General features: G+C 43.0%; 2 protein-coding genes across 2 annotated transcripts; one reads left to right on the top strand and one right to left on the bottom strand.

Annotated features, from left to right (window-relative positions):
• Positions 1–2,037: 2,037 nt before the first annotated feature.
• Positions 2,038–13,429, bottom strand: NELFA (negative elongation factor complex member A). The gene is made up of 11 exons (XM_072126209.1): positions 13,048–13,429; positions 7,744–7,915; positions 7,498–7,659; positions 7,006–7,095; positions 6,627–6,757; positions 6,007–6,076; positions 5,584–5,672; positions 4,850–4,961; positions 3,732–3,994; positions 2,979–3,078; positions 2,038–2,889 (listed from the first exon to the last, which is right to left on the bottom strand). The coding sequence occupies exons 1-11, from the start codon at positions 13,255–13,257 to the stop codon at positions 2,705–2,707; spliced, it is 1,584 nt and encodes a 527-aa protein (XP_071982310.1). The 5' UTR covers positions 13,258–13,429; the 3' UTR covers positions 2,038–2,704.
• Positions 13,430–36,052: 22,623 nt separating this feature from the next.
• Positions 36,053–52,865, top strand: LOC140113149 (NELL2-interacting cell ontogeny regulator 1-like). The gene is made up of 4 exons (XM_072132630.1): positions 36,053–36,209; positions 43,409–43,557; positions 49,603–49,691; positions 52,397–52,865. The coding sequence occupies exons 2-4, from the start codon at positions 43,434–43,436 to the stop codon at positions 52,466–52,468; spliced, it is 285 nt and encodes a 94-aa protein (XP_071988731.1). The 5' UTR covers positions 36,053–36,209; positions 43,409–43,433; the 3' UTR covers positions 52,469–52,865.
• The last annotated feature ends 8,205 nt before the right edge of the window (positions 52,866–61,070 follow it).

Below are 61,070 nucleotides of genomic sequence, written 5' to 3'. Positions count from 1 at the left end.
GTATATTCAATCTCTTGCTCGCTCTTGCCGGATGCATCTCAGAAACATCTCCAGAATCCGACCATCTCACAATTGAAACATCTAAAACCCTAATTGTTGCTATGATTCACTCTCCCCTAGACTACTGTAACTCCCTACTAATCGCTCTTCCACTCATTAAACTCTCTCCTCTCCATTCTATTCTTAATGCAGCAGCTGGAGTCGTCTTTCATCCGCTACCCGGATGCCTCCAGTTTGTATCAGTCACTGCACTGGCAGCTGTCTCCTTACCAAAGAATAAAGTAGACATGTCATTTGGGACGCACAGTGAAAGCCGTAGAATCCCAAGCCCACAAGAAAACGGCACAAATGCAAAAACTTTTTTTTTTTTAACCAATTTCACTGCATTTGGATTTCTTCCCGCTTCCCAGTACAGGCCATGGAATATTAAATACTATCACTACGAAGTGCAATTTATTACAAAGAAAGCAAGCCATCACACAGCTCTTTACATGAAAAAAATATAAAGGTTATAGATTTTTGGAGCTGGGAAGTGAAAAATGGAAATGCAAAAAATGAAAGAGGGCCGCGGCGTTAAGGAGGACCAGCTACAATCAGTGGGGGGCCCATCACAGAGACCCCCAACTGATCAGCAAGTGAGGCCCTGTGGATAGGTCTTAACTTGCTTCATCTCCCACCTCGACGCTGGGCCTAGGTCTGAAAAAGATGTGTGTGAGAAAATTGATGGATGTAGCAGAGTCATGTTTAAGTACAGGCAGTCCCCAGGTTATGTACAAGATCTGTTCTGTAGGTTTGTTCTTGTGTATATTAGAGTACAAGTCAACTCAAATATAAGTCAAGGCCCTCAACTTCACCACTTAAAAACTGGGAAAACCTCTTGCCTCGAGTATAATCCTAGGGTGGGAAATGCATTGGTCACAGCCTCCCACAGTATATAGCCGGCCGGCACAGCGGCAAGGTGAGTACAGAGTTTATTTTATTTTTATATACCATATATACTCGCGTATAAGCCGAGCCCCTAATTTTACCACAAAAACCTGGGAAAACCTATTGACTCGAGTATAAGCCAAGGGTGGGAAATGCATTGTCACAGCCTCCCCATTTATATAGCCTGCCGGACCCTTCTCCATAGTATATAGCCAGCACCTGCTCCAGTATATAGCCAGCAGCAGGGAAAGCCAGAAAGGTGAGTTTTGATATATAAATATTTTTTTTTTTTTACTCGAGGATAAGCTGAGTTTGGGTTTTCAGCACTTTTTTTGTGCTGAAAAACTAGGCTTATACTCGAGTTTAAATGGTACTCAAGTAGAAGCTGAGTGGTGCTTTTTCATCACAAAAGTTGTGCTGAAAAACTTATACTCTAGTACATAAAGTAAGTCAGAACAAGTTTATTTTGTAAGTGTAACTCCAAAGTATTTAGGATAGAATTTTCATAATTTTGGGCAATCATTGGGATCAAGTATTAAAAATAAAGCTTCATTAGACACTTGATGCCTCTTACAATTTATCATTACCCTGGGATTAAAGTTCAGTAAATTACCAGTAATCAGAGAGCTTCACCAGAGGTCAGAGGGGACAGTGAGGTCGGGCGTCCTTGAGTTAAGAACCGCTGTAAGTGGACGTGTGCAGCAGAGCTGTGGGCATGTGCAGCAGAGCTGTGGACATTTGACCATAAGGGAATTTTTAATTCGTGTCAAATATATTTTTCCTATTTTTGACGACTAAATCTGGGGTTTGTCTTACGACCTTTGAATGGGTTTTGCACGGCCTTTTACACAAGCACCATTACACTTCAACAGAGCAGCAATATTAGACACAAGCTGTGGACAGGATAGAGCGGATTTTGGAGAATTATTTTTTTGGAATTCTGAAAAGCCCATTTAAAACAGCATCTAAAACATGAATATATCTGCAATACAGCGCCGAGCTCGGACACACACTGTGGACTGATCAAAGCGATACAGGACCGTTTGCAGCGGGACACGTTTTAATAAAATAAAAAAATCCTACCACCTTACTTCTCTCCCAAAACACATGACCATAAACGTCTCCATTTTATTGAAGCACACCTATTATACCAGACTTCCCAATAGCACTAGACCCCCTCCTCCCCGCACGATTGTACTAAACTAGGGAAAAAAGAACAAAAACCTCACAAAAGCAGAAAGCATACAGTAGTGGTGTCCGCAGCCAATGGCCAGCACTGAGCTGCTCACACGCTCCAAGGCTTAAAAAATAAAATCTGAAGAAGAAGAGCAAAGCTTGACCCCAGACCTTATGTCCAAATACTTGCAAATTTTTAACGTTTCAAATACTGCAGATAAAAATGAAGAAAGGCAATCCACACCCCCACCCCACCCCCCCTCAATGCTGAATGGTTCCTTCCACCTAGAAAATCATGGTGATCCACAGGATACTGGATAAGAAGAGGAAGAATAATAAAAAATAATCAGTTTAACCCGGGAGGATCTGCATTATGATTGTAGAACTGATTTTAAAAGAAGTTTTAATGATACAAAACTGGCCACGTGTCGTCTTTCGTTTCAGATGATGAAGCAACCACGGGACGTGGAAGAAAAAAACGCTCGCAAATCATCCAGGGATTATTCACCTCTGGATGGAGATTGTTAGCACTCGATTTACAAGTCTCAATTTATTTTTTTTTGGTCCTTCGTTTTTAGCCTGGAATGGGGGCCCCCCGCCCCTAGGAGACGTTAGTCAGGGGCTTGTATTTTTTTAGCTTGGTCCACTTGCCGGTGGAATAGTTCATTTCAAAAACCGTGTCGACGATCATGGTGGTGCTGCCGGTGCCGTCCCCCTTCTGTATGACCTCTGTGTACTCGCTCAGCTTGATCTGGATCACATCGCCCTGTTCTGGGCACGGGTTCTCTGTGTGGGAAACAAGCATGAACATTACAAAGGATACAAAGCAATAGTACAAGACACAGAGTCACACTGCAACATAAACTAGGACTTGCCTCTCGATCCTGCCATAAAGCCCAAAATCAAGGCCTTCTCTGGTCTTGTAACCTTGTTTGCCGTCTTGAACATTTCTTGTGCAGCAAACATCTGTTCCCTCTGCAAACAGAGAATATACATAGAATAAACAGGTCAAGAAAACAATACTATGAATAAGGGACCACATATTTCAGACTATAAAACTCACTACAAACACACATCCTGCATTAAATTATCCAAAAAAAGATGGACAAATATATGTGACGCCAATTAAAAATATACCTGTTGGTCACACACTCAGCCCTATTATGCACACGCACGAACAAACTCAGCCCTGCTATGTGCACACACACACAACCACTCACCCTGCAACTTGTTCTCTGTCCCATGCCTGGCAGCCTGAGGACCATGCAGGGATGCATGAAGCATGTGATCAGTCACATGCTTCTGACATCACTCCAGGTCCCTGCAGGTTAGAGTAGGGATGGTTGGGAGAAAGAATTGCACTGGCGCTGTGCTCTCAGAGATCAGCTGAAATACTTTGTCAGCGCTTCCCCCAATCTCCTGAACAGCAGTCAGGAGGGCCTTTAGGCTATAGTAATTTTTATTTTCTTGCCAAAAAGGCTGTTTTATAGTCTGTAAAATATTAAAATGTCCATAAAATAAAAGTCAGACACTGTTCACATAGATTTAAATACGACTACATGTTTTTGATCTAGCCAGGATGAGGATTCCAGGCCTCACCGGTAGGCAAGACGCCAACACAAACTTACAGTAAGCGACAGGTTCTGCTTGGGCGGAGGTTGTGTCTGGGTGATGATTTGAGGTGCCTGGGCCGCAGGGGTGACCACTTGAGGTGCTGTAGGTGTCAGTGGAGAGGTAGGAGTAGCTGCAGGCGTGGGGGTTGTCGCAGGGGCGTTGGTATTGCTATGATACATTTGCGTCCGCTGTTTAAACTGGGTAGGAAGAGGGTTACTGGGCGTCGTCGGTTCCTCCACCTGCCTGGTTGTCTGCAAAGCTTCTCGGACAGACCCAGCTATGCAGAAGGGAGCAAAGAAAAGCAAAATGATTACAAACATCTACCCAATAAGTGGCAATATATTACAATATGTTTTTTGTGGAATACATGTTACTGTACAGGTCAGGTTTACTCGCTGTGACACATGCAATACAATGTAATATTAGAGAGGGGGGGCACATGGCTGCATGAATGGGCCCTTATGATACCATAGGATGCTAGGCTCCCTTCAAACAATAAGCAGTAGAACTATAAAACATTCAGCTGAACCACATGTAAAAAGCTATTACTTTATGTCAAATAAATGCACAAAATGTAATACAATTATGAGATCCAACAGACTACAACCACACACACAACAGCTATAATAATTATGTGCCAAGAGGGAGCTTCTCTAGCAATCTTCATGTTCTGTGGTTTTGTTTGTTAATTAAGACGCTATACGTGAGGTCAGACTTCTATTACTGAGATAATGGTTTGGTTTTCCAGAAATAAACAATTATTTCAATTGGAAAACAGAAGATGTTTATATAAAAGCTGCCGAAAAGCAAATCCTATCCCATCGCTGTGCAATACGGGGGAGATTTATTGTGCCCCAGCGTATGATGAAATACATTAAGAGGCTTAAGCTCCGTGATGTATGCAATTCCCCCTTGGCGTGGGGATGGCGGAAAGGGGATAATAATTACAATTAGTGGCGGTTCAGGATTATTTCAGGGCTTCAACACCCGTTTTTTGGCACAGAAGCCGATAAATCTCCCCCTGGATGTCCATGTTATATCCTAATGCACATGTCTTATATGTGCATCAGGGTGCATTCACACAGTCTAATCCCCTACATGCACACATTAGTCTGGTTGCGTTGGGGCTCACCTTGCGGAGTCTCAGATGCAGGGATATAGGAGGAGGATGGCACCACGCTGGGAGTCGCTGGCAAGTAGCTTGTAGATGGAAGGGCGCTCTCATTGTTAAGTGTACCGATTTTCTGCAAATACATCCCAATTAGGACGTGAAGTCATATACATTACAATGCTGTACAGATGGATTACACATCTGCAAGTATAGAATCCCAGGAGGGCTTAAATCACAAGACACAATCACACAGGTAAGTAGTGGGGAGGGAGAAAGGAACTGCATGGTGCTAGGAGGAGCAACACCAAATAATATGGTGGTAAAGCCCTATCAAACACACATAAGATGGGCCATGCTGTGGTGGGGCAGTGGATAGTCCCGATATATGACTGGAGATGGAACCTCTGACCTCCGCCATTTAACCACATAAATGCCACGGCAATCGCCAATTTCAGCAAAGAGGAAAGGCTGAGGAGCCAATTGCTGTGACATTATAAAGACCCAACCCTCGAAGAAGAGTGTGAGTGAGTGTTAAAATGGCCATAAACTGGGACAGTTCACAGCATATTCAAGTATGTGTGTGACATGTATGTAGGCTACACTGGGGGGCCTCCTCCGACCTTAATCTGGCAAACTAACTTCAAAATAAGCTAAAATACATAAACCCCCTTCAACCTAACGCACAGGGATTTACACATCAGCTGCCAGGGAGCGCTTGTATAATTAGTAAGGATTGTAGGGGTGGTGGGAATTACCTGTGTGGAGACGAGACCAGCAGCATAATCGGGGGTAGCACTTTCCACAATGGCTTCTTCTTTTGGTGGCTTCTCTGCCACGTCAGTTTCTATAAGCGAGAATACAGAAATGAGGAATCACACGGTGCCTACATTCTTCCTGCTCATTGTTGTGATGATGAATTATATCTAGTTATTGCAAGTAAAAGAGAAGATACATTCCATATGATCTCAAGTTGCATTCACCTTAAAGTTATGGGGTAAATTTAGTAAAACGTAAGTTTTTCCCCAGAAGCAATGACTCTATGATCGGCCAGCGGTAGAGATCATCTGTACATATTCATTCTTATGACGTCACCCCCCCCAGAATAACAGTATATCAAGAGGGTAATAGAATTACACACAAGTAATGGACTAGAGCTGTATCACTATAGTGGTACCTACCCACAGTTTTCCTTCTTCTCTTGGCTTCTCTCCCTGCTCCCATTGCTTCCAACTCAGATATATTCAAGAGCTGAAAATAATTACAATCTACGCTCAGGATAAACCACCTTGGGACAAATCATCACAAAAATCACCAGGTCCCGCCCAAATATTATTTTGGATGTTATATCAAAAAGACTTGCCATTGGCTAGAAAACGTAATGTCAGACGAATATAGTTAGGATTTTTTCTGATCATCCATCCAGTTGTGTGACTGTCCAAACCAGGTTTTCTGGGTGCAGAAGACTAATGGCCTCATCCTTAGGCATCATCCTTAGTCTGGCCATGTTTCATTGGCCGGCTCCATAACCCTGTTAATCTACATGTTTAACCCCCAAATACAAGCTCAGTTGGGAAACTGCTCTTTGCAGTGGGAAAGGGTCAGGGGCTACATTTAGGGCTTCACAGTTCTTGCATTTTATTACCAGATCTCCTAATAGCCCCCCATCTGTGACTCACTTGGCCGCATGTCGTTATAGTGTAGCAGCCTTTACAACAATTGGGCTAAATATTTGTTGGACTGGACATTTGTTTCCTTTTCATTATATTGTTACATTTAATGTTTACCACAATACACTTACCTTCGCTCCCCTCTCTCTGCGGAGGGGTGTCCTGGAAGGTGCAATAGGCGTCCTGTTGGGGGCTGGACTAAACACACTGGGGGTTGTTGGGCTTCTGAATGGCGCCTGCTTTGGTATACCTTTCAGAGGAGCTGTTATGGAGAAGAAGAAAATCTTATGAGAATCACTTTTTTTTTTTTCTTTAATTATTTCCTCTGACCATTTAGGCACAGTAATTTAGTTCTATTTCCTTGCAGCGCCCCCACAGGGGAAACAAGTCACTGCACCAACAAAACTAAATGAGTAAAGTATTTATTATGTTAATAATTGCTATAGTTTATACATTTCTAAAGTTGAATATACCACCACCACCCTATTCCAGGGAGTAAATCAGACTCACTTGTAGTATCCAGTTTTTTAACCAAGCCTCTCCCTTTCGCGTGGAATGGCACTCCTGCCGTCTTCTTGAGCTGCTGCGCGGTTTCTGTGGCTTTAAAGTCAAAGCAAAAATATATGTACAAAAATAATAAACTATAAAACAATACAAACAATATAGTGATACGATAACAGCAGCATCTGAATTGACGCGGACCTTTGTAAACAAGTAGCAAGACAGATTATAATTGTGTTCTTTAAGACCTGCAGAAAATATCCACGGTCAGTCCGGGAAAAACAGACTCTGCGCTGGACATATTTATGGACTGACCACAGTGAAGGGGACTCTGTGCATCATAGTAATAGACGATGCAAGGAGTCCCTTCTTCCCTAATGTAATCATGTGCTGCCGTTCTGGAAAGGGGGTGAGGGGAGACTGTACATCAGTGATATATGATGCATGTAGAGTCCTCCGCACTGTGCTCAGTCCAGCCTTAGCGCAGCATCACATACTTACACTTCTGTAAGAGCTCTGCCCGGAGCGTGGCGCTTTTTGGTTTCCGTTTTAGCTGGAAATGTTTGACGGGAGGAGTCAGCGGTCCGGCCAGCATGGTGAGGGCATTCTTGTTTAAATACTGGCATTCCAGGGGCAGCATGGCGGAGGCCTCACACTCGCTCACTGGTTTAAGGAAGAAGTCAATGTTAGAGACCATCCCAAATTAGATCTGGCTAATCCAAGACATAAACCAGCAAACCAACCTACCCTTTTCTCGGAGCTCTCCCAATATATCCTGCACATTCGGGTTCTGTTCTTCCAGGTCGAGGTTTAACGAGCCAGTGTCTGGAAAAGACTTTAATATATCCGCCACCATTAAAATCCAGGGGTCAGAGTCCAGGGTGGCCAGCTGGATGATTTCTGTTAATGCCATCTTCATCTAGAAGACAAAAAAAAAAAAAAAAAAAAAAAAAAAGTGTTATTAAAGAGGATCACACATGTGGTGATTAAAATACTAGGGACAAGATATCAGTCCCAGTATCTGACCATTATAATCCTCTCCACTGTCAGAGAGGAGTGATGGAGGGGTTGTGTGCTACAATAATGCTTTGTAACATCGAGACGCTGAGAAGATTATGCGTCTAACTCACAGCGTGTGCTGTCTGGACCGTCCCGGCTGAGCGCCGAGAAACCGAAACTGAACTCAGCATGTACATTCAGTTCTGGTTGTCAGCGTTCAGGCAGGACGTTCCATCCAGCAGTGGCTGCGAGTGTGCAAGAGGCCTTACACAGTCTCCTACCTCCTCTGCTCCAGCACCACCTCTGTGACCGTGGAGAGGATTATAATCAGATATTAGGACTGAAGTCTCCGCATCCATGGGGGCTACAAAGAAAATTCAAAGTGCCACTGAATTTGTAGTAGGCCATACAGAATGAAAAGTTCATCCTTACATGTGTGAGGTGTTGAAAGGTCATGGTTAAACATCCAATAGCTTTTCATACACTTGACTCGCAAGGCTATGGATGTGTTCACACCATGAACTCCCATCAAATGCCACCCTGACTTGACTGGAGTGATGTCTAGGTTAAGAAAGAGGTGGATGCATTCTTCATTCAGGCTTGTGTTCCTAATCCATGGCAACCCCCTAACCTCAGGATTTGTGTTCTATATGAGAACTGGACAACACTTCAACAACAACCTGATCAGATGATCAACAACAATACGATAATAACACAATTATACAAGGATTCCCAGTGCGGGCCGTGGTTTCAGGTTTCTCCTCATTACATCATGTGCTGGTGCAATGGGAAGTAACTACAAGTCCCCGAGGAGCATCACAGACATCACGTCCCCCGGCGCTGGTCATCAGACTGGATTACCACCAACTACAGCATGAACAGGACGCCAGGCTCAAATATATCACAGCGACAGATTAGTCACAATGCAAAAAACCACCTCGACTATCAAAGTTACAATCATAGAGCGTATGGCAGCACCAAAGTTATGACCCACATTGTTGTAGGTTTTCCACTAAATGTATCTTCTACATTCCAGAAAGTGAAATCCAGAGGAAACCCAAAGCACAGACTGGCGACTGGCAAACTCAATCTACTGGTATTGTAACACTGGAGGAGTGTTTGCTGAACAATGCAGAATACAAGTCATTACAGTCTTCCCCTCCATTATCCACCTCCACCACCATCATCATCATCATCAGAGCTGGTGATGGAGACTAGCTGCTAGGTTGTCTCCCATACACTGAAAACAAAGTAGAGGAAGATCGTAACTCTCACTCAGAAGCATCAGCAGACACAATAGAAGAGCGCTGACCTGTCCCGATGCGAATAAAGCACTTGGGGTTAGATAGAAACTAATACAGCTCCAGCAGTCTGTCTCACCTTTCACTCATGTGGCAGATGGTGCAGTCCCCTTCACAAATGTCGTGTGGAGACGTACAGGCGGTCCCCGGGTTACATACAAGATCGGTTCTGTAGGTTTGTTCTTAAGTTGAATTTATATGCAAGTTGGAACAGTTTACATTATAATTGTAGCTCCAGACAATTTTTTTTGGTCTCTGTGACAATTGGATTTTAAAAATGTTGGATTGTCATAAGAACCAGGAGTAATAATAAAGCTTCAGTACAGACACCTGTGATAACTGTTACAGCTGATTATTGTAGTCTAAGGCTAAAGTACAATAAATTACCAATATCCAGAGGTCTGTTTGTAACTAAGGGTTGTCTGTAAGTTGGGTGTTCTTAAGTAGGGGACCGCCTGTAATACCCGGATACAAATCCCCATAGACTCTCATAGGCAAGCATACAATATCTTACAATAACATTTACTCTTTGTTTGGAGGTCTTCATTAGTCATATTAGACGAACTCCATGATATGAGTTCCTAGACCAACCTTCCCCCACCTATCCACTTGTATTGGAAGTTGTAACACCTCTTAATATTAACAGTCCGTCTTGGGAGAACAAGACAGATTCAGCAAAGCTATATCAGTGTATAACAAGCACTAGGAACCTCTGAACTTCTGAAATGCAGGACCTTAAATGGGGTCATCCGAACTTTTGAATTTACTGGGGACCCCCCCCCCCTCCCATTGAACAATAGATCAGGGACCCAGTCTCACTGATGGGTGGAGCAACTATCCTGTTTGCTCCATTCAATTGTCCCCAAGCAATGGAAATGACTATGCACATTGCTCACCTATCTTTGGCTCTTGCATTCACGGTCTATTAACCCCTGTTAAACGGATCAGATCGTTATCTGAAAAGTTGGACCAACCTCTTATACTAGAAGGAGAACACAGAACCAGTGACTAATCCAGCGCTGTGTGTATAACAGTATCTATTACAGTCAGACTTTCACTTTCTACCATAGACGGCTGCCAAGGTCTAAACCTTCAGCTCAGATTAAGGATTGTCCTTTACACGGGGCACAGAAAAGCCGAAAGTGTATTTTTTAAAACCTATAGAAACTCTGCAGCTTCCTCCCGTCACGGCTCACTTTGCATCTAGCACCCGGTGATTTGGATATATAGAAAGGGCAACGTACCAGAGACACAGGTGCGGCTGCCACACACAGTTGTTTGTCCCTTTCAAGCCACCAAAAAGAAGAGCAGCCCCCACATCCTATTCCCCAGTCATGTGACAAGGCCACCACCTAACAAAGCTTACATTATGTGTTCCCGGTGTCTAAGTTACTGTCCCCCAAATTAGTATCGTTGTGCATTCACTTCATGAAGCAGGAGGTACTGGATGAACAGAAATGCAAAGATAGTTCTACAAGGTAGAAGTTGTTGGCGCTATTATGTGCATCTGCGGGGAGAAGGCAATAGTGCGTTACTAGGACTCGCCGCAGTATGTGTCCCCTCGCCCGCGGGCAGGTGTAGGTACACCGCAAGGTACAATACAGGTGCCTGGTTTACAAGCGGCGCGACATGAGCTCCGACACCACGTGACGCGGATCATGCCGAGCCGCTGGCAAACAAATGGAAACAAATTTCCAACACAAACAAGAGCGGCCTCAGGGCATAGACTTTTATCCAACATAATTCATCATCCCTAAGGTTTTCTCCTCTAGGCAATAGGATGCAGACAGAAAGGATGGGACAGCGACTAACCAAGCTTTCCCAGAGCTCTGAGCGGCTGAGGGTTAAAGGGAATGTACTGCAGACAGTAGTATGTATTGTCTCTGGAAAGATGTGTAATCAGACCTTAGTAGCAGCAGGACTGTGAAATATGGATTCATATTTCAGGATAGTATCTTCACAAAAGTGCATTGGGGGCCATGTCCTTACACTGCTGTGCTCTTAGCCCTCTGCACAGGGCCAAAATCCGCTTTGACAGATTACCTGTACCATTACAGAGGGTCCTGCCACTTTTTTTGGTCACACAGTCAGCAGTTAACAAAGCAGACAACAATTTTATCGTGCAGAGGCCGACAGATGTGGTGCACGGTCCGAATGATCCCTTTATGTCCAGAATCTTACTGTTGTATCGGGTATAGTGCACATGTGCAAGCAGTTTGCACTGAAAAGAACACGAGAAGTCAGACAGAAACCTAGTGCAGGGGCTTTAATAAACGTGGGCCAATGTCTCTGAGGGTGGGTGCACAGGGACTGTGGAAATCGGCGCACCGCTGCACTACAATACAAGAAACGCCTGTTCTCTGTGGACGCCTATGGCCATGTGTGTGTGCGGGGAGCCTTGCTTTCTAGTGTCCCACCCCTGAGGGTCTCAGTAGAGGGAGGTGTGATCAGTCTATTATCAATTAGGGTGATACCACACATGGTGGTTTGAATCAGTTTTTGGTCCGTTTTTAAGCAATCTTAAAAAAATGCATCCGTTTTTGACAGGTTTTCCGAATTTGCGTAATTAAAAACAGACAAAAACGGATGCCTTTTTTTTTAACGGACTGCTTGAAAACGGACCAGAAACTGTTTCAAAACGCCATTTGTGGCATCAGAAAATAGACAAAAACTTATCCATACAGAAAAAAATTCCATCCTGGTAAACCAGGGACATTACTCATAGATCCAGGCACTGGGACTGTGGTATCTTCTTATATTTGTTATCCATGGCCTCCTTCCTTCTAAAAACTGTTTAAAATTATGTTAATGAGTCAGAAGGTCTGTGGGGGGTGGGAGTGTGTTACCAGAGCCCCTCCGTGAAGCATCCTGTAATGCTACACTACGATCTCCCCCCTCACTCTGCCTGATGTAATTTTCTTACACAGTGGGAATGCAACAGCCTGTGAAGCAAAAGCAGGGGGGGCTCTAGTAACATCCCCAGAGCCCTTCAGGCTCACTAAAATAATTATATAAAGTTGATTTTAGAAGGAAGGAGGCCATTGATAACAAATTAAAAAGATGACCACAGTCACTGTGCGTTTTTAAGCAGTCCGTCAAAAAACTTGGGTTTTGGACTGCTTAAAAACACCACATGTGCCCACAGCCTAAGTGTCCCCGGTATAACATGCTTGTATTTCCTTTAGAATAAAGACAACTATGTGTCCCTATGGCGAACCTACAAACCAAAGCTGGGCGGGGGAAGAACAAACGCAAAACGATGCGACTGTGGGACCTGACTACACTGGGCGTCAGCTTGTAGTCTGTAACCAAGGAACTACATGACTTTGCACAGGAGCTGTGCACACAGGACACTTTAGATGATTATTCTCGGCATCTTTATTACATTTGTTTGCCCCATTCAGACCAATAGCTAAGACACATTTCCACCTGTCACTTGTTTCTAAGGAGTTTTTATGTTATTTAATTATATATGAGGGGCTCCCACCTAATACAAAATAATAAAACAGAAATTTAGGTTCTATTTGGACATTTCTCCTTTATTTGCCACCCAAAATGCAACAATTACCAAAATAAGTGACTGCAAAGTTACAACAAGACAAGGCAGAAGCTACAGGAGGGGATGAGAGGGGAATGCTGGGAGTTGTAGTTCCTCAGGCGGCCTGTGTGTTTGCCCCGGGCTGCCCCAGTGTGTGCCCGTCCAGCTCACGCCCAGAGGCGGGAGGGATTAGGGGGGCGGGGGAGCTCTCACCTCGTCCACGGTGCGGCGCGGGAGGTGCAGCATCCCCAGCAGCAGCTTCAGCTTGACGGCGGACGACAGGTTGTGGAAACACAGGCGGACATTGTCTATAACGGTCGCGGTGAGCAGCGACGCGATACTGGGGGGCGCCCACAGCTCGTCAGCGGAGCCCAGCTTATTGTGAAGCCACAGGCCGGTGTCACTCTCCCTCATCGACGCCATCTTGAGAAAAGAAAACCGTTCCGAGCAGGCATTTTATGAAGACACCTACAAAAAGGCCCCCTCTGGCGCTAAGACACAGGAGCGGAGGCGCGCCAGTTCTCGCGATAGCTGCCCGCGGCGCTCTGGAGCCTCCATGGTGCAGGGCCGGAGCCCGACCTGAGGCCAAGGGGCATTATAATAACCCGACATAATAGGAGACAGAAGTTATAACGCGATACGTAACTGTGACAGGGTCCAATAGTGAAATGCCCACACTAAAGATGGCCGGCACAACCAATAGGCACCTCCTTGAAAGGAAGAACGTTTACAGCTAGATGCATTTGGACGGGTTCTTCCGAGGGTCAAAATACTGCACACCGCAAAGTTTATAGTTTCTTCTAGATTTTCAAATATATTTTTTATTTTATCTCATAATATTGATATCCACAATCCCAGAGAAGTAACCACAGCAAAGGAAATCACCAACATCTGTTTTTCAGTAGAACGTGGAATCAGCTGTAAAATCAGTTGTAAAATTCACATGTTCCATGGTTTTAGGGTATTTGATTGCATTTACATAACCGTAGGGAGACGTATGTATATACTTCCAGCATGACCACACGTTCGGCAGCGTACCGCTCTGTACACGGGGAAAAAATAGGACATGTCCTATCTTTCCCCTTGTTATGGTCCGTGCTCCGTGGATTGCTATGGAGAGGGGAGGGGGTCACCCCTCCTCTCCATGGTGCCGGACGTATAGCCGCAATAGCCGTGCAGGCATACGTCAGCGTCAATGCGCCCTTATACTGGTACATCACACCCTTCTCTGGGTTCATGGCTGACACATACACTACCGCTGAAAAGTTTTATATCACTTAGAAGTTTGCATATTTTTGAATGAAAAGCACTTTTTCTTTCAATAAAGCTGAAAATAAATGAATCATAAATACACTCCATACATTGTTAATGTGGTAAATGACTATTCTAGCTGCAGACCTCTGGTTTTTAATGCAATATCTACATAGGTGTATATAGGCCCATCTCCAACAGCCCCACTCAAGTGGTTTAATGGTACATTGGGGCACATTTACTAAGGGTCCGCAGCCGCGAATCCGTCGGGTTTTTCCCGAATATTTCCTCTTTGCGCTGTATTTCACGGAATTGTGGCGCACGTGATCGATTTTTGGCGCAATCGCGTCGACTTTCGCGCAACAGAAATCGGGGGGCGTGGCCACCGGACAACCCGAGGGATTCGGAAAAACCGCAGAATTTAAAAAGCCATTTATGTCGCAAGATCAAGCACTCACATACACCAGAAAAAAGCAGGTGAACTTCGGCGGACTTCGGCGGAGCAGCGACACCTGGTGAATATCGGCGCACGGACCTTAGTGAATCCCAGCAGAACCCGAATCAGCGTCGGAGACCCCACCGCTGGATCGCGACTGGACCAGGTAAGTAAATGTGCCCCATTGTGTTTCCTAAGGCCCCATGCACACGAACGTGAAGAGAACGTAATAAAACAATCGTATATACGGACGGCATATGGCCCCATGCATTCCAATGGCCAATACGACCATCCATGTACCATGAGCAGGACGTATAAAAATATAGAGCATGTCCTATTGTCCACTGTATTTCCGTTTTGTACGGCCCATAAATACGTACTGTATTGCAACTACATGGCAAAGTATTGCTCCGCATTACACCGAATCTGTATAAAATACATTGGGCTGAGAGATGATGGATGACTGACTATTGGCTGGCTGACAGAATGTACCTGGGAACTTACAAAATGCAGGCTAAATACGTGCTATATACAACTGTGCACCGTATGCTGCCAAATATACGTGCGGTATCCAGAACCAGTGGGAGGTACATTCTGTCAGCCAGCCAATAGTCAGTCATCCATCATCTCTCAGCCCACTGTATGTTATACAGATTCAGTGTAATGCGGAGCAATACTTTACCATGTAGTTGCAATACAGTACGTATTTATGGCCAGAGTACAGCCGTATATACAAAAATGACTATATAGTCGTGTGCATGAGGCCTAACTGTGTTAATGGATGTTTAGAAAACCCTTGTTCAATTATCCTAGAACAGCTGAAAACAGTTTGTCTGATTAGGGAAGCTATGAAACTGACCTTCCTTTGAGCTGGTTGAGAATCTGGAGCATCACATTTGTTTGTTCTATGAAAATCTTACAATGACCAGAAAAAAAATGAACTTTCATGTGAAACCCGACAATCTATTCTTGTTCTTAGAAATAAAGGCCATTCCATGCAAAAAATTGCCAAGAAACTGAAGATTTCCTACAATGGTGTGTACTACTCCCTTCAGAGGAGAGCACAAACGGGCTGTAACCAGAGTAGAAAGAGAAGTGGGAGGCCCCGCTGCACAACTAAGCAACAAGACAATTACATTAGAGTCTCTAGTTTGAGAAACCAACACCTCCACAGGTCCTCAACTGGCAGCTTCATTAAATACCCACCAAACGCTAGTGCAACTGCTACAGTAAAGAGGCGACTCCAGGATGAGGCCTCCAGGGCACAATGGCAAAGAAAAAGCCATATCTGAGACTGGCTAATAAAAGGAAAAGGTTAATATGGACATTGGACTGAGTAAGAGCGAAAAAAGTGTTATGGTCAGACAAAAGTTTGAGGTGTTTGGATCAAACAGAAGAACATTTGTGAGACGAAGAACAACTGAAAAAACGCTGGAAGACGCCTGACACCATCTGTCACATGGTGGAGGTCATGTCATGGTCTTGGGGTAAAGTGGGAGATTTGCAAAGGGATTTTGAATAAGGAAAGCTATCGCTCCATTTTGCCATACCATACCCTGTGGACAGCGCTTGATTGGAGCCAATTTCATCCTACAGAAGGACAATTACCTAAGGTTCCACCAAATTATACATGAACTATTTAGGAAAGAGGCAGCAGCTGGTACCTGATTTGTGATGGAGTGGCAGCCACGTCACCAGACCAGCAAAAAGTGCCCATCAAGCCGATCCAACTTGTGGGAGGGGCTTCTGGAAGCAGGGGGTGAAATTTCTCCAGATTATCTCAGCAAATTACCAGCTATGGTACAATGCGTTAATTACAGAAAAGGGAGCATTCTCTGAATGCATTTTCAAATGAAAAAAAAATATCTTAACCCGTGTCAGTGTGTGGACTATGTTTTCTATTCATTTTGCAACTCTTTTGAAAAATAAAAGTATGAGTTTTCATGGAAAACACAAAATTGTCATTCTGAGGGCACAATCCATGGTTATGTCTTGGGGCACATAACATGATGGTCACAGTCTCTCTGAGGGCCAGCTCTAGCACCTAGAACTGCTTGGGGGGGAGGGGTCCACATAAGGAATCCATGAGGGGTGAGGGGGCTGTATCTAATGAATCCATTGGGAGTGAGGGGAGCTTATATAAAATAACCATGAGGGGGCTGTATATAAAATAACCATGAGGTGGCTGTATATAAAATAACCATGAAGGTGCTGTTTAGGATGATAAACTAGGGAATATTTTAGGAAACTGGAGACTGTTTTAGTTTCTGAATTTTTAATGAGTTGACTGCAAAGGGGCCCACTGAGGCTTTGTCGCCCAGGGGCCTACAGAAACCTGGAGCCGACCCTACTGAGGGCACATTACATTGGGTTACAGTCTCGGTGGGTGCACTGCACAATGGTACAAAGAAGAAAACAGAGCAAATAGTGTCAGAATAAGAATCATTGCGACAGCTGATTTCTCTTTTGCAGAACATATTGCGAATAGCTGCTCCACCGCATCGCCTCTCGCTCTAATTACATCCAGTATGTTCTCTCGTTTTCTAAATGACGCATACTTCAGAATTGGTAATGATGATACAACTCATTTGTGAAGTACTTAACAATGAGCGCTAGCACAGTACTCGACAATCAATTCACTTGTTCTCCCACAGTGTAAGAGGGGCTGTGATTACATCTCTCAATTATCTGGCACTCGGAGGTGGTTTACACGTCTGTATAATGTCATCATATCTGTCCTTTTAATATTCATAGTAATGGGTATGATGTAATGTTCACATACACATTAGAATACATTACAAGTGGGTGTTCAGTGATGTATCTTTACCACTACACGTACCAATGACGCACCACGTAGCACTTTCAGTACTTTCGGTCTCCCCTAATAATCTACTTATATAATACAATGCAACACTGTGCCACAATCCGATCGTGTGCGCCAAAAACCCCTGTACAATTCAGGGCAAATCAGAAATATTCTGGAAACCTGACGGAAATAGTAAATGTACCCCAGAAACTTTCTATAGAATGACAGCAAGCAGAGATCCACAAAACCATGAGGAATTTAGACAGAAAGTATATAGGAAAAGTGTCTAAGTTTTCATTATACAAACATTAACATTTATTTGCTGAAATGGGAATAACCCTCTAAGGTTAAATGTAAAAACCTGATGACAGGTTCCCTTTCAAATGATGAAATCTTTGGAACAGTTTTACATATCATAACAATTTTTACCAATTTAATTACGTGAAATTTATACTTGATTGGATCTAATAGTTGCTATCCCCGTGTCACCACCGGTATGTGTGTTGGGATATGTATCTGAGCTCCATTTGACGATGGCTCAGAAATTGACTACCACTAAGATACTATTTCAGGCAAGGAAATTGGTGGCTTCCCACTGGTTATATCCATGTCCTCCCAAATTGGTTACACAAATGGATCACGTTATCAGAATGGAAAAATACATACATACTGCGATTTGTGTACTGTATTTCTTAAAAAATAAAAGCAAAAAAAACCACTTGATTGGATTGTCTATACAGGCGGTCCCCTACTTAACACTCGATTTACATATGACCCCTAGTTACAAACGGACCTCTGGATATTGGTAATTACTGTACTTTAGTCTTAGGCTACAATAAACAGCTATAACAGATATCACAGGAGTCTGTAATGAAGCTATAGTGTTAATCCTGGTTCTTATGAAAACCCAACATTTTTAAAATCCAGATGTCACAGAGACCAAAAAAGTTCTGTCTGGGATTACAATGATAAAATATACAGTTCCAACTTACATACAAATAAAGAGTATAATATTGCATGTCTATGGGTGCCAGCGAACTGAAAAATATCCACTAAAGTAGCATTTTTTAAATGAACTCCAACCCTGTGACACCTAGAAATAGAATTGTGTACTGTGATATTGAAGGATAGATTCTCCTCTCTTTTTTTTTTTTTAGTTCAGAACTGTGTTTCTAAGTGCCATGGTCCGGAAGATCTAGCTATTTGAAGTTTATCACTGTCATGATGTCTATTCACATGCTTTATCTATGGGGTGTGTGCAGTTATGATGTATTGTATATAGTTCTATGGCAGTTGTGAAGGGGTTAAAGTATTTGCTATATACTATTTGTCAAATATGGCTTGAAGTAAACCCTCGCTATAGCGGTGAGAGGGAGGGTAGCACAGGCGTTGTACAGATGTCGGGATGACGCAGTATCTGTGAGGGAAGAGAGATGGCAGAAGAGACTCATTCATTAAGACAGGATCCAGGAACGTTCTGAACATCCATCACTATGAGATCATGTTATATGTTCACAATCATATCAGAGCATTCAAGCCAAGCCTGCCCGCTGTGCGCTGATAGATGAGCATTCGTGTATCACCATATACAGAATATACTAATATAAAAGTGTATGGCATATGTTCTACAGATCTATTCTAAGGCTACGCTCACCGTATATGTCAGGAAATCCTCCCGTGTATACACTCAGCATATCCATAGACATATTCTGGTAGACAGAGGCATCCTTTTTGCTTCCATCTGACCAGTTTACATCACATACTGTGGGAAACACAGAATGGAAATACGCAGAAAGCTGCATCCTGCTGCAGAGCTACGTATATGCTCATCGGAGGCCATTAGAGCCTATGGGGGATGGATGCAACTGTATGGCATCCATCCTCGGCCTCCGCTGAGTGTACACTCTGGGAGGTCTCCAAAGGTGTAACAGTCCACATAAGAACAGTTACATCACTGGGGAAACACCCAGAACATATACCATATGCAAATATTTACTCCTCCTCCTGCTTTCAAGGGGAGAGGGTTGGAATTAGAGGTTGTATCCCACTCTATGAGCATACACGGGGATATGTCCTAGCCCCCCGATGTAAGGATACTTTGGGAATCAGTCCGATATATTCTTACAACAGATTAATAAAAACGTAAATGTGAACCTAGCCTATGAGATTATTATGTTACAACATGAAGAATTATGTAGGGATCATCATATGTAACAGAATAAGGGAAGATAGAAGATAGGCTTGGAACTTTAGTATAGGGATGAGTTTGAAACTCCCATGGGACTTCTGGCCTGAAATGTCAGCACAGTGAGTAGCTGTACCCTATATACAGCACAGTGAGTAGCTGTACCCTATATACAGCACAGTGAGTAGCTGTACCCTATATACAGCACAGTAAGGAGCTGTACCCTATATACAGCACAATGAGTATCTGTAGCCCTATATACAGCACAATGAGTATCTGTAGCCCAGGGCCGATTCTAGCATATTTGCTGCCTGAGGCGAATATTAAAATGCTGCCCCCCCCCCGCTCCCTGTTAAGTAAATGCTGAAAACTTTACTAACAATTAACAACCCTACAGACAGCTCCCTGACACTGTGTGACTGACTACAGGATCTGAGAGACATTAGTGGCATCTAGTACCTTATAGATGACAATCTCTTCCATCAGGACGACTTTATTCCGGGTTCTCCAATCCATGACGTATCTGAGGTGAATTCACAGCCGGATATCTTCAGCTCAGTGCAGCATCTCCCCCCGGCGTCACTAAAAATACCACAGTCACTTACAGTATAAAGTCTCCTGGAAAACAACACTGCGCTCCTAAATAATATATACCCCTCACAACACAACTGACCGCACGCTACCCCACATATAACACATCCCTTCATTATATAGGGATAAAATCTATATACATATAATATACTGTATCCCATATACAGCCCCTGCAGCTAAGTAATATATAATAAAAATAATTATAGCCCCAAATAATATCTATAGCATCCCCCCCCAGTATAAAATAATTATAGCCCCAAATAATATCTATAGCATCCCCCCCAGTATAAAATAAGTATAGCCCCAAATAATATCTATAGCATCCCCCCCCAGTATAAAATAATTATAGCCCCAAATAATATCTATAGCATCCCCCCCAGTATAAAATAAGTATAGCCCCAAATAATATCTATAGCATCCCCCCCCCAGTATAAAATAATTATAGCCCCAAATAATATCTATAGCATCCCCCCCAGTATAAAATAATTATAGCCCCAAATAATATCTATAGCATCCCCCCCAGTATAAAATAAGTATAGCCCCAAATAATATCTATAGCATCCCCCCCCCAGTATAAAATAATTATAGCCCCAAATAATATCTATAGCATCCCCCCCAGTATAAAATAATTATAGCCCCAAATAATATCTATAGCATCCCCCCAGTATAAAATAAGTATAGCCCCAAATAATATATATAGCATCCCCCCAGTATAAAATAATTATAGCCCCAAATAATATCTATAGCATCCCCCCAGTATAAAATAATTATAGCCCCAAATAATATATATAGCATCCCCCCCAGTATAAAATAATTATAGCCCCAAATAATATCTATAGCATCCCCCCCAGTATAAAATAATTATAGCCCCAAATAATATCTATAGCATCCCCCCCAGTATAAAATAATTATAGCCCCAAATAATATCTATAGCATCCCCCCCAGTATAAAATAATTATAGCCCCAAATAATATCTATAGCATCCCCCCCAGTATAAAATAATTATAGCCCCAAATAATATCTATAGCATCCCCCCAGTATAAAATAATTATAGCCCCAAATAATATCTATAGCATCCCAACCAGTATAAAATAATTATAGCCCCAAATAATATATATAGCATCCCCCCCCAGTATAAAATAATTATAGCCCCAAATAATATCTATAGCACCCCCCCCAGTATAAAATAATTATAGCCCCAAATAATATCTATAGCATCCCCCCCAGTATAAAATAATTATAGCCCCAAATAATATCTATAGCACCCCCCCCCCAGTATAAAATAATTATAGCCCCAAATAATATCTATAGCATCCCCCCCCAGTATAAAATAATTATAGCTCCAAATCCCCAAATAAAATATACAGAACCCCCCCGCCCATAGTATAAAATAATTCTGGCCCCATATAATATCTATAGCATCCCCCTAGTATTAAACAATCATAGCCCCAAATAATATATATAGCATTCCCCCCAGTATAAAATAATTACGGTATAGCCCCAAATAATATAAATATATATTGCATCCCCCCCAGTAATAAAGAAATAATTATAGCCCCAAATAAAATAGCATTCCATGATCCCCCCCCCCCCAGTTTAAAATAATTCTGGCCCCATATGATATATATAGCCCCCCCCCCGCAGTATTAATTATTAGCCACAATTAATTAAATACATGAAAAATAATAAAAATCATACTCACCTGCAGGCAGCTGCTCCCTCGCCGCGGCTCCGGTGTTCACGCGGCTCTCCTGTGAGACGCGGCTCCGCACAGTGACACAGGCACCGCGCCATGACGTCATGGCGCCTGTGTCACTGCTTAGAACGGAGCGACGCAGCTGCCGGAAAGGCGCTGCGTCGCTCCGCATATAAATCGCACCTGTGTCTTAAAGAGACAGGCGCGATTTATTTAGCTGGTGGGCGATTCGCCCACTTTAGAGCGGCGAATTTCGCCGCCATTTACAGGGACCCGCATTCTGCCGCCTAAAGCGAGATTTTCATCTCGCCTCATGGCAGATGCGGCCCTGCTGTAGCCCTATATACAGCACAGTGAGTAGCTGTACCCTATATACAGCACAGTGAGGAGCTGTACCCTATATACAGCACAGTGAGGAGCTGTACCCTATATACAGCACAGTGAGGAGCTGTACCCTATATACAGCACAGTGAGGAGCTGTACCCTATATACAGCACAGTGAGTAGCTGTACCCTATATACAGCACAGTGAGGAGCTGTACCCTATATACAGCACAGTGAGTAGCTGTACCCTATATACAGCACAGTGAGTAGCTGTACCCTATATACAGCACAGTGAGTAGTTGTAGCCCTATGTACAGCACAGTGAGGAGCTGTAGCCCTATATACAGCACAGTGAGGAGCTGTACCCTATATACAGCACAGAAAGGAGCTGTACCCTATATACAGCACAGTGAGGAGCTGTACCCTATATACAGCACAGTGAGGAGCTGTACCCTATATACAGCACAGTGAGGAGCTGTAGCCCTATATACAGCACAGTGAGGAGCTGTACCCTATATACAGCACAGAGAGGAGCTGTACCCTATATACAGCACAGTGAGGAGCTGTACCCTATATACAGCACAGTGAGTAGCTGTACCCTATATACAGCACAGTGAGGAGCTGTACCCTATATACAGCACAGTGAGGAGCTGTACCCTCTATACAGCACAGTGATGAGCTGTACCCTATATACAGCACAGTGGGGAGCTGTACCCTATATACAGCACAGTGAGGAGCTGTACCCTATATACAGCACAGTGAGGAGCTGTACCCTATATAGAGCACAGTGAGTAGCTGTACCCTATATAGAGCACAGTGAGTAGCTGTACCCTATATAGAGCACAGTGAGTAGCTGTACCCTATATACTGCACAGTGACGAGCTGTAGCCCTATATACAGCACAGTGAGGAGCTGTACCCTATATACAGCACAGTGAGTAGCTGTACCCTATATACAGCACAGTGATGAGCTGTACCCTATATACAGCACAGTGAGGAGCTGTACCCTATATAGAGCACAGTGAGTAGCTGTACCCTATATACTGCACAGTGATGAGCTGTAGCCCTATATACAGCACAGTGAGTAGCTGTACCCTATATACAGCACAGTGAGTAGCTGTACCCTATATACAGCACAGTGAGTATCTGTAGCCCTATATACAGCACAGTGGGGAGCTGTACCCTATACATACCTCCCAACATTTGGGAAAAGGAAAGAGGGATAAAATGGCGGCACGCGTAGCGTGCCGCGGCGAACCCCCTAAGCCACACCCCCAATCACTCCCTGGCCACGCCCCAAATTTTAGCCATATTAAAAATAATAAAAATCATAATTTAAAAGAAAAAAAAAATATTATCCTCATTGGTATTTGAACCCAGAACCTACAGTGTCCATGTACAATAATAACATAGCACCTCAACCCACTGAGCTATAAACTCTGTGATTAACAAGTGGAGAATTTTGGTAACTAAGAACTATATACTGCCTTGGTATATAGGGAGGGATCTTCTCAGATTATTGTAATTATTGAGACTATTATTATTATTATTATTATTGAGATGATTATTATTATTTTTACCATTATTAATAATCATCTCCATAATAATAAAATTTATAATAATAATAATAATAATAGTCTCAATAATGACAATAATAATCTCTGAGAAGATCCCTCTCTATATATCAGTGCATTAGTCTGTGTCACAGTGTAAATGGCAGATAACATGTCTTACTTACCAGAAATCCTCAGCTCTGTATCACTGGGCTTATAGCTCAGTTAGTTAGGCTCCTGTCTATGGTGCAGAGGCTCCCAGGTTCGAATCTCAGCCTGGCCGAAACTTTATTTAATTTAATTATATAAAGAGCTTGTGTCTGGGGAAGACCTGGAGACCATATATGGACAGATAGAGATCTGAGCTGATGACGTGGTCCCTGCTCTCTCCACTAAGCCGACACTTCTCTGAAAAGGATTCCCTGCCCGATGTCTGCTCTGGGGAACCCTAGGAGATGCAGTGACCATATATGGACAGATGGTGATCTGAGCTGATGACGTGGTCCCTGCTCTCTCCACTAAGCCGACACTTCTCTGAAAAGGATTCCCTGCCCGATGTCTGCTCTGGGGAACCCTAGGAGATGCAGTGACCATATATGGACAGATGGTGATCTGAAGCTGATGACGTGGTCCCTGCTCTGCACTAAGCCCGACACTTCTCTGAAAAGGATTCCCTCCCGATGTCTGTAGAAGCCATTCTGTACTGTGAGCTCAGACTTTCAAAGTATTTACTATGCGGACACAGCAGCGGGACCTGGGGGGAGAATCCGTGACAATCTCATAGCTGCCCGTGACGCGGGGCAGAGGTACGAAAAACGGGAAAGTCCCGTCAAAATCGGGATGGTTGGGAGCTATGCCCTATATACAGCACAGTGAGGAGCTGTACCCTATATACTGCACAGTGAGGAGCTGTAGCCCTATATACAGCACAGTGAGTACATGTACCCTATATACAGCACAGTGAGGAGCTGTAGCCCTATGTACAGCACAGTGAGTAGCTGTACCCTATATACAGCACACTGAGGAGCTGTACCCTATATACAGCACACTGAGGAGCTGTAGCCTTATATACCATTCACTGACTGATTATTAGATTGTAGACCCCTGTGATGCCTATTGGACACAGAGTGGACACCAAAATTTATTGCTCCCTTTTTTTTTCTGTGGAACCGTCATTTCGATCCAGTTTCATGTCTTTTATTTAATTATTCTTTTAATCCAGTTGATGCCTGGTGAAAAAGCAATGTCTGCTCTTTATTTGTTCATTTTCATAGAAATTTTATTTATTTTACTGTGGCCATTTCATTAAATGAGGGGGAACGACAATTTCTGTCGGCGTGTGTATATATCAACCTGATTCAGAATATTTCTGTATATTTATAGTTATAATCTCGCTGTACAAGTTATTGATCCGCTTTGTTACTGTTGCGTTGTCACCATTACAGTGGATAAAGTATTAAATTATTTATCACTGACAGAGTCCGGCGCCTGCGCTGATCCAATGTCCTGCGCGTGGGACACAGATGTCATGTAGGAGGTGATGAAAACATCAGCACAAAGATGGCAGTCAGCGAGTCCCATCGCCCAGACAATTATTAAATGGCCTCTTCTGTTGTTATTCACCCTCATAAATTATCTCAGCAAATAGGAAATTTAACTACGGCTCGTGGTTAATAGTAGCAGCTGCAACGAGGAGATCAATATCCAGTTACTTAGCAGCTCCAGATATGCTGAGCCTACAACCTGCTCCTAATGGCACATCCATCATAAGACCTCCAGGCCCACAACCCACAGAAGATTTAAGAGATGCTACTGACATGATCATGTCTCAGCTTGTACCTGTGATGATGGAAATGGACAGTGAACAATCCTATCAGCAATGTAAGTAGTGATTTATAGGGAGTGTATGGTGTAGACCGTCCATGGATAATACTGGTACCTAGAAAAAGGAACATGGCGGAGATGTAGACCCATGTACATGGCCAGAACATTACTGGTGACACATTTTATAGAGGCATTGGGGGTCATTTACTAAGGGCCCGATTCGCGTTTTCCCGACGTGTTACCCGAATATTTCCGATTTGCGCCGATTTCCCCTGTATTGCCCCGGGATTTTGGCGCACGCGATCGGATTGTGGCGCATCGGCGATGGCATGCACGCAACGGAAATCGGGGGGCGTGGCCGAACGAAAACCCGACGTATTCGGAAAAACCGCCGCATTTAAAAACGGAAAATGTGTCGCTTGGGACGCGCTTACCTTCACTTGTTCCGGGTCGGTGAATTTCAGGGCATTCGGATGCTTTTCAGCGCAGCAGCGCCACCTGGTGGACGGCGGAGGAACTACCTTCATGAATCCCGGCCGGACCCGAATCCACCTCAGAGAACTCACCGCTGGATCGCGAACGGACCGGGTAAGTAAATCTGCCCCATTGTCTGCCTAAGTTGTATTAGATCTATTTATTGATCCATGATAAGGCATCCTACAATAAACCGTGTGGCTCATAACATGGCACATGTACTTGGGTGTCAGTCCCATAGGCTTTGAATAATGTACAGCGCTCAGCTTCAGTTCTCCTCATCAGTCTCACAGATTTTCAATGCAGTACACTGATTATCTGCTTTCTTTATCTGTTTCGTTGACTAAAGCTTTCTTCTTACTTTTTTTTTTTATATAGCGCACACATATTACTCAGCGCTGCACAAAGCTTGCCAAATCGGTCGCTGTCCCCATGGGGCTCACAATCTAATCAAACTACCTGTATGTTTTGGAGTGTGGGAGGAAACCGGAGGACCCGGAGGAAATCCAAGCAAACACAGAAAGAACATACAAACTCTTTGCAGATGTTGACCTGGGTGGGAATTAAACCCAGGTCCCAAGCACTGCAAGGCAGAAGTGCTATCCACTCAGCCACTCAGCTGAGTCCCATAGACTTTGCACTGAGTACAGCGCTCTCCTATCTTCATCAGTCTCATAAACTTTGCACTGAGTACAGCGCTCTCCTAACTTCATCAGTCTCATAGACTTTGCGCTGAGTACAGCGCTCTTCTATCTTCATCAGTCTTATAGACTTTGCACTGAGTACAGCGCTCTCTCTTTATTCATCAGTCTCATAGACTTTGCACTGAGTACAGCACTCTCCTGTCTTCATCAGTCTCATAGAATTTGCACTGAGTACAGCGCTCTCCTATCTTCATCAGTCCCATAGACTCTGCACTGAGTATAGTGCTCGGCTATCTTCATCAGTCTCATAGACTTTGCACTGAGTACAGCGCTCTCCTGTCTTCATCAGTCTCATAGATTTTTCACTGAGTACGGCGCTCGGCTATCTTTATCAGTCTTATAGACTTTGCATGGAATATAGTGCTCTGCTATGTTCAACAGTCCTGTAGATTTTCATCAGTCTCATAGACTTTGCACTGAGTACAGCGCTCTCCTGTCTTCATCAGTCTCATAGACTTTGCACTGAGTACAGCGCTCTCCTGTCTTCATCAGTCTCATAGACTTTGCACTGAGTACAGTGCTCGGCTATCTTCATCAGTCTCATAGACTTTTCATGGAATATAGTGCTCCGCTATGTTCAACATTCCTGTATATTTTCATCAGTCTCATAGACTTTGCACTGAGTACAGCGCTCCCCTATCGTCATCAGTCCGATAGACTTTGCACTGAGTACAGCGCTCTCCTATCTTCATCAGTCCCATAGACTTTGCACTGAGTACAGCGCTCGGCTATATTCATCAGCCTCATAGACCTTGCATGGAGTACAATGCTTTGCTATCTTCATCAGTCCCATGGACTTCACCTAGAGTACAGTTAGTGTCGGACTGGAAGGCCTAGGCCGGGCGTACCAGTAAAAATCCATTCACCAAATATGATCTGACACCCACTGAACCAAATTTCCTTAATTGCCCTTTCCTTTGACTGTTATGGTCTTGGGTGTCTGTCAGCAACCGCAGACTAACTAACTGGCTTCTCTTAACTCTGTGATTTGTATTATTGTACAACAATGAAGATGGTCCAGTATGAGCCTGAGTTTGGTTCTGTGACATCTTTCCATAAGAAGACACAATGCTATGTATAGCACGTAGGTGGGGACCTGTTACAGATTTCGTTCTGGGGCTCAGGAACATCGCTTATCTTTTGTCAGAACAATTTAGTTAAAAGTTCTTAGAACTAAATGGGTTCCTGACAATGATACATTTTATAAGTCTCCTGAACGTGCACAATTTATAAGTAAATGGTCATGAATCTCCCCGTATGAGGGCCTATGGACTACTTCTATGTTTTATGACCACATCCATCCAATTACCTAGTGAGTGAGCTTGTAGGACAGGTATCTGGAGACTTGTAACCCAGATTTCTGAGCCCGGTGTACAATGAATGTAAGCCTGTGCTCAGCCTATTTATTAGGACACCCTATAACTGGCACATACAGGTCATTGTGTGATCATCTTCTGATGATACAGCCTCTTACTTACTGTTCATCGCTATAGAAGGAAGCACATAATATGTCATGCGGAATAACACACTAACACAGTCCTGTCTAACACAACCATGATTTTTTTCCATGTTTTCCATGTTATATCCTAGGCGGGGGCTGATTCTAGCATTTTTGCTGCCAGAGGCAAATGCTGCTGAAATGCCCCCCCACCCCCCCAAAAAAGCCTACCCCTGATATATTAGGCTGACTGAATTAATTACTCCCTAATTATTCACCGTCATTATTTTATTTAGATATTATTTAGATATACAGCACCCCCTCATTAATGAATATAGAACACCCCCTCCCCAAGGATGGGTGCACATGCTTCGGGCGAAAGGCATATTGTTTTTTTGCCTTATAACATTAACAATAATGAATAGAAAGGCAAAACACATGTTACAATAGGCAGTCCACGGGTTACATACAAGATAGGGTCCATAGGTTTGTTCTTAAGTTGAGTTCTTAAGTCGGAACTGTATATTTTATCATTGTAATTGCCCCAGTGACAATAGGAGTTTTTGCAGTAATTGGACCAAGGATTATCAATAAAGCTTCATTACAGACACCTTACAGCTGATCATTGCAGCCTGGGACTATAGTTACATCCAGAGACTTCACTAGAGGTCACAGTGGGCAGAGGGGTCCGTCTGTAACTAGAGGTCATCTGTAAGTCGGGTGTCCTTAAGTAGGGGACCACCTGTATTTATAAAGCACATAGTGTATATACTCAAGTATATATACTCGGTTGAAAGCCGGTGCCGATGCCCCACAATCTGATCGCTTACGCCAAAATCCCGGGGCAATTCGGCATTTTTAATGAGTGAAGGCTTCTAGACATTTTATTAAACAGTAGCAGGTGCATTTCTCGCCCTCGGCTTATACTAGAGTCAATAAGTTTACCAAGTTTCCCCAATGCAAACACATCATGTGAACCCAGCCTTAATAATATACTGTGTCCTCCAATTAATATACACCTCCTTGTTATTATTATTTTATATACAACCCTCTCCCAATTTATATAGAGCCCCGTAATGATGTTATATACAGCACCACCCTCACTAAGTAATATATATACAGTCCCCCAGTTTAATTAAAATCTGGCCCCTGTATAATAAACCCCAGAAGCAGCCCTTCTGCCGCCTGCAGCTTTGTGCAGGGACGCAGGCATTTCAACTTACAACAATCCCATGGTTGGAAGTCGAAAATCTCATTGCTGAATATACGTGGCCTCAGCTTCAGGGTGAATTTCCATGCACGGATTTAGTGTGGAGAGACACTAAAAAAATATCAGTTGTTGGGTGAGCTAAAAGCCAAAAACAACTGATATTTCTAGAATATTGAGGACTGGCCAGCAGCTGGACTGTACTGCTAGTGGGTGATTCGCTTTATAAACTGCTATTCTGATGCAGAACCCCTTTGGGCACTGGCATCTGCCGCCTTAGACAAGACTCTCATCTCGCCTCATGGGGACCTGTTACCATGTACAAAGTGCTGTATAACATAACTTCATTCAATAATGTTGCGGAATGAAGTGAGCTCCCCCTAGTGGTGGCAGCAGATATTCAAAATTGTATTATTTACCTAATAATATGTCTATGCTGGTTATTTGCAGCTCTGTATCAGAAAAAATAAGCTTTAGTCAATAAAAATAAATTAAACATGGTACATTTTGGAAAATCTATTCATTTGGGTTAATTGTTTACACCCTAGCTACGATATTCTGCTGTGTAGATGAAGCTTATCCTGCCATCCGGTGTGAATGGATCTGTAATTTTCTCTCAGTGCTGAGTTTGCAATCACTGAATCCATCTACAAGCCTATTTCCAGGAAACGTCTTATTGATAGACGCCGCTGAGAGATAATATCTCCCGTCCCTCAGCATCTTCTGTGAAGCTCCTTCTCTACAGAACAAGCGTTCTCAATTAGCGGCTGAAACACAATGAAATATCTGTTAAATATATTTTCCAGCACAATTTCTGGGAATTAGCACAAAGGAGGAGACGGCGTGCTGCATACAATATGAGCGCTTGTCATCATCCGTGCTTTTAACCTGTGAACGCCATTGTGTAGTCAGAATACGGAATGTGATGTATCCAGGCAGCTGATATGATGGGGGCCGAGAGAATCCTAATATGACTGGAGGGTCTGCACCTTAGTTCCCTTCTCTTATACTTCCTAGTGGCCCTATACAAAGCCATACCCAGTGCAGGGTGCACAGGGAGGGGGTTGTGACAGACGCTCTTCCTTTATATCCAAATATACCCTGTTATGATACATTGGGGCACATTTACTTACCCGTCCCATTGACGCCGCCGATCAGGAATGTCCGATGAGGATTTGGAGCTGCCGCCATTCATTAAGATCGTGCGTCCAATTTCCTGCATGTGTCGCTTCCCCCACTGAGGTCCGCCGGAGTTCACCTTCTTCTTCCCGGTGCATGTGAGTGCTTGATCTTGCGACACAATTTGGTTTTTGAAATTCCGCGGTTTGTCCGAATAAGTTGGGTTGTCCGACGTCCATTTTCCTCAGATTTGTGTCGAAATGCAAGCCATTGCCGATGCGCCACAATACGATCGCGTGCGCCAAAAACCCCTGTGCAATTCAGCGCAAATCGGAAAAAAAATCAGGAAACCCGACGGAAATGCATCCGACGGACCCTTAGTAAATGTGCCCCATTGAATAGATAGACTTAAAAGGGTTGTCCAGGATTTATGCTATCTACCATAGACAGCACGTGCTGGTATTACTGCTCAACTGTATTGAAATGATTGGAGTAAAGTTGCAATACCACGCACTACCCATGATCTGGTGTGGCACTATTAATAGAAGAAAGCAGCCATGTGCAAACAACTTTAGGTGAATGACCCCTTTAAGGTAATCAAACATGTAGGTTTTTGGAGCAATTTTTTAGGCCTGGAGTGGGTTGAAAAGGAATGGGAAATTTTCAGAGCAGATTTTTTTCTTTCTACGTCTTTCTCCTGTAGTGAGCAGTGAATCTGAAAGCATTCAGAGGTCCATCCTTTCCAGACAGTTTAGGAGGCTAAATATTAAGTCTTTCCATACATAGAGAATACTTCCCAAGACGCTTTATAAAGTTCCTTTATCTCTCAGCTGCCAGTGGATACCGGGCCGAAAGCTGATTTACAATAAGGCTAAATAAGGAAGAAAGGAAGGGAAAAAGAAGGGCACCGAGCCAATTTATTTTACAAATATAATACAAAGTTTACTATTATTTACTGTACTATTCATATATAAAATTTGGTCCAAATTTGGTAAAGTTTTAAGGAAAGGAGGATTTGGGCATATTTAATTTCAACATCTAAAAATTGAGCATTTTGAATTTTCTTGAGATAAACTTAACCAGTACAGGGATTTAACTTCAGGGAGTACAGAGGTTACTACATGCTATAGTTTTATGTAGGTTGATATCACATGGTCTGTGTGCCTGCTCCATTTCCTGGACTGACAATGATACAGTAAGCTTTGTTCACACTGCCTGCACATGGACCATGTTTCAAGGATTGAAAAATCCTTAGGATAACATTGTGATCAGTGGGGGACCGACTGCTGGGACCACCATGTTTCAGGAGTACTGGGGTCCCATTCTCACTTAATGATGGAGTTGCAGTTGAGCTTGTGTCTTGCTGCTCCATTCAATATTATGGGTGCGTTGGAAATTGCTGAGCACAGCGTCAGGTATCTCCCTTATAGTATTGAATGGAACAGCAGGACACATTCTTAACCTGCTGCTCAATCAGTAAGTAAGAACAAGAACCATCGTCTGCATGACTGATGAACATCTCAGCTTTCGGACCCCCACTCATCATCTTGTTATCCCCTATTATGTGGCACAACCCCTTTAAGGGTTGCTATTGATCTACATGTTTGCCACCTATAGGGGGCACTAGAGAGTATAATGTTTAACCTTGTATGAATTTCCCATTCACCATAGTTACACCTCTTGCCATGGCCGTCCTATGTGACGCCCCCCTCAGGAAGGTAACATATCATTTAGTTCTAGAATCCCCGGGGAAGAGAACGAGGCGAGGCGGCCTAATCCTTATTACAACTATGTATCCGGGAAGACGTGCGACATTCTCATTCCACGCTTTCAGGCATGTTAAGCAGGGAGCTCTTCCATATTTAATGGCTGCCGAGGATGTGTTTAACTCAGTCATTTAGTAAAATGTTGTACAATCACATCCTGCTAAATATTACATCTTTTTTAATCTGCTACAATTAGACCAGGATTCTGGAGTTTAGGTTGAAAGATTCATGAGATGCAGAATAAATTCACATTATTATTACTTGTTTCCATTGGCGCCTATTGATTCCGGCACATGATTTCTCTCCTGTACAATCACAATAAGGCAAAGCTCGTATCTCAGGGTGTAGATTTGGATTACTGCCCTCGTCCTCAGTCCAAATACCCAGGGAGAAAGAGTCTCCTCCAATGACCCCAACTATAAAATCCTAATATAGTTCATATACACAGGTTACATACAGGGCCGCCATCATGGAGGGTTAGTGTGACTGTTTTCACGGGGCCCCGAGGATGAGGGGGGAAATCACTCTGCACACAGGGCCAGATCATCATTCTGTGGGGGACCCCCAAAATTTGCCAGTCAGGGGCCTCAAACTTCCTGGTTACATACGACTCATCAAGGCGTCTTACTATGGAGGACAGACCACCCATTGATATGAATGAGCACGGTGTAATGCTTAAATTCCCCAGAGGTGGCGCTGTAGAGAAACTGAATACTTAGGGCCACATTTATCAGGGATTGTACGTCAGACTCCTTTCAAAATAATGAATGTGGTCCTTGGGAGAGATATGATCCTTCACTCCCACTATACCCTTGTCGGCAGCACCCATTACCAAGGGTCATGATATTTATATTCTTCTGTTCCCTGTCTTGTCCATGCTCGTCACAAGAGCTTACATAACTAGTCCTGGGAGAGGATGCACAGTTTTGCTGTGAGTTGTCTGGATGTGAGGGTTAGAAACTGACGGATAATGAGATTGTAAAATATCTAGATGATATCAGCCATACAGCGGGCGCCCCAGGCTATAGCTGACACCAGGAAATGCTGAGGCCAGGGTAAGTACACTCTTAGATAGACATAACCCTTCAATTTTTGTGATTCAAAAAGAGGGAAATTAATACAAGGAGCAGTAAGTCGTCGAAAAATTTTCAACTAGCAAGCCCCGCCCTTTATTCTATTCAACCCCGCCCCTCATTGTGCCCACAAGGTATATACCTGGCCCACACGTACCCGTCATTATATAATGCTACTAATTGTGTCCTTCCCTTCACCCCTTCTTTCCTTTTGCTCTAAAAAAATAAAAATCCCTATTATTTTTTCTAGATCTTATAAAAAGGGGTCATTTATCTTAATTTCTTCTCATTGTTTTTTGTGGTTTTCTTTTGGTTGCGTTTTTTTTGTGCGTAGGAAATCTACCCACAGAATCCATTCTGATAAACCAGGGACATTACTCATAGATCCAGGCACCGTGGCTGTGGGAATTTTCTTATATTTCTTATCCATGGCCTCCTTCCTTCTAACATCAACTTTTAAGATTCTGCTAATGAACCAGAAGGGTCCTGGGGGGTAAAGGTGTTACCAGAGCCCCTCCATGCTGTAGCTTCACAGTCTGCTATGCTGTAAGAAGCACTTCCTTCCCTCCTACTATATGAGATTAGGCCAGACAGAGGGAGGGGGGAAGTGCTGTGGGAGCAGGGGAGACAGTGTAACAGCTTGCAAAGCTAAAGAAGGGCTCTGGGGGGGGGGGGGCATAGGTTACCAGATCCCCCTGATCTGGTAATGCCCCACAATGCTCTTCTTTGCAAGATCTGTGATCATTTGGGGATTCTCTTCTGAAACCATCTCAGAGCTCCTTAGGGTCAGGACTAAAGCTGAAAGCTTCCAATGAGTATGTATAGCCTACAAAGGGCTCAGAAATCTGATCTGCATATTGCCACCACTAGGGGTCAATCTGTAATTAGCTGTCAGAAGATGTATACACAGTGCCCCCTAGTGGTGGTAAGGGGCATCAGGAACTTTAGATAAAAGAAAGGGCTTATGTTATCAGTGAAAATCTACCAGTAATGATGAGTATATAAAGCTGCTGGCAGTGCTAGATATAAGCCATGGAGATCTGTATAATCAAACCCTTTTGTATGTTGTTAGTAACAGCAGGACTGTGAAAAATGTATTTATTTTCCAACAATGTAGCTTCTCCAACTGCACCAGTCCTCACACTGCTGTGCTCTTAACTGCTCCACATCACCCCACTCTTCTATAAGTCCCTGTTTAAGTATTCAGCCTATGCCTGCTACAGCTTTTTCTCATAACAGAGCAAAGGAGGAGCAATGTGCAGAGCACTCAGTGCACAGCAGGGGAGGACATGCTCCCAAGCTCGAATCCTGGAATTTCATCCTTTCATCACAGTCTGCATGCATGTAGCACATCAGTGTGACGGCATAGCCCCAATGCACCAGTTAAGCTACAATCCTGGAGCATAAATTAATTTTTAACAGTCCCGCTGCTGCTACTATAAACACACACAAAAGTATGATTACACAGCTCCCCAGGGTCAATAACTTGCAGTATATGCAGAGAGAACAGTCGTAAAAAGGACACGTCTCCAGTGCAGTAGGAGAGCTTGCAAACCTGGAATATAAACTTTTCACAGTCCTACTGCTACTAACAACATACACAAAGGTATGATTACACAGCTCTACAGGGACATTACCTAATACTACCTACAAGCAGCACAGAATAGAACAGTGTGACTGCATACCCCCAGTGCACCAATGTAGCTACAATCCCGGAACATAAATGCATTTTTAATAGTCCTGCTGCTACCAACAACACACACAAAGGTACAATTACACAGGGACAGTAATGAACACTGGCTTCAGAGAGCACAACGGTGTGACTGACCTTCTCTTTTACTAACTGTCTCTTACAGTCTCTTTCAGTGACTGTCTCTGACCATCTCTCTTCCAGTGACTGTCTCTGACCATCTCTCTTCCAGTGACTGTCTCTGACCGTCTCTTTCAGTGACTGTTTCTGACCGTCTCTTTCAGTGACTATCTCTGACAGTCTCTTTCAGTGACTGTCTCTGACCGTCTCTCTTCCAGTGACTGTCTCTGACCCTCTCTATCAGTGACTGTCTCTGACAGTCTTTTTCAGTGACTGTCTTTGACTGCCTCTCTTCCAGTGACTGTCTCTGACCCTCTCTATCAGTGACTGTCACTGACTGTCTCTGGTTTTGACTTTCTCTGTCTCTGACCATCTCTTTCAGTGACAGTCTCCGACAGTCGACAGGTACAATTACACAGCTCTCCAGGGACAGTACTGAACACTGGCTGTAGAGAGCACAACGATAGGAGGACACACCCCAAGTGAACCTAGAGAATAAATGTGTATTTCACAGTCCTGCTGCTCCTAACAACACACACAAAGATATGATTATACAGATCTCCAGACACAATACCTGACACTATCTGCAGAGAGCACAGCAGTGTGAGCACATGCCTCCAGTGCAGCTGGAGAGCCTACAAACCTGGCATATACATTTTTCACAGTCCCGCTGCTACTAACAACTTATACAATTGTAGGATGACAAACCTTATAGTTTTGCATCACCCCTTTGATTACTTATTCCTAAAATCTGAGGATAAACGAAAAATAAGGAAGTGACAAAATGAAATAATCCTGTAATTCCATATGGAATCAGTAGAATTCTAGAATTCCGTTATATATGACATCTTGTGATACAATGTTGCGCTGCAGATCTTATACCTCTTATATTTAGTTCCTGAGTCTAAATCTGCAGCACCCACCACCCTTTACCCTTCATCATGTCAGTCGTCTTAGGAGTACCATTGCGGAGACTGCTCGGTTGCTATGACGGCACGCCATGGTAACAAGCATCACCTAATTTGCTGCGCACGCAGCACCCGCTCACAAATGCTGAGCTGCTAGGAGATCGGAGCGGCCATTTCTGATACCCAGAAGACAAAAGAAAACCAGGGGACAGGTACGATGTATGCCGAGCATCACCCATCACTGCGGAGAGCCATATATCATACATACCGCCCCATCAATAGCGTACATCTATATTCTGCTATATCCATAGGGGATAACAATGTCACCGTCACCTGCAACAGAAGGGGGAGATGCAATTACAAACCAGTATTCAGCATATAGGCAGATGTAGCAGAGCTGAAGCTGTCGCGTAATAAGGTAAATTGTAGGTTCTTTCTGGATCCTATGGGAAATCATGTACCGCGACAATCAACAAACTCAGCTCTGCTGCATCTAACAAGCTCAGCACTGCTGCATCTCTTACTGAGCTCCATTGCTCTTCATATTGTGTGTTGTCTCAAGCTCTGAGGAGAATTATATGGGTCATTGTTATGGTTTAGGCCCCCCGGGACAGTCTCTATGGGGTTAATAAGGAGCGATGCTCTGCGGTGACTGACAGAACAGCGCTGGCACTGCAGAACGTCGTCCCCGGGTTATCTGCAGCGGGCACAGTGCACTGGATGAAGGGTTACATCACACTTCATTAAAAAGTCATGAGCTGAACAGCCGCATGATATTTATTATTGCCCACAGTCTAAAGGTTTATAGATCTCCAGGATTCTGTGCTTAGTTGTGCTGCATCTTAGGAGATGCTGATCAATGTTATGTTATCTATATACATCTCGTACCTGTCTATTTATATCTCTTATCTATCTATTTATAAATAGTAGCGTTCAAGTCCTGGAGTGCTGCTCACTTCTTCCAATATCTATCTATCTATCTATCTATCTATCTATCTATCTATCTATCTATCTATCTATCTCATATCTATCTATTATCTATCTATCTATCTCATATCTATCTATCTATCTATCTATCTTATATCTATCTATCTATTATCTATCTATCTATCTATCTATCTATCTATCTATCTATCTATCTATCTATCTCATATCTATCTATCTATCTCATATCTATCTATCTATCTATCTATCTATCTATCTATCTCATATCTATCTATCTATCTATCTCATATCTATCTATCTATCTATCTATCTATCTATATATCTATCTATCTATCTATCTATCTATCTATCTATCTATCTCATATCTATCTATCTATCTATCTATCTCATATCTATCTATCTATCTATCTATCTATCTATCTATCTATCTCATATCTATCTATCTCATATCTATCTATCTCTCATCTATCTATCTACCACACCAGGTCAGATATGGCATAGAAGTGACTTGCCGGCTCAGAGGTGTCACCTACCCAGATTTATCATGATTTTGATCTGGCGGATGCCAGGGGCAACATCCTACACTGGCACCATCGTATGATAAATGTGCCCTTATATCTATGTATTCATCTTAATCCATTTAACCCATATCTTTCACTCATCCTTCTCTCTTCTCTGGTTGTTTTAATCTTAAGTATATGGATTATTATCATGACAGCACTATACATACCTCCAGTATCTATTTATAGCTTTTCTATGCTGTTTCATCAACAATAATGGGGGGCATGTGTGACAGCTTGTACACCTCAATACCCGTGTACAAGCTGTATTTTAGTCGCAATTTTTGGCGCATTTCTACTATTCCACCCTCTATGCCACTTGTGTGGGGTTGGGGTAGTGCTGGGCAGTGGAGCGGTTCCGGCACTAGGCCATGTTCAGGACAGAACTGGCATAGAAGGGAGCCTGGTGCCAATGTTCGATACATCGGCTCCTATATGTCTGTAAACTGGCGCAGTGGTTATATCTGTGACATATATAGATAACCTTCTAATTAGAATTTACAGAAATATTCATTGGTAAAGGGTGATTACTAATTTTTACCACACTACCTTTGATCTTACCTTTGGTATATATTTATTTTTTTAACATACATTATAGTTTATAAGGTATTTCTATAGCCATCACATCTATGTTACAAATCTCCTGGATAACCTATAGCTAAATGATACAATTTTGACTTCTTGCAACCACCACTAGAGGGAGCTCATTGTATACAGTTATAAATTCATCTCAATACAGTTTGCCAATAGAGGCGGTCCCCTACTTAAGGACACCCGACTTACAGACAACCCATAGTTACAGACGGACCTCTCTGCCCACTGTGAAGCTCTCTGGATGCTTTACTATAGTCCCAGATTGCAATAATCAGTTGTAAGGTGTCTGTAATGAAGCTTTATTGATAATTCTTGGTCCAATTACAGCAAAAATTTTGAAACTCCAATTATCACTGGGACAAAAGAGAATAAAAATTGTCTAGAACTTCAATGATAAAATATACAGTTTCGACTTACATACAAATTCAACTTAAGAACAAACCTCCGGACCCTATCTTGTATGTAACCCAGGGACTGCCTGTATACCAATCAGAGTGGTATCAGAAGCCCCAATGACTGCCTGTCACTATATAACTATATATCCCGTACATCAGGCTAAAATAAACTGACATTAGGTTTTTAAGGCGTATAATAAATTATGTAAATTTTGTTTAACATTTAAAAAAGTAAAAAAAGACAAAATGCTCATCTTTATGTATTCCTTTAGATAATAATACTAGGTACTATGAGAGTCTGGGTCCCAGTGATGCCCTCGTTAAGAAACTTTTATGACTTTTCCGTGAATTAGTCGGATCTTTTAATTAGTTATCCGCGTTCTGTCTCTGAGTATTGGACAGTTCTGTTCTGGGGGACGGGTGCCAGACTATGGTCTGAATTGGCTAAATTCATTTCACTGTACACAGTCTGATCTTCAGCCTGATAGGAGACAGACTGTCATAGAAATAGAACGGATAATCCATCTGCACGGAAACTTCTCAGTTCTTCTATTTGCAGAACTTGGAATCAAGGACATTTTAAACATTTTTATGACCAGTATTGCTACAGTGGATCCAATAGAGGTGAGGAACCCAGACCAAACAAAACCAGACCCATTGGGGCAGATTTACTTTCCCTGTCCTGTCGCGATCCCAAGGTGCGTTGTCCGACGAGGATTCGGCTCTGCAGCGATTCACTAAAGTCGTGCGTCCAATTTCCTGCATGTGTCGCTTCTGCGCTGAGATCCGCCGGAGTCCACCTCCTTCTTTCCGGTGCATGATCTTGCGACACAATTCCGTTTTTAAATTTCGTGGTTTGTCCAAATCCGTCGGCCACGCCCCTGATTTCTGTCGCATGCAAGCGGCCGCCAACGCGCCACAATCCGATCGCGTGCGCCAAAAACCCGTGGCAATTTGGCGCAAAATGATAAAATTCAGGAAACCAGATGGAATGAGGTGACCCAACGGGACGTTGATTTTATGCAGGTTCCGGCATGGAATATTTTCTTAAATCTATGAAAAGGTCATAGAGGGAATCAAGTTTTTGTGGCATTGCGCTTGATGGCTACAGATCAACTTTAGGATTAATATTAAGCCATGACTAAGAACGCAGTGTAAAGAGATTGAATCGCGTAGGTCTGCATTAGGATTATGTCCCAAGTAACTATTTTAACTATGACAAAATAAATGTGAAGTTTTACTGCATGATTTGGAGTGCCGGAAATAATTTTGTTCGTTAGTCTTAGCTATACATGACCTGTTCAGGGGCACATATGTAGGGGCACATTTATCATAGGTTGGTGCTAAGTGCGGCAGCGTATGACACTTGCCAGATCTATCAAAAGGCCACAGGCTGTGCCGCTGGGCAGAGCAATCGCTGGGAATTTTAGGGCGCGGGACTGTCAAATTCTTCCCCAGGCACATTAGTTTCCCATCCTTAACCTCAAAATTTCCACCACTCTGCCAAAGTTATTTTGACAGCTGCCGCAGAACCTAATAATACACGTCAGCTGCTGCAGAACATCATCATACACATTTCATCTGCTGCAGAACCTCATGAAACACATCTCATGTGCTACAGAACCTCATTATACACATCTCATCTGCTACAGAACCTGATAATACACACCTCAGGTGCTACAGAACCTTATTATACACATCTCTGCTGTGGCAGAACCGCATAATACACACTTCAGCTTCTGCAGAACCTCATCAAACATGCCTCATCTGCTGAAGAACATCATCATAATAAACACTTGCTGCCACATAACCTATTAACAGATACCTAAGCTGATGCAGAACCTCATGACACACACCTCAGCTGCTGCAGAACATCACAATGCACATCTCATCTGCTGCAGGACCTGATAATACACACCTCAGCTGCTGCAGGACATCATAATACATACCTCAGCTGCTGCAGAACCTCATTATACACATCTCATCTGCTACAGAACCTGATAATACACACCTCAGGTGCTACAGAACCTTATTATACACATCTCTGCTGCGGCAGAACCGCATAATACACGCCTCAGCTTCTGCAGAACCTCATCAAACATGCCTCATCTGCTGAAGAACATCATCATAATAAACACTTGCTGCCACATAACCTATTAACAGATACCTAAGCTGCAGAACATCACAATGCACATCTCATCTGCTGCAGGACCTGATAATACACACCTCAGCTGCTGCAGGACATCATAATACACACCTCAGCTGCTGCAGAACATCAGAATACACATTTCAGCTGCCACTTGCTACAGAACCTCATAATACACACCTCAGCTGTGGATTTATCACAGATTTCACCATTATAAATGCTGGGAAATGCTGTTGATTTAAGTGCAGTGTGGATAGACCTTGTCCTCGTAGATGTCAGATCCTGACCAGTCATAAAGTGTAAATTCACGGTACACCTAATAGTTTCCATTATCTTCTTTTGTTATAGAAGAGAATAACGGAAACTGTATATAAAGTCTCCATCTTCCCTCCATTCCCCATGGTGTTATATGTATGGGGCTTCCTTCTCTCACTCTTCCATTATTTAGAGACATGGACTGTCGCGCTATTAATCTACATTAAATAATGGAAGGAAAGTAAGTTCACACCACCACATTTTCTGTTATGGAAAGTGAACATAAGCCGTTGTGTTCACCTTTTCTTCCCATTGGGGATACAGAAGGCTCTTTCCAATATGTTTCCATTAAATATAACAGCTAAAATGACATGTGCTGCAGCTCTATAAGCAACGGAACAGGAGGACGCGTGGCCAGGGCCTTACAAAAATAATAACCATTCTATACATCTCTAATAAATAATGTCCCTTTAAGACATGTACTCAAATAAGAAACAGAATCCAGACACACCTACATGCTGCTGTGTGTCCCTTCAGTCAGGATTCTTCATTTAGTTTACAATGCCCTCATTTTTATAAAAATACAGTTTAAAAAATATGCAAATGAACCTAACGGGCTTTGCGTTGCATCATCAGAGCCCCTCTATGGGCTCCGCCTTCTGCTCCCTGCTTACTCCGTCCCCTCTCCAGCCAAAGAGCCATTACGGCAGCCGGCTCTCTGCTGGAGCAGCCACTAGAGGAACGAATCCTGACCGAAGGGACACACACCAGCATGAAAGTGCGTCTAGTTTAAAAGGTAGCTTCTATCGCTTTAATGGGGACTAATCATTTTTACCAATACATTAATTATTATACTTACCCCCTGCCTCCCGCCAGATCGGTGCATCACTACAGGACCACTATATACCAACAGAGGGCGGTATTTTTATTAATCCTGGAAATTTTTTATTCCAGAATTTTTTTTTATTCCATACATCCTCACAGTAAGGGCAAATGATGAAGGTTTAGGAGCTAAACCCCCTTCATACATGGCAGCTGTGTTCTCTGACTATATATAAAAGTATTTGTGTCATGAGGACATGAAAACATTGGAATTCAAAGGGAACCTGTCACATCTAACCTCCCAAACCGAACTGTGAATTGTGCCTGGAATTTGCGACTAAATCACGGCTTGTACTGTTGTATTCAGACTTACGTGATAAATGCCCCAATATAAGTACCCAAAAGTGATGTCATTTAAATATACAACTTGACCTAGAAAAACCAAGGACAATTTTAACCAAAAAATTTGAGAAAAGGTACAACTCTTGGAATTTGACTACACTAAAATAAAAAGTTTAGACCTTTGAGCCCAAAATAGGCTAAAGTGGTACAAATATTGTTCAAAATCCAAAATAGGGCTGTCCCGATCTCCAAGTTTCTATGTTTAACACACACCAGCAGACTCGTGGACCCCACTGTGCGCATACAGTACACTTTATTGAGTCAACTGTACAAGGCATTGGTTCGGCCTCACCTGGAATATGCTGTCTAGTTCTGGGCACAGGTCCATAAAAAGGAGGCCCTGGAGCCAGAGAGGGTTCAACATAGAGCCACAATAATGATAAGGGGTATGGAGGGTCTCAGTTATGAGGAAAGATTAAAACAACTAGATTTATTTAGTCTAGAAAAGAGACGACTACGAGGGGACATGATTAATTTATATAAATATATGAATGGTCCATACAAAGTATATGGTGGTAAGTTGTTTCAGATTAAATCAAATCAAAAGACGAGGGGGGCACTGTCTCCGTCTGGAGAAATCAAGGTTTAATCACCAGAGGTGACAGGGCTTTTTTACTATGAGAACTGTCAATCTGTGGAATAGCCTGCCTCAGGCGCTGGTCACAGCAGGGACAGCGGAGAGCTCAGGCGCTGGTCACAGCAGGGACAGCAGAGAGCTTCAAGAAGGGTCTGGATGCCTTTTTACACCTAAATAACATTGATGGTTATGTTATATAGAATTGTTTCCCCTAAATCCCTTCCTCATGCAATCCCTTCCCTTTCTTGGTTGGACAAGTGTCTTTTTTCAACCGTATGAACTATGATACTATGAACTGGTTCACTATATGGGGCAATGTTCCGGTCCACCCCATGATGTGCCGGATACTCTGGAACCTAAGGCTAGGAGGAGATTAGTAGCCAGAGATCACATGATCATCCTGTTCTGTAACTGGAGTTGCCCTTTAAGATATTAAACTCCTCCGTTTTTCCTGAGGCGTTCTATAGAGACAGGATTAACTAAACTTTCTCTCTAGTAATATCTGCATCTGACCTACATATAAGAAAATATCTTCACACAGACTGCCATGTATCTGCTGCGGCAGCCTACGATCTTACACACTACAGTGCGCTACATTATTAATGGCGTCCGGGCAGCCATTTTATTATTAATCGCCTGCTTTGTAGAGGTGGCAGCTGTGTTTATTCACTTGTTTTCGGTGTTTAACAAGATAAATCATTCTGTTTTCTTACAGGGGGACTAGAAACACAGATAACACAATGTCGTATAGAAACACAGCCGCCAGGATCTATGCCCTCGTTCTTCTGATGATAACGATAGGCCTGCCGTTCACCAAGCTCGTCCTCGCCGAGGAGCTGTCAGGCACCACCATTCCACCAGAAAGTATGTACCCCTGGTTATGTTATTTATCATACTAATGCATTCTGTGATTTTTTTATACTTGGTTTTAATTATGTTTTTTTTATGTTTTTTTTTTAACCAATTATATTCCTCATTAGTTATTTTTCAAAGATCTATTCTTTAAGTCATGGGGGGGAATGTATCTTATCTTAGCTTGTTTTTGCCAGTCTTTTTTAAGCCTGCCACTTTGGTAATTTAACAATCTCACTTTTTCCTTGTGTTAAATGTTTTTTTTTTTTCTCCAGATCTTGTTTTGTGACATTTGTTACAAATGTCTCAAAAATGTCACACAAATATCTGAAGTCACTTTTTTCCATTTTCTGAGTTTTCCTTAAAGAAAATCTACCATTTGCTTTCATGCATTATGAACCAAATATACCTTGAGACTGCTGTAGCTACACTGATGCAGAAACATATCTTGTTTAATCCCTGAGACGAGTGGTTTTGCTGAAAAAACTATTATAAAATTATGATAATGAGGCTCTGTAACTCCTGTAGCTGCCCCAGAGCGCTCCTCATCCTAATTATGCTCCAGCCTTGTCTCACCCAGCATAAGCCGAGAATATGTCATCACTGTGTTGTCCCTGAAAGGCAGAAGTAATCAATCACTGCACCATCCCCCAGCTGCTGTGTATGAGTCATCTAGCTCTGGTTGATTAGTCCTGTGTGGACAGTTCAGGAAGCTTTGTGTAATGTATTTATGTATGGCAGTCAGTCTGCACCCAGCTTTCCCAAGACCCTGAATTTTACAATTGTTTTTCAGCAAAACCACTCAGTTCAGGGATTAAACAAGATATGTTTTTGCATCAGTGTAGCTACAGCATTGTCAAGGTATGTTTGGTTCATAATGCATAAAACAAATGGTAGATTTACTTTAAGTATGGTTTTGTCTGGAGTTTTTTCACCACAAAATGGGGCTCATTTACTAAAGTTCCTCTTTCCGGTTTTCCGATTTGCGACTTTCATGCGGCACAAATCAGGGGGCGGGCCGTCAGACTATCTGACATGCGGCATTTGGAAATCTGGAATAGAAGATAAATATATCTTACCTACGACGAACAAAAGTCCGACGGACTTTTGTTGCGCTGTTCGAAAAGTCCCCAAAAAGGTGAAAAAATTGCAATGCGCCAAAAAGTCCCATAAAAGACAGAAAAAAAGGAAGAAAACCAAAGATAAAAGGAAACACTCTTGTTTATAAATTTATGCTAAAGACTCAAATAGCTCCAGAACTTCTCATAGCCGTTATTGTACCTACTTCAGACTATACTAATGAAAGTTTGAGCCCTTTTTTTTAATTTAAATAACTAAATTAGCATAAATTGATTGCACAAGATGATTATATTAGACTTTGTAATATACTCTACTAAAGAAAATGTTCCTATTCTCCCTTTATTTCCGCTTTTAGCAATCAGCATCTCCTCATACACTCACATTGACAGCTGATAGATAAGGAGAAGCTGCTAAAGTTTCTAATGAATTTACTCCTTACAGACAGTTACTTTATATACTTACCTCCTAACAGATCTGAATTATCAAGTAAAATAGACTCTAGGTAGATGTATATTTGTATCTGCTTTGTAGGGACTTGAGTGGGCTTTCAAGAAAAGAACAGACAGAGAAGATTTTTCACCCAATGAAGTATGTTACATGTATTATCACCTGCACTTTTCCATTTCAAAATAAAAAAAAAAATCATCAAAGCTTTAGAAATACTTTAAAGGACATCTACCACCAGGATGAAGGATTGTAAACCAAGCACACTGACATACTTTTGTTTATCTTTTGATTACCTAGGGGCTCTAGGCTCCATTAACACCTATGGAGCCCGGAGCTCCTTAGGCTCGTTTGTAAAAAACAGGTAATAATAGGATAAACGAACAGCAGATCCTGCAAGAGGGGGCTCACGCCAGTATGCTTGGTTTACAGTCCTTCATCTTAGTGTTAGATGTCCTTTAAAGGGAACCTTTCACCAGGATTGTTATTTTTAGCTGGTAGCATTCTGAACCATTTCAGTAGATTACATCAGTTTAATTTACATTAACTGGCTCCCTGCCAGCAGCAAGTGGTGAGTCGTGGTGGGATGGGGCAACGGAAGCCTGTGTGGTCGCCTGTGTAAGTCTCTTCTCCTCTAAACACATGCGGCTCCTTCACATCTCTCCACTTTCTGTCATGTGGATTAAGCATGCAGAGGAGGGAAGGGGATGATGTGGTGACCACAGGCACATATGCTGCAGCTGCCCCTTCCAAGGGACTCAGCACACGCTACTGGCAGGGAGCCATGTAATGTAAATCAAACAATTATAAACTACTGAAATAATTCAGTAACTGTTGACAAAGGCATTTTTACAATCCTTATAGCATAGAATATTGGAACCTGTTACCAGTTAAAAATGACTGGTTTGTATTAAGTAATCAATTGCAAATGACAATAGCACATAATTTGGAATATATAATTTACTTTATTGCCAATAATTCTTCCCTGTACCATTTTTTTCCCTCATACCTGCAGTCAGCAGTGTATATAAAAGTTCTGAAGTCTGTACACAGCAGCTAGAAAAAGAGAGGAGGCTGAAGCACAACCACTTACACACCTAGAGAAAATAAGACTATCCTGTGACTATCTGTAAGGAGTTAAATATCCTGAAACTTTATCAGCTTCTCCTTATCTATTAGCTATCATTGTGAATACAGGATGGAAAGCTGATTTAAACAATGTTAAGTACAGGAAGAAAAAATAGGAAAACAACAAGGTATTTTCTTTGATATAGTATATTACAAAGTTTGTTAATATCACCTGTCATATCATTTCTGAATACAACGTTTGCAAACGCTTAGTTACACTTTAGATTCAATGATAGTCAAGGATTTGCTCTTATTCTTTATAGAGTGAATATTTTGTGTGGGGGGATTCATCTTTTCAGGACCCTCTTAATCAGAATGGACAGTGGATGCAAAACTAATAGACAGTTCCAGAAGAGACATGGATTGTGTTTTGTTAGCATTGAAAAATAGTCCATGGACCAGCTCATAAGAGCGAAGCGTACCTTTATTTCTTCAACGATATACACATACGAGATATCACAAGCTTCTTAGTGTCTCTGGTGCATCACGCACCCTTACTCATGGCTGCCTATATAAATTTAGCTTGCACAACATACAGAAACTGGTCACATGTTACCTTCTAATTAGAAATATGTTAATTAAAAGGTAACATGTGATCAGCTTCTATATATTGTGCAAGCTAAATTTATTTAGTCAGTTATGCGTCATGCACCAGAAACGGTAAGAAGCTTGTGATGCCTCGTATGTGCCAGCCGCTAAAGTTCATCCAAAGTGCATTGTCCGACGATAATGCACTGTGCCGCGATTCACTAAGGTTGTGCGCCCGATATCCGGCATGTGTCGCTTCCCCGCTCAGGTCCCACAGAGTTCACCTACTTCTTCCTGGTGCATGTAAGTGCATTGTCCGTGTATAATGCGCTGTGCGGGGAGTCACTAAGATCCTGCGCTCGATATCCTGCATGTGTCACTTCCCCGCTCAGGTCCCACAGAGTTCACCTACTTCTTCCTGGTGCATGTAAGTGCTTTGTATGTGACACAATTTGAAAGTTAAATCCTGCGCTCAGTCTGAATCAGTCGGATTGTCCGACGGCCACCCCCACCCCCGAATTCTGTCGCATGAAAGCCAGCGCAGCTGTGCCAAAATCTGAATGCGCGCAACACAATCCCCAGCTAAATCCCTGTTACAGCCACGCGAGACCCGAAAACCATTAACAGTCCGACAAAAGTGCGGCCGCGGACCCTCAGTAAATAAGCCCCATTGTGATTTCTATCCTGAAAATGAACATCTGAATAGCCCTTAAAGAAAAGATTTCTACTTTTCGCTGGTTCTTTCCCCCCCTGATTTTGTCTTCAAAAGAGCAAGGATTCTTCACGACATCATACAGTGAGAGCGATAACCTCATTAAAATGTGCTCAAATTCTGGGGGAATTTTCTTAAAAAACTAACCTGCTTCCTATCAAATTGTTTAGCAATTTTTTAGAGGCTTTTACGCCTACTTTAAAAAGATCAGTGCGTTATGAGTAGAGATGAGCGGATCCGACATTTCCGTTTGGGTTTGGCTGCGCGACCCGATCATACCCAATTTACCTATTTGACGCAACTAGCCATGCCCAATCATCGCCCTGGAGATGAGTGGACCTGACGTTTTTGCCCAGGTTTCAGCTCTCTGACCCGGACGTACTGCAGGATTGGCGACTGAACAGCCAATCCAGCAAACTGATACTGCTAGCATTGCCTATCACCTCTCCTCACACTGATGCCCCTAGGATGAGCTAGAGGCATCCGTTTGTCAAATTGGCTGTTCAGTTGCCAATATACTCGTACAGCCGAAACCTGAACCAGCATGTCAGGTCCACTCATCTCCATAGGTGTGGCCTTATAAAAGGTGGGCAAAGCCTAGGCTGTTACACCTTGTGCTGTAACTATTTATAGCATTTTCAGTCCTAAAATGAAGCCAAATAATTAGAGGTATAAAGTTAGACTTTGAGAATTCTGAACTATGCTTGATCTATCCTACATGAGATACTTTGAACATTTGGTTCAGTATAAGGCCTAATACACATGGCCGTGTGCAGAGGTCATGAACTAGCCACACAAATTCTGGCTAGTTAACGGCCCCTGAAGCCTCGAGCTTTGTACTGGGTTTCTTCCAAAAAGAGCACCCATCCACATATTGCAGCTTGTCCAATGAATGTAAAGCAGTTTGAGATCTTACTAATAGACAGGATAATATCTTTGATAAAAGGCTTCAGTCTCCATATATGTGAAGGATTCTTTGCTGTAGCAGTACTGACAAATGTGGACTAGTCAGGTTTAGTTTGAGTGCTTTAGACAGCTCCCCCCCCAGCTCCTTGTGTATAAACTCAGAAACATTGTAATGGGTCTGTACAATGTGTACCTAAACGCTCTGAGGCATTGTTTTATTATTATAGAAATTTAAAAGTGCAGATGATGATAAACTTGTATCTGTAATATTCTAAAAAATAAAAATTCAACTCACAAAAAGATGAGGATAATAGGCTAAATTCTAACTCTTCACCTGGAGAATATTTCACTTGGTAAATCCGTCCAGTGACTGTCTGTAAGGAGTTTAGTAAAGACTTTTGCAGCTTTTCCTTATCTATCAGTTGTCAGTGCGTGCACAGGAGGGGAAGCTAGTTTATACTCAATGCTAAAAGCAGGAAGAAATGGAGGGAACAATTGGTAAAAGATCCTCCAGTGATGTAAGATTACTTTCTTCCCACTCATGTTTCCAGAACTTCTCCTAAGCTGCACCTATTCTCTGGAAAGCACTACCTCGAACTTTCAGTATTTTCTGTATGTGTGTGTATATGTGATGTGCCTATGCTCTATAGCTGTGTGCATATGTGATGTGTACATGCTGTATGTCTGTGTATATGATTCATAGGCGTATATAGTACTGTATATATATTTGTTGTATGTATGTATATATGGTGTGATTGTAACTCACATGTGTGAGTAAACAAATATGTGTATATATGTATAAGAGTTAAGGAGGGCCCATTCAGAGGTCTGCTATGGGGACCTGCCTCTCCTAGTTACACCCCTGGTGCAGAATATGATGGTGTTATATAAAGATAAAGATTACTATTAATATTATTATTATTATTATTATATTATTGTATATCATCTGCTCTATTCATTTCTGAAACAATTATTTAAGAAACTGTAATCACAGGGTATGATATATTCTCCATACTTGGGAGTTGGGAGTTACATTTTTTCATGCTTTTTTCTTTAATTATGCTCATTTTGGGAGTGACACTACCCACGTTTTTAGGATACAACTACTGGGGTCTGCGGAGGGGACTCTTTTACAAATCGCAATGGAGCCTATGAGTGTTGAATTACGCAGTTGTCTCCATTTATTAATAACCTGCAAATAAAACTTTTGCACGTCGATATGTGAACAAATTAAGAATTTATTGTAATTTATTTTTCAGGTCGCCCCTGTGTGGACTGTCATGCCTTTGAATTTATGCAAAGAGCTCTGCAAGACCTCAAAAAGACAGCATACAACTTGGACTCAAGGGTACGTATAGATGGCATAAAATCAGTTCTTTTCAGGACAGAACATGCCAGACTTGCAGGAATTTCATAGAAAATTAGAGACTGTTAGCCAGGTGGTGGAGACCTGTGGGAAAATTAAAACCCAATTAATTCCGAGTAACAGTAATACCTGAAAACTCCTAATGAATACATAATCAATAAATAATAAACAAATATTTATGTAGTGCCATCAAATTACAATTTATTGAGAAACTCCTAATTCCCATCCCAACTGCTGCAGAATCTCATATTACACAACTCAACTTCTGAAGAACATCGTCATACACACCTCAGCTGCTGCAGAACGTCACAATACACACCTCAGCTGCTGCAGAACCTCATAATACACACCCCAGCTTCTGCAGAACATCATATTACACACCTCAGCTGCTGCAGAACCTCATAATACACACCCCAGCTTCTGCAGAACATCATATTACACACCTCAGCTGCTGCAGAATCTCATATTACACACCTAAACTTCTGCAGAACACAATAATACCAACTCAGCTGCTGCAGAACATCATAATACACACCTCAGCTACTGCAGGACCTGATAAATACACATCAAATGCTTCAGAATCTCATATTACACACCTCAACTTCTGCAAAACATCATAATACAAACATCAGCTGCTGCAGAACCTCATAATACACACCTTAGCAGCTGCAGAACCTCATATTACACACCTCAGCTACTGCAGGACCTGATAATATACACATCAGATGCTTCAGAATCTCATATTACACACCTCAACTTCTGCAAAACATCATAATACAAACATCAGCTGCTGCAGAATCTCATATTACACACCTCATCTGCTGCAAAATCTCATATTACACACCTCAACTTCTGCAGAACATCATAATACACACCTAAGGTGCTGCAGAACATCATGATAAACACCTCAGCTGCTGCAGAACATTGTGATACACACCTCAGCTGCAGCAGAATCTCATATTACACACCTCAGCTTCTGCAGAGCCTCATAATACACACCTCAACTGCTGCAGAACATCCCAATATACAGATCAGCTGCTGCAGAATTGACCAGATTTTGATTATTTGACGTAATAACAGAGCAAAAGTGTTCTGGAAACATAAAAGTCAGAGGTTTGAGACTGGAATCTCCATAAATAAGGATTCACTGGTCTTATGTGTGTCATAACGTGACGTCTAGTTATTGTTCAGCTATCATTTCTATTGGTTTCTGGTATAAATCATTGTAAACTTACGATATCATTGCCCTTTGTAAAGGCTTGAAAACTCTCTAATGAATTTAAAGGGCTTCAAAAATGAGCGTCATAGTTACATTGTTTAATTATACTATAGTATGACCTTTACTCAGTTAATGATTCTGTCCCAGTTGATGACACTGACCCATCAATACATCACTACTGACAATATATGATGTCACAGCTTATCTCCTCCCCTCCCTGTACAATGACCTCTATATAGATAATACTGACCCATAATTACATCACTACTGACAATAGATGATGTCACAGCTTATCTCCTCCCCTCCCTGTACAATGACCTCTATATAGATAACTGACCCATCATTACATCATACTGACAATAGATGATGTCACAGCTTATCTCCTCCCCCTCCCTGTACAATGACCTCTATATAGATAACACTGACCCATTATTACATCACTACTGACAATAGATGATGTCACAGCTTATCTCCTCCCCTCCCTGTACAATGACCTCTATATAGATAATACTGACCCATAATTACATCACTACTGACAATAGATGATGTCACAGCTTATCTCCTCCCCTCCCTGTACAATGACCTCTATATAGATAACTGACCCATCATTACATCATACTGACAATAGATGATGTCACAGCTTATCTCCTCCTCCTCCCTGTAAAATGACCTCTATATAGATAACACTGACCCATCATTACATCACTACTGACAATACATGATGTCACAGCTTATCTCCTCCCCCTCCCTGTACAATGACCTCTATATAGATAACACTGACCCATCATTACATCACTACTGACAATAGATGATGTCACAGCTTATCTCCTCCCCCTCCCTGTACAATGACCTCTATATAGATAACCCTGACCCATCATTACATCACTACTGACAATAGATGATGTCACAGCTTATCTCCTCCCCTCCCTGTACAATGACCTCTATATAGATAACACTGACCCATCATTACATCACTACTGACAATAGATGATGTCACAGCTTATCTCCTCCCCTCCCTGTACATTGACCTCTATATAGATAACACTGACCCATCATTACATCACTACTGACAATAGATGATGTCACAGCTTATTTCCTCCCCCTCCCTGTACAATGACCTCTATATAGAAAACACTGACCCATCATTACATCACTACTGACAATAGATGATGTCACAGCTTATCTCCTCCCCCTCCCTGTACAATGACCTCTATATAGATAACACTGACCCATCATTACATCACTACTGACAATAGATGATGTCACAGCTTATCCCCTCCCCCTCCCTGTACAATGACCTCTATATAGATAACACTGACCCATCATTACATCACTACTGACAATCGATGATGTCACAGCTTATCTCCTCTCATTGAAAACCCAAAGATACGCTCTTTATAAGTGTATATAGTCGGTGAACAATATTGTGTGTTGCTAGCCATACTTATCCGTCTTCTCTTTTGTCTAGACGGAGACACTTCTTCTCAAGGTGGAGCGGAGAACCCTGTGTGACTGCATATCTATGGAGGGGCTGAGCTGAAGATGATTGACATTTCATAAGGACATCCCCCTTAACTCTTCTGCTGTTGGTTTGGGTCTGGCGATGCATTGCTCTGCAGTGTGGACCGGCTCACTCTGGCAGCCTAAGTGTTAACCACACAGCTCATCTCATGAAATCTGAATACACATGACCAATATATCCTGACACTGATCCGTGCATGTGTGTGCGAGGAGACATTATGGCTGGGAGAAATTCTCAATAAAAATCACTGGATTTTTTTTTTTTTATCGTGTTCATGTTTTTTGGGGGCATTACATTTTTTTGATAACATTTCCATTTTATTGAAATGACTTACACCGGCATCGCTATCACTCTGTGTTTATCCATAATGAAATAAATATTTTCCTACAGCCATTGGGAGAAGGACTCGACACAACCATATTATCTCTTTATTTGTATGTCTCAAAGAAAAAAATTAGAAACTACTGTAGTCCTAGTGACTTCTTCATCTCAGGCTTTTAATTGGGATTTATAAATAGGTCACCCCCTTCAAATATCCATTTATATGGACGAGGGTCATCCATGTAAAATCATCACCTTGTAATACTACAGCTCCCCTGCAACAGCCATGCAAATGCTGTACATTTTTGGAGTCAGGGTGTAAGAGTTCTCCTTATGGATACTTAGCTAATTAAAGTCACCTTGCAGGTGTGTGGAAACTTACAGACATTGATGCTCCACTGGGTAATTCAAATACATTTTCTGGAATAGGATAAGGAAAACATTGCCTTTTAGCTACCTTGTAAGGCAGCCCTTTTACCATCAAGAGTGACTTTCAGGAAGCCTAATGACATGATGGATGCCCCTGTCTATGGTGATGGTAGAACTGCTTCTCCTCTAGGTGTAGAGAATGCCCCCTGTCTATGGTGATGGTAGAACCTCCTCTCCTCTAGGTGTAGAGGATGTCCCCTGTCTATGGTGATGGTAGAACCTCCTCTCCTCTAGGTGTAGAGGATGCCTCCTGTCTATGGTGATGGTAGAACCTCCTCTCCTCTAGGTGTAGAGGATGCCCCCTGTCTATGGTGATGGTAGAACCTCCTCTAGGTGTAGAGGATGCCCACTGTCTATGGTGATGGTAGAACCGCCCCTCCTCTAGGTGTAGAGGATGCCCCCTGTCTATGGTGATGGTAGAACCGCCTCTCCTCTAGGTGTAGATGATGCCCCTGTCTATGGTGATGGTAGAACTGCCTCTCCTCTAGGTGTAGATGATGCCCCTGTCTATGGTGATGGTAGAACCTCCTATCCTCTAGGTGTAGAAGATGCTCCCTGTCTATGGTGATGGTAGAACCACCTCTCCTCTAGGTGTAGAGGATGCCCCCTGTCTATGGTGATAGTAGAACCGCCTCTCCTCTTGGTGTAGAGGATGCCATCTGTCTATTGTGATGGTAGGACCACCTCTCCTCTAGGTGTAGAGGATGCCCCCTGTCTATGGTGATGGTAGAACCACATCTCCTCTAAGTGTAGAGGATGCGCCCTGTCTATGGTGATGGTAGAACCGCCTCTCCTCTAGGTGTAGAGGATGCCCCTTGTCTATGGTGATGGTAGAATTGTCTCTCCTCTAGGTGTAGAGGATGCCCCCTGTCTATGGTGATGGTAGAACCGCCTCTCCTCTAGGTGTAGAGGATGCCCCCTGTCTATGGTGATGGTAGAATTGTCTCTCCTCTAGGTGTGGAAGATGCCCACTGTCTATAGTGATGGTAGAACCTCCTCTCCTCTAGGTGTAGAGGATGCCTCCTGTCTATGGTGATGGTAGAACCGCCTCTCCTCTAGGCGCAGAGGATGCCCCCTGTCTATGGTGATGGTAGAACCACCTCTCCTCTAGGTGTAGAGGATGGCCCATGTCTATGGTGATGGTAGGACCACCTCTCCTCTAGGTGTAGAGGATGCCCCCTGTCTATGGTGATGGTAGAACCACATCTCCTCTAAGTGTAGAGGATGCCCCCTGTCTATGGTGATGGTAGAGCCACCTCTCCTCTAGGTGAAGAGGATGCCCCCTGTCTATGGTGATGGTAGAACCACATTTCCTCTAAGTGTAGAGGATGCCCCCTGTCTATGGTGATGGTAGAACCACATCTCCTCTAAGTGTAGAGGATGCCCCCTGTCTATGGTGATGGTAGAGCCACCTCTCCTCTAGGTGAAGAGGATGCGCCCTGTCTATGGTGATGGTAGAACCGCCTCTCCTCTAGGTGTAGAGGATGCCCCCTGTCTATGGTGATGGTAGAACTGCCTCTCCTCTAGGTGTAGAGAATGTCCCCTGTCTATGGTGATGGTAGAACCACCTCTCCTCTAAGTGTAGAGGATGCCCCCTGTCTATGGTGATGGTAGAATTGTCTCTCCTCTAGGTGTAGAGGATGCCCCCTGTCTATGGTGATGGTAGAACCACCTCTCCTCTAGGTGTAGAGGATGCCCCCTGTCTATGGTGATGGTAGAACCGCCTCTTCTCTAGGTGTAGAGGATGCCCCCTGTCTATGGTGATGGTAGAACCACCTCTCCTCTAGGTGTAGAGGATGCCCCCTGTCTATAGTGATGGTAGAACTGCCTCTCCTCTAGGTGTAGAGGATGCGCCCTGTCTATGGTGATGGTAGAACCTCCTCTCCTCTAGGTGTAGAGGATGCTCCCTGTCTACAGTGATGGTAGATCCTCCTCTCCTCTAGGTATAGAGGATGCCCCCTGTCTATGGTGATGGTAGAACTGCCTCTCCTCTAGGTGTAGAGGATGCCCCCTGTCTATGGCGATGGTAGAACCGCCTCTCCTCTAGGTGTAGAGGATGCCCCTGTCTATGGTGATTGTAGAACCTCCTCTCCTCTAGGTGTAGAGGATGCCCCCTGTCTATGGTGATGGTAGAACCACCTCTCCTCTAGGTGTAGAGGATGCCCCCTGTCTATGGTGATGATAGAATCGCCTCTCCTTTAGGTGTAGAGGATGCCCTCTGTCTATGGTGATGATAGAATCGCCTCTCCTCTAGGTGTAGAGGATGCTCCCTGTCTATGGTAATGGTAGAACCTCCTCTCCTCTAGGTGCAGAGGATGCCCCCTGTCTATGGTGATGGTAGAACCTCCTCTCCTCTAGGTGTAGAGGATGTCCCCTGTCTATGGTGATGGTAAAACCGCCTCTCCTCTAGGTGTAGAGGATGTCCCCTGTCTATGGTGATGATAGAACCTCCTCTCCTCTACGTGTAGAGGATGCCCCCTGTCTATGGTGATGGTAGAGCTGCCTCTCCTCTAGGTGTAGAGGATGCCCCCTGTCTATGGTGATGGTAGAACCGCCTCTTCTCTAGATGCAGAGGATGCCCCCTGTCTATGGTGATGGTAGAACCGCCTCTCTTCTAGGTGTAGAGGATGCCCCCTGTCTATGGTGATGGTAGAACCTCCTCTCTTCTAGGTGTAGAAGATGCCCCTGTCTATGGTGATGGTAGAACCTCCTCTCCTCTAGGTGTAGAGGATGTCCCCTGTCTATGGTGATGGTCAAACCGCCTCTCCTCTAGGTGTAGAGGATGTCCCCTGTCTATGGTGATGATAGAACCTCCTCTCCTCTACGTGTAGAGGATGCCCCCTGTCTATGGTGATGGTAGAGCTGCCTCTCCTCTAGGTGTAGAGGATGCCCCCTGTCTATGGTGATGGTAGAACCGCCTCTTCTCTAGATGCAGAGGATGCCCCCTGTCTATGGTGATGGTAGAACCGCCTCTCTTCTAGGTGTAGAGGATGCCCCCTGTCTATGGTGATGGTAGAACCTCCTCTCTTCTAGGTGTAGAAGATGCCCCTGTCTATGGTGATGATAGAATCGCCTCTCCTCTAGGTGTAGAGGATGCCCTCTGTCTATGGTGATGATAGAATCGCCTCTCCTCTAGGTGTAGAGGATGTCCCCTGTCTATGGTGATGGTAGAACCTCCTCTCCTCTAGATGTAGAGGATGCCCCTGTCTATGGTGATGGTAGAACCACCTCTCCTCTAGGTGTAGAGGATGTCCCCTGTCTATGGTGATGATAGAACCTCCTCTCCTCTAGGTGTAGAGGATGTCCCCTGTCTATGGTGATGATAGAACTGCCTCTCTTCTAGGTGTAGAGGATGTCCCCTGTCTATGGTGATGGTAGAACCGCCTCTCCTCTAGGTGTAGAGGATGCCCCCAGTCTATGGTGATGATAGAACCGCCTCTCCTCTAGGTGTAGAGGATGCCCCCTGTCTATGGTGATGATAGAACCGCCTCTCCTCTAGGTGTAGAGGATGGCCCCTTGTCCTGGCCACAAGTCTAGGTATAAAAAGATCTTTGTACTGCCCGTTCAGGTATTTGTACATTGTAATAAGGTCTCCTCACAGGCATCTTTTTTCTAAACTGAATAATCCCAAATTTTGTAATCTATCAATGTATTCCTCTAATAATCTCCTCTGCACCTGTTATAGTTCTACAATGTCCTTTTTATACACTGTAAACAATATTTCATGTGTGAATTGCGGAAATGTTCTGTTGCCTTTTCAAAAGGATCCTGTCCTGAGCTGGACTCAGTTGTGATTCATTTTGTGGTATCTTCAGTGAAAGCGTCCTTCATGACACATATATAGACCAGGAACTCTCAGGGGCCCCCTTTTACCTTCTCCTGCCATTTATTTATCTGAATTCCCCAATTTGCACAAATGTGAAGTTTTTTTGTTGCCCTTTTTTTTTAAAAAAAAAGTCATGGTGAGGTGGAGAAACAGGGGTCATTGGGGTCATTGGTTTCCGGCAGAGTTATGATAATTAACACTAGAAAATTTACTGAAATCGGTCCTCCCTGGGCAAGCCTCTTCTCCATCTTCGGCTAACTTCAGAGCACCAATTAACATAGCAACACATACTATAGGGTGTTTTGTGCATTCTTAAAGGGAACCTGTCATCAGAAATTGATTTAATAAGCCACTACCAGTATGTTGTCAAGCAGTTGAACACCTTCTAGGTCATGTTTCTTTGGTGTGGTGACACCATCCAGAAAATCAACTTTGGAGAGAGATGTAAGTCAGATGTATAAAGTCATGGAGGTGTAGAGTTAAACACTGAAGTCAAGCTCTCCCTGCCTCTCAACACCTCTTCCCATGTAGTTGACATAATTCACTGGACTTCATCAGATCTGATCAATGATGTCTCTGGACACAGGGCCATCAATTACAGTGAAGGGGCCGATCTAAGGCAAAGAGAGCTTGACTTCTGTGTTAAACTCTCCGCCTCCTTGACTTCATAAAATCAATTTACATCTCACTTCAAAGTTGATTTTCTGGATGATGCCACCACACCGGGCCATGAAAGAAACATGATCTAGGAGCTGCTCAGATGCTTGACAACATACTGGTAGTGGTTTATTAGGCCAATTTCCGGTGACAGGTTCCCTTTAACTAGTAAAGGATGCAGTTAGCTTTGGCCTACAGGTTTTTTCTTTTTCACTACGAGTTTTCAAAATTGTTTTAATTTGTTGTGATAAGTTGCAGTTTGAGGGCTTGTTTTTTTTAACAAACAAGTTGTACTTTTAGGTGGTTTGCATTTGGGGTTTCAAAAATGTATTGACAGAATTTTATTACTGGTTTCTGGAGAAGATGAAAAAAAAACCTAATAACAGTATGGAATAAATAACATCTTACCTTTATTCGGCGGTTCAATATGATTCCAACGATAACTAATTTGTAGAAAGAAAATAAGAAAACACTTTTCTTATAGAAATTGTGAATATTTACCTTAGCATCTTTTTAATGTTGTAACTTCTTAAAGGTAAATTACTTGAGGTTTTTTTTTTCAAGATAATCTGAACTACTGGTGCCATTAGGGGTTTGTACAACATTTTGATTTGTTTCTATTGTGCTTTTAAGGAGATTTCATAAAAATGCAGCATTTTTACATTAACTGGTTCACGCCCGCCAGCCGTGTATTCACGGCGGCGGTCGGGTCGCGCTGCATGGAGAGGGTTCACGGGCTGAGCCCTCTCCATAGCCGGTAAGTCTTTGCTGCATATTGCTAGCACCGATCGCGGGTGTTATCACAGCGATCGCTGCCGGCAAAGCTGATAAATCTCCCCCCCAGTGTCTCTATACCAGAATAATGGGGCAGATATACTTACCCGGTCCATTCGCAATCCAGTGGCGAGTTCTCTGCGGTGGATTCGGGTCTTCCAGCGATTCACTAAGGTAGTTCCTCTGACGTCCACCAGGTGGCGCTGCTGCGCTGAAGTTCCCCGAGGCCCACTGGAATGCACTCAAGTTCACCGGCCTATTCCTGGTGAAGGTAAGTTTTTTTTTAAAATGCAGCGTTTTTTCCGAATCCGTCGGGTTTTTTCGTTCGGCCACGCCCGATTTCCGTCACGTGCATGCCGGCGCCGATGCGTCACAATCCGATCGCGTGCGCTAAAATCCCGGGGCAAATCAGGGAAAATCGGCACAAATCGGAAATATTTGCGTAACACGTCGGGAAAACTCGAATCGGGCCCTTAGTAAATGACCCCCAATGTATTAGGGCTATATTTGGCACAAGCACTGAGTACATAGGGGGAGATTTATTGGATATGTCTGAAGGCAGAACTGTTCATGTTGCACATGGGAACCAATCAGAGCTCAACTTTTATTTTATAAACAGCTTTGGGAAAATGAAAGCTGAGATCTGATTGCTTGCTATGAGCAGGTAGAACAGATCTGCTCTCAGACACTTCTGATAAATCTCCCCCATAGACTTCTATCGGAGCGAGTGTCAGCAGTAAAACCGATTATGTGTTTATTCAGGCTTATGTTGTCGTTGGTGGCGAGGCGTAAACACTGGGGCGGTACATGTAATTTTATGATAATCTTCAAAATCTGACAATGTACCCAGGAGACGGCTCTCACTCCCTCCTTCCCAGTTCATCGATGGAGGCCGGAATGGATCGCCATGCCTCCTGTGATGAATGAATTCTGCTGTACAGCTCCTTAATGTAATAAGATGTATAATTCATTACTCTGCCTCCAGTCACACACACAAGGATTTCCATCAATGTCATCTAACAATACCCGGTACACATTGTATGCATCTACCTAAACGCATCCACATCAAATGACAGAACCGGTTATCTCTACGTTCTGCACTTTCCTAGTTTCTGTCATCTATCTCTTCAAGGTCTGTGTGTACTTTACCCAACGCTGCATCAGATACATACGGAGCGACGATTCATCAAAGTCCATTTTTTTACCACAGAATCATTTTTGTAAGCGCAGAAAACAGTCCATGAATTTGTGATCAAATGGACACAAAAAATACTCATTTACTTCATTTTCGTCGGGTTTCCCGTATTTTTCCGATTTGCGCTGCTTTTCCCTGAATTGCCCCGGGATTTTGCCGCATGCGATCGGATTTCGGCGCAATCGTGCCGGGTTGCATGCGACGGAAATTAGGGGCGTGGCCGTCGGGAATCCCAACGGATTTGGATAAACCGCTGTATTTTAATTAAAAAATGTGTCGCTTGACACGAACTTACCTGCACTAAGAAATAGAAGGTGAACTCCAACGGGCCTTGGCGCAGCAGCGACACCTAGTGGATATCGGGCGCACGGACCTTAGTGAATCCCGGCCGGACCCGGGGGCTTCACATAATCTCATTTATGACTTAAAAAATGTTGCTGGTGGTATACTGAACCAGTTTTTTTCAAAGATTTGCAGACAGTGAGAAAAAAATTGCAGCATTTTTATTTATCTCACATGTGGACCACTTACCTTTATATAAGTCAATGGGTATGCAAAAAACATGGACGGCTCAAATGTTGCTAGGCAACCAACTGGACAGGACAAAAAGTAGATTAGAAACCCATCCATTTTTGTGTGTACCGTATTTTTCGGACTATAAGGTGCACCGGATTATAAGGATGAATGGCCAGCAGGTGGCAGACCTGTGCACAGTTCAAGGCAGCTGTTGTCTGTAAGTACGGTTCATATATAAGGCGCACCGGATTATAAGGATGAATGACCAGCAGGTGGCAGACCTGTGCACAGTTCAAGGCAGCTTTGTGTATATGTACGGCTCATGTATAAGGCGCACTGGACTATAAGGCGCACCTTATAGTCCAAAAAATACGGTATTTGGAAAAAATGGATGACATTCGGACGCGATAAAAATGGTTGTGGATACAATACAGACTGAACCCAGACATCACACATCCGCATTTTTTGTGGATACTTAGCGGATACATCTGTCTGAATGAGCCCTAAATCTTAGTCCAAAACGAAGCTTTCAGCATAATCCCTCTTTTTATTCCATGTTCCCGAAATGATATCCTTCTAAAGTTTCCTGATCTCCTATATGGTTAATAGGCACCGCGCCAATGATGCTGCAGTAGAGTCGAGGCAAAGCGCCCGAGAGTGAAGCCAACACCACTGTGTACCATCAGCCTCATTTACATATTTACATCTTTTTTGGCAAATGTTAGAGGACACACAGGCTGTGTGGGGCAGTGCTAGTAGCTCATATGTGGTGCGGGGGTGATAAATACAAAGTTCATTTATTGCAGGTCTCACACATTTTCAGAAATATGTCTTAAGAACAAAAATAAGCAAACCAGACAATTTCCACCCAAAATGAGAGAACAGTAATATACAGCTGAAAG

The sequence above is a fragment of the Engystomops pustulosus genome, chromosome 1 (assembly GCF_040894005.1).
Source record: "Engystomops pustulosus chromosome 1, aEngPut4.maternal, whole genome shotgun sequence".
NCBI classification, from domain to species: Eukaryota; Metazoa; Chordata; class Amphibia; order Anura; family Leptodactylidae; genus Engystomops; species Engystomops pustulosus.
Note: the sequence above shows the minus strand (reverse complement) of the source record. Positions and strands in the feature narration are given on the sequence as shown.

Coding starts and splice junctions, on each gene's coding strand:
- LOC140113149 (XM_072132630.1), top strand. CDS start 43,434: ATGTCGTATAGAAACACAGCCGCCAGGATCTATGCCCTCGTTCTTCTG. Junction 43,558..49,602: donor CACCACCATTCCACCAGAAA/GTATGTACCCCT, acceptor TTTATTTTTCAG/GTCGCCCCTGTGTGGACTGT. Junction 49,692..52,396: donor CATACAACTTGGACTCAAGG/GTACGTATAGAT, acceptor TCTTTTGTCTAG/ACGGAGACACTTCTTCTCAA.
- NELFA (XM_072126209.1), bottom strand. CDS start 13,257: ATGGCGTCGATGAGGGAGAGTGACACCGGCCTGTGGCTTCACAATAAG. Junction 7,660..7,743: donor GGGAGAGCTCCGAGAAAAGG/GTAGGTTGGTTT, acceptor TCCTTAAACCAG/TGAGCGAGTGTGAGGCCTCC. Junction 5,673..6,006: donor GAGAAGAAGGAAAACTGTGG/GTAGGTACCACT, acceptor TCTCGCTTATAG/AAACTGACGTGGCAGAGAAG.